We start from the raw sequence: 72,089 nt of genomic DNA on the forward strand, positions 1-72,089 counted from the left end.
TCAGACGCCTTAGTTCTCAAAAGCCGAAAATCTGGACGTGTTCTGGTTTTCAAATGTTTTTCAGAAGCCGAATGTCCAAAGCAGTTGTTGGCTATTGTTTCCGGGGCACCTGCACCAATCAGAAGCTGTACCTTGGTTTTTGAACATTTCAGAAATCAAATGGACTTCCGGAACAGATTAAGTTTGGTGCTTTTGTTGTTGCTATTTATTTTGCGTTTTTCTTTTTAAGGCTTTCTTGGGTAATTTGTTTTTGTAACTGTGTAGACCCCAGTTCAGCTACTGGTTGATTAATTGTGTGACTGTGGAAATGGATAAAAGCCCCCCATCCAAACAATGACTATCATCAGTGCAGGTAAGAAAAAAATTGATTTTAATTTTTATCATCTACAATACTGTCTTATTTGTTTTATAGTGCAGTACATTTATTATTGCTTTCATTTTATGGATCAGTGGACTTGTTAGATAGTAAAATTCATGTTAAATTGCTGTTTGAGGGGTTGTTTTTAAAAGTCTAGAACGGATTAATCCATTTTGCATTACTTTCTATGCGAAACTGTGCCTTGGTTTTGGAACACTTTGGTTTTGGAACAGACTTCCGGACGGATTAAGTTTGAGAACTAAGGTACCACTGTACTAAAGACAAACTTGCAGCTGAACATCATAAAGTGGACAGACACAGACATTACAAAAGATCAGGGAAAGTCAAATCACAGGCAACCACCTACTGCTAGCAGAATATAGATAAGCTGTTCGTGTGGTTTGCATGAAAGCTCAGCTAGCGCAAACGGCAACACGTTATGTTTACTCGTAAATGTCAGATATTCTGCTAGTGACATTATTCTTCTGTTGCCTTGGAAAGCTTTCTGGCCATTGTAACGCACAAGTTCAAAAGTTATGTAATGTGTGCACCACATCTTCTCTTGGGGGTTATTGGGATGAACATCTGTCAACATAAATCAGAAAGTGTCAAGAACCAGCAGAAAATAGCTTTAGTGCAAAGAGTTCTAGAAGGTCTCTTTGCTTCTAGGAACTACTTCTTAGCAGCTGTTTCTGCTACCAATAGATCCTGTGATAAATCAGACATCAAAAGGCATGAAATTCCACAATGACATCTGATGTTGGTGCAAGTTTAATAGTGAAAGTCGGGGATTTGTCATGTGATGAGCTTATGCCTGTTAGAGCTTAAAATGCTTTAAAAGAAAACGAAAAAACACCTGCGCACGCACACACGCACACACACACACACACACACACACACAAAGATAAAGATAAAGGGTGGGGGAAGCACACCAGAATTTCTTTAAAAGGTGCTTAAGAAAAAGAAATGCCCTAAAACTGACAGATCCTACATTCTGGGCAATGGCTTATTAACATCAAATGAATTAGGTACTGCAGTGTCAAGCGTATGTGGTGTAGAGAAGAGGATATTGCTTGCATTGCATATTAAATATTAATTCCTACTTCAGTGGGCTGCTTTAGACATAGCTAGTGTTTTGGGGGTAAAACAACAACAACAACAGAATAGCAATGAGGTGCCAGCATTAATTTCAGATTAAAAATACCATGGGTGGCAGCACAAAATGGCTGCCATGGGCAGAAAAAATGTACCAGCGAGTTCTATCATAAAAAATGCCCTGGACATAACATTTCTAGCCTAATAAAACATATTTAACAGGCATATGTCCTACACACACTACCCTTCTTCCATTGTGTACCAACCTCAGCACTTCAGTCCTTCATAGAATCATAGAATCATAGAGTTGGAAGAGACCACAAGGGCCATCGAGTCCAACCCCCTGCCAAGCAGGAAACACCATCAGAGCATCCCAAGTACATCCCAAATAGGGGACCGTGCGCAAATCGATGTGGTGCCCCTGTGGGCAGATCGCCCCGCCCCCGCTACTCCAGGTGCTGGAGCAGCTAGTTACGCGCAGAGCCTTGCAGAGCCAGGCAGAGGCCTGGGCCAAGTAGATAATGTGCCCCCCCCTTTTTTACCCTGGGGATAACTGAAGTCTTATAAATAAGTAAGTATATAAATAATTTTCACAATAGTTATGTATACAAAAGTTATGCTGACAAATAATTTTATTTCAAGGCTTGAACCATATCTGCATATAAAGACAAAATGGAAAACAGTGCTTGTGAATATGCTGACCGAGCCCCCCTTTGGAATTGGAGGCCTGGGCCAAGTGGCCCATATGGGCCCCCCTCTGTCTGGGCCTAGTTATGCCCCTGGCCCCTGCTGTCCTCCCACCCCACATAAGCCTCACTGACCGGAGCCGCACAGTGGTGGCTCCTGGAAAGCTCACAAGATCTCCCTGGAAGCTGCCAGCACAGACCCCGGTAAGCAAGGCTTCTGCAAGAGCTTTCGCCACCCGAGGCAGCTGCTTCAGTCTGCCTCATGTGCAGGCCAGCTCTAAGTGCAACCCTATGCACCTTTACTCAGATGTAAGGCCCACTGGGGTTTATTCACAAGTCAATGCGCATAGGAGTTCAGGTCTGCTGAGCAACCAACTTAACCTCTTCTCTCCTAGTGTAAACAGCAACATAATCGAGAGATATCTTTGAAGGGCACCCCCTCCACGCCCCCCCTCTGGTATGAGGTGGGCAATTAGAAACCTCTGGCATATGCATTCTATAACAGTACCAATCTGCCGATTCTACTGTGTGGCATGATAATGATTTCATAATCCGGAAAGATAAATAATGCAAACGAAGTTTTCCAAGATCACAAGGGAAGGAGGTTCCACTTAATAATCCTCACTTTGCTGTTACTTTTAGCTATTATTTATTTTACTCTCCACATTTTCTTGATAATGTAATATTTCAAGCCGACTCGTCATGATCATAAGCGCAGGTGTATGTGCTGTTAGCTTTTAAGTGATAAAATATTTCTTCAAATATTTAGTATCTTTATTGCCTCCTCTTCAAGCTATTTTCCTTGTAAGCTGATGCAGTGTTTTCAGGGTTCTACTTCTTCATTTAAAAGCATTTCTAAACCACTTAATATTTTAAAAGTAACTGGTGTACTTTTGTAACTGGTGTACAATAGTCTTCAGAGGATCAGACACTTCATCAATCACAAGAGTGCCAAGGATCACAATGTGGCAACAGTACAAAGTCAACTGAGAGTGAGGACAAGACTTCCTGTGATCATTCTGAATGAGTAAACACTTTCACCCCATTTTAGAGAAAACACCGGGAAATTGCCCAAAAGGAATATACTTTTCACCCCTGATTAAAGATATTTGTTTGTTCGTTTTGCAAAAAGTGACCCCTATTGCTTCAGCCCAAACTAGCAGATAACATGACCTTAATTTTTATTTTAAGTACAAAAATGAAGCCAATAAGAGGATTGCAAAATATCACGTGCCTTTTCTAACCCTTCACTATAATCACTACTGATTTTTCAGCCTGCTCTCCCTGTTCCTTTTGACTATTTTTACCTTATCTGCCATTAACTCTAATTTTGGCTCTAGCATTTGCTCTGCAGGGTCAAGGGTTCAAATTCCAAATCCTCCAGAGGAATCAGGTGCATCTCATTTTGTGCTCTGCAAAGACCAAACAACAGCAATAATAATATACAACAATTTGCAGGCCAAAAAAAAAAAAAAGAGCAGTAAAAGCACGACAACAAAAACCCTGTTCTGCAGATTAAATTCCTACATGTCCAATGTGTTTTTGTTTTCATTTTTTTAATACGGAAATTTTAAAATGTTTACTTGAAAATTGTAGAAATATGAATATTTGTTCTGAAGTAAATCATATCACAAAGAGACATTTGTAATAAAAAATATGATCTTTTATTATTAAAATGCTACTTAGTAGGTCATAGGCAGTTTAATCAAAAATCTGAAATATCTTTTTTGTTAAATATTCAACTTAAAACCTTTTGTTACTCTCTCTTTGTGTGTGTGTGTGTGTGTGTGTGTGTGTGTGTGTGTGTGTAGAACAAATTCATATCCAAAAGCAAGTGACCAAGACTATTTTGAAACAATCTAATGAAGGACATATTTCAACATTTGCAATGGCTTTTTAATGAGGATATTCTGCTTTGCAGGACAGGAGGAAGGAGAGATCTATCTATATTTTCTTTTTTGCATGCTAAAGAATGATATGAAATGGGAAAAGAGAGTAGAATAGGACAGCATCCATCATTTTATTTAATTCTATTTGTTATTTATTATATTTATTTGTTAATGAAAATGTATTAAAAATACAGGGGGGAACAGAATCATCAGGTCACATTCACAATACTATAAATAAAATCTGCACGTATGCCATCCAAATATTTATTATTTAAATTTATTATTTAGTTATTTATTAATTCATTGAATTTGTTAGTTGCTTTATCTTGCCTAGGGCAACCCAATGCAACTTACAAAAGAACACTCATAGGGACATTAAAGCCAAAAAGAAAAAGAAGTACATTAAAACCACCCTGCCAAATGCCTGGTCTTAGAGGAAAGTGTTTGCCTGGCACCTAAAGATATATTAAGGTGATGCCAGGCAGGCCCCAAAGAAAGAAAAGAAGACTCCAAAGGTATACAAATAACAAAATATTTCAAGATTTCTTCCTATGCTGGTTCCTTTCCAATTTTCTGTCATTAGCCAAGTGCAACATCTTTGGATCTTGGCACAGCAACAATCATAAATGTTCAAAAAAAAAAAAAAGATGTTTGTGATGGTATGCCAAAAAACTGATCCTCCATATGGCAGGAGGTACATGTGATCTGTTTGATACAGACTGGGAGCCATGCAACATGCACCACTACATAGCCAAACAATAAATAAATAAATCCAGAAGAGCATGTGAATCGACCTTTATTCTGCTGTCTAATGTTAATAAGTTTCTCCTTGGCATCTGTCTCTCAGACAGTCCCCGACACCATCTTTTTATAATGCACAAAGCATGTGGCCTAATGCTAAGGATATGGTACTAAACAAGACTGATGGACTCCCGTTTCACAGTATCATACACATTTACCTGCAAAGAGTTTAAATAGCAATTCGGCTCTGTATTGTAAGGATTATTCTTCCTGTTTCCTTTAGTTCTTCCCTGGGATCTTTCTAGAGCATTGAAGCTCCTCTTGGATGTTTTGTTCATTTCCTGGGAAGCTATTAAATAGGAATAGTTAGCATAGAAAATTTGATCATATTCCCTGTTTGATACATGTCTCTGTTTCGATAGGTTGTTGTTTTTTTAAGTACAGTATCCTTTTTCCTTCACCTTGGTTATTGCCAGAATAGTCCCTTGCCTTCTGAGTTTTATCAAAAGTCTGATTTCACCTGCACACTTGATTGTAGTACCTTCCGACAGGCTGCAGGGAGCTTGCCTCTCACTTTCTTTGGCATAAATAGCTTGGCGGAACACAGAGAGCTGCCTTATAGTGAGCACTACCAAAGGAAGATCAGCCTGACCCCCAACTAATTACAACTGGCCACTCTAATTTTTCCTCCACTCTAGCTCCAAAGAGGGTTTCTAGTTTTGCTTTATTCACAAGGTCCTCCTGAGCTCTGGCATGATCCTGTCTCCTTTGGTTGCTCACCAATCCTGACTTTGGGCTTGCTGCTCAATTCTGCATCCCGGTTTTACTGGACCAGCTTAGAATCTGGTGGATTCTTGGATGACCCACCTCCTCTCATCCTGAATACCCCATTTTAATACCCCATTGTGCTAGTTACTGCCACCTCCAGCAGCTTCTGCTCATCCACATTTTCAATGGACACAGTTGTCAGGAGCTCGTCCTACACTGGAGCAGGACCGTGGCAGAGACACATGCCCGACTGGCACATTCTCTCCCTCCTGGTCATTCATTCGGGAGCTTCAGAAGCTTTTTTTCTGCCCAAACATCACAGCAACCGATGCCAACAGACACCGGCACACTTAGGGATCCGCAGAGTCTGCACAGTTCGCATGACAGACCTCAGCAACTCAGCATTTTGGCTAATCTATTTACATATAAACACACTCGGAGCACTGCAACATGGCTCCCTCTCTTTCTAGCATCAGACAGCAAAGAGAAAGAACAAAGGACATTAGTGCCACTTCACGGAACACAGTAACACAAGCATCCTGTCTCTGTCACTTCCCACTTTGTGGAGTCAAAACATACACCGTCATGTGATAGACAAAAATCCCATGACTGCAATCATGGAACAGGAATTCTAACAGTGGGGACTTCTACAATGGCAGAACCCAGCAGAGATAGATGGAGAGAAACATCCATTGCATCCTAACTTCCTCCAGTGTGGCAGGTCAGGGCTGTTGACTGGCCTGCCCATCATTTAGTGTGCAGCAGTCAGAAGTTATATCTGCCCTAAACCTGCAAAAGTAGGATGGTGTGGCTCCTTCACTGCATGATGACAGTTGATTTGCATTTTTCCACTTAAGAATTATTGGGGTGGGGAGGGGAATACTACTGAGGGATAGCTAAGTCTGTTGAAACCAGACGACTCTCAAGCAAATTAGGATGCATATTAAAACTGAAGTAACTGAGATAAACAACAATTGGAGATATGAAAGGAACATTTCATACAAAGATTTCCATAATAAAAGACAAAAGTGGAAAGGACCTAACAGAAGCAGAAGACATCAAGAAGAGGTGGCAAGAATACACAGAGGAACTATACCAGAAAGAAATGGATGTCTCGTATATCCCAGGTAGTGTGGTTGCTGACCTTGAGCCAGACATCCTGGAGAGTGAAGTCAAATGGGCCTTAGAAAGCACTGCTAATAACAAGGCCAGTGGAAGTGATGGTATTCCAGCTGAACTATTTAAAATTTTAAAAGATGATGCTGTTAAAGTGCTACACTCAATATGCCAGCAAATTTGGAAAACTCAGCAGTGGCCAGAGGATTGGAGAAGATCAGTCTACATCCCAATCCCAAAGAAGGGAAGTGCCAAAGAATGCTCCAACTACCGCACAATTACACTCATTTCACACGCTAGCAAGGTTATGCTTAAAATTCTACAAGGCAGGCTTAAGCAGTATGTGGACCGAGAACTCCCAAAAGTGCAAGCTGGATTTCAAAGGGGCAGAGGAACCAGAGACCAAATTGCAAACATGCGCTGTATTATGGAGAAAGCTAGAGAGTTCCAGAAAGACATCTACTTCTGCTTCATTGACTATGCAAAAGCCTTTGACTGTGTCGACCACAGCAAACTATGGCAAGTTCTTAAAGAAATGGGAGTGCCTGATCACCTCATCTGTCTACTGAGAAATCTCTATGTGGGACAAGAAGCTACAGTTAGAACTGGATATGGAACAACTGATTGGTTCAAAATTGGGAAAGGAGTACGGCAAGGCTGTATATTGTCTCCCTGCTTATTTAACTTATATGCAGAATTCATCATGCGAAAGGCTGGGCTGGATGAATCCCAAACCGGAATTAAGACTGCCGGAAGAAATATCAACAATCTCAGATATGCAGATGACACAACCTTGATGGCAGAAAGTGAGAAGGAATTAAAAAACCTTTTAATGAGGTTAATGAGAGCACAAAATATGGTCTGAAGCTCAACATCAAAAAAGTGAAGATCATGGCCACTGGGCCCATCACCTCCTGGCAAATAGAAGGGGAAGAAATGGAGGCAGTGAAAGATTTTACTTTCTTGGGCTCCATGATCACTGCAGATGGTGACAGCAGTCACGAAATTAAAAGATGCCTGCTCCTTGGGAGAAAGGCGATGGCAAACCTAGACATCTTAAAAAGCAGAGACATCACCTTGCCAACAAAGGTCCGTATAGTAAAAGTCATAGTTTTCCCAGTAGTAATGTATGGAAGTGAGAGCTGGACCATAAAGAAGGCTGATAGCCAAAGAATTGATGCTTTTGAACTGTGGTGCTGGAGGAGACTCTTGAGAGTCCCATGGACTGCAAGAAGATCAAACGTATCCATTCTTAAGGAAATCAGCCCTGAGTGCTCACTGGAAGGACAGATCGTGAAGCTGAGGCTCCAATACTTTGGCCACCTCATGAGAAGAGAAGACTCCCTGGAAAAGACCCTGATGTTGGGAAAGATTGAAGGCACAAGAAGAAGGGGACGACAGAGGACAAGATGGTTAGACAGCGTACTCGAAGCTACAAACATGAGTCTGACCAAACTGCGGAAGGCAGTGGAAGATAGGAGTGCCTGGCGTGCTCTGGTCCATGGGGTCACGAAGAGTCGGACACGACTAAACAACAACAACAAACCACAATTAACAGATTCTCCCATCCCAAACATGGGCTCTTCATCATGGGCTTACAAACATACAGCATCGTCTACCGAACATCCATCCATGATGCCCTTCCCTGTTGTCTGCTTCTCATGAGTGAATCATGCTCTAGGAACAGAAAGGGATTGTTGTTCATGACAAATCATCATCACATTTTTTTGCAAGCCCCCTACGCTGCTACCATGCTGAACGAAAAACCTACAACAACTCCAAATGCATCAGTATTTTAAGGATTTTCGTGCTAAAAGTCTAATGCAGCACAGTTTTCTTCCTGTTCGGCTGGCATCTTATTTATTCTACAGAATAATTTAGGAAACATATAGGTGTTCTGACAACTGATTTGTCTTCATGTTGTTGAGGATACACCTGTTTATATGAAAAGCGTATTTCAAGGGCATTTCTTTCTTCATTTTACAAAGCAAGAGAGTTTTCTAGATAAAAGTGAAAATGAGATGGGATGTGTGTGGGGTGTGTGTGTGTGTAGTAGTAGTAGTAGTAGTAGTAGTAGTAGTAGTAGTAGTGTGAAGCAATATGGTTATTCTGTGCTATTCATTAAAAAAGAAGCTGTTGCTTGCAGGAAGCTTTAATTTATATGCTGACAAGTCAGGCAGGAGTTTGTTAGGATAATTACTCTGTTATTCCAGAATAACAAGCAATTATCATACTAACCTTGCTATCCCATGCCATGCACCTAGCCCCAGTTCTTAAGAAGGAAATCAAAACGCTTCCCGCACAAATACTGTCACACTCCTTCAAATACTTTTCCATCCATGCTGGCCATATGAAGCTGGCTTATACTGTTTTAGATCACTGGCCCACTGGCACTGCATATGATTTTGTGTATTTTAACCAAGATTTCAGCTTTACAAAGTGTGCATGATTTTGATTTGACTGCATTTTGTTTCAATGATGTCATGCTTCCCTGCCCTGGGATCATTTGGTGAAGGGCGGATTATGATTATTACAAATAAAGAGATCCAGTCCAACATTATCAACTCTGGCTAGCAGGAGCAGAGCCTCAGGTCAGCATCTTTCTAGGTCCCTGTTGCCTAATCCTTTAACCAGAACATTTTGCATGCAAATATTGAGCTCCACCAGTTAGCTGTGATATTTCCAGTGCCACTGTTATAGAATAACTTTGTTTACCGCTCTTCCAAAAATAGTTGAGAGATTGTGAAATTTCAGTCATACACATATGTGTGCAGTAGTCACATTAGATATCACCCTCTGTGCATGTGGCTGTTATGTATATATCTATAAAAAGGAAATCCACAACTCAGATATGTATACAAACTAGCTGCAGTGTATTAAGACAAACATACACATGCACAGATATATGTTGGACAATTCTTTATGTTGTGCATCTGATTCCCAGATCTCTGTATATTTATTTCTTCACTGAAGCTGGGAAAAACCAGAGGTACCTAACCAGCCAATATAAGTGCTGCATTTAAGATCAGCTGCAGCATTTAAGAAGACAAAGGTACCAGGAGGAATTGGACTGCCCTGTTTTGCACATGGAGCATGAAACAGAGATTGCCAACCAGTCCTAGCCTTCCCTCAAAAATCCCTGCAATGTGTTTGATTCAATTGATCCATTCAAAATACCATTTTTTCCTGATGTGTGCAGCTCATTAGCAATCCAGATTATTTCACACTGTTTGTAAGACCTAATTCAATTATTTCCCATCCCAATTACTTTATTAAGACCAGCTTCCATAAAATTATTGACAGTTCTGTCTCATCTGGCTGTTCCTCCCCCTATCTTGGCAGACTGCCAACTGCGAGGAAAAAGCAGCTGTTCCTTGAGACGGGAATAATAAGCAATGCCAACTGATGCAATCTTTTCTGATTTCTGTTGAGCTGAAAGAGACTATTAGCATCTCTTGGAATTCTTCATTGGTTTCCCTTATATCTGCGTGCTTTTAAGGTTTTTAAGGGAAATACTGTGGGTAGAGAACATCAGGTGTATAATGAGACAGGTAAGGCAGGGAATCAGACAAGGGATATGAAACTGTTAAGGATTGTGTCATTTTTTAAACTCTAATGTTACACAATCAAATTAGAGAAAAGAGGAATAGTTTAAAAAAAAACACCCTTATTTTAAACTTAAGCATATAATGGCAATAACCATATTAAAATTATTATTACCTACTAGAGTATGTTCACACAAAATTAGCTTAGGGTCATACAATCGATAGATATAAAACACTGCATTTTGGGTGAGGTGCTTAGGAACTACGGACATCTGTAATTTATGTTTCTGCTAGCTTTAAATAATTTTTCAATCATGTCACAGCTTTGCCTCTAGAGAAATCACAGGTAAATGATTGTCCGGCCATCTGTTCACACAGAGGGTATGGGAAGCCAAAAGGTCACTGACAGGTTTAAAAGGTAGCTTTTTAACCACCCACCAAAATTTGGACAAATACCAAACTTTCATCTAATATAACATTTGACAGCAAAATATAACATTACAACAAGATGTTCTGTAAGAATTCCTTTTTGTGTTTTTATGCTTCTGGTCCAAAATGCTTGTATAAGTTTATTTACTTGAACAGAAGAATTGGGGGGGGGGTGGAATAGGATTCTGCAGCTCCCCCTGGAATAAGTTGGTGCTTAACAGTCAAAACTGGGTGCAAGTTTGAGAGGGCTCTGCCATGAATTTTGAGCCCCCTTGTGTAAGTGGGACCTGCCCATGATTTCCCAGGTGGCAAGGTCAGGTGGGATGCTGCAGCATCAGAACTGAGAAATGCTGCAGGCATTTGTCGGGAGTGTGGGAGCTGCCATTTCAATCTCCCCAATGTCTCTAAAGTAGAATCGTTCTGCTACAGGGAGGGATTAAGGAGACTCATTTGCCTACCACAGCAGCTGCTTGGTGCATCACTCAGCACTGAGCAAGAAGGGATTTTATTTATTTCTTGTTAAGAGGGCCCAACAGACCAGCAGGGCAGTGGGCTCCTTTAAGAACTATTGACTCTTGCCACTCAGAGTTGAGAAGCAGTTCTGACTTGCAGGCTCCCCCGTCTTTTTAAAGTAGATGGGCCTCTAATGACCATGTATAGGTCAGAGAGGCAGCCTGCCACCACAATGCCATTTCCCCCACCACGTGTTCATTAACATTAGGCAGGCAACCTCACTATATAGATGCCTACTGAAAACTTTTTATTATTTCTGCAAGGCTATACAGACATAATTTAGTTATGTATACTTGTACAAAGTTTTTGTTGTTGTGTACAAAAGAATCATGGGAACAGTAGGTTTGGTTTTTTTAAGAGTGCTGGGAACTGAGAGGGGTAAATAAAAGTTTTCAGTATTCTTTGGGGGAAAGCCATGTGCTTTAAGTGGATGGTGTTTATGCAGCCAAAATATGCGTTTTCTTGATAATTTTAAAATTTATATTTGGTTTCCCCCCCTTTTTTTAAAATGGTTTTATAGATAATTATTTTATTATGTACACTGCTTAGAATTTTTTTCTGATTAAGTGTTCTGTATTTCCCTCCTTCAATAAATAAATAAATAGAATAAAATAACCCTCAAATTAATGTCTGAAAAGTACTTACAGTGTGACACAACTGTAGAGAGACAGAACTATATACTTAATTGTACCGTATCTCACATAGAGTCTCTATATTAGAAGGGAAATTGGTTGGAATTTGCTCCTTACAATGCAAATAGGTAGATTTTCAAGTCAAACTGGAAGACTTTCTTCTCCACCCCCTCATCCCCACCCCCAAGCTGTTTAGAAAGGTAAGAGGAGAAAACTGGAAGGAATTGTGCTAACATTCCAATCAATAATTTCACTAGAAGGGCATATTGATTAAATGAAGGGTAGAGCCTACATTTCCCATTGGGATATTTTGCTTTGCAGTTCTTGACTGATTACATGCACTTAAATCACGGATAACTGCATGGTTAAGATAAAAGCCTAAATAAATAGTTTTATTTGCACACAGCACTTCAGGGGTGTCATGCCAGTCAAAGTGCACAAAACAGCCTGGAAATGAATTATATTTATGCGTATACATGAGTAAATTTCATCATCAGTGCCTCCTTGTGGATCAGTGGCTTTTGTTCTGGTGGTCAACCATATCATTTGCCAATAAGCTGAAATAGTCTACAGTAACAACCAGCTTATATTAAGAACACCAGTGAATTTGACCATGTTTAAGAAACCTATGTATGTTTGCAGTATGTTGCTATAGCAGGAAAAAGAACCCAATGGGGAAAGTCAAGAAGGGAGCTTGCCTGAAGAGTTTTGAATTCATTCATTTGGTATGCTTATACCCCACCTACTAAATGAAGCTCTTGTGCCAGCTGACATTATATATAGCAGGACAAAAGTTACTATGGCAGGGCAAAGTTCTCTCCCTCCAGTGCTCCAGCTGCTACTCTGCAGTCTGGAACTGGTTTGCTAGAACAGCCAGATGTTAGGTCTTCATAGGTCAGGTTTTCCTCTGCTACCGTTGCTGTCTCTCACAGCCTCTGTAAGATTGGTAGTCAAGAAAGTGGCAGCAGCTGCAATTTATCATTGTTAGTTTACATTCTGCCTCATCCTATTGGGCAATGCTTATAGGCCGGCAAGGTGGCAGAATTCAACCTAAATTGAAATGATTGGCTAAGTTGGAGAGAATTAAAGAGCCAGGCTCCAGTCAAGGTGGAAAATTGCTGAGAGTGGCTGTTGGTCAGCTGAATAATAATAATAATAATAATAATAATAATAATAATAATAATTTTATTATTTATAAGCCGCCCATCTGACTGGGTTCCCTCAGCAACTGAAGGAAGACCTGGAAATTAGAGTTAGGCAATGTGTGTCAAGGGACAAGGGTTGGTTCAGAGAGACTTAGGAAGTCTGAGAAGAGCCAGTGATTGATATCACTAGCTAGTGCTCAGCAGGTTTGCCAGGAAGAACTTGCAACTCCAGCGGCAGCCTTGAGGAGACTTCAACAACCAAATTTAAGCAGGATTGCTGAGGACCTGAGGCAACAGTGGTTGTGGGACCAGGGTGGGGGGTGACAGCGGCAGAAGTCCTGAGAGACTTCAAAGGTGGGGAAGTGCGGACCTGACTGAAGACTACTAGTCACTGGTGCCCACTTGATAAGCATTAACTGCCCCAAGTAGGATATAGGAGAAGTGATATAGGGGAACTGGCTTTAGGTTTAAATAGAGGGAGGAAATGACGCTCACATAGCCTCATCTGAAAGTAATAGTAAATTTATAGTGTTAACTTATCTCATTTATTAAGGACCCATCACCATCTGCTTATATTAATAAATCATCTAAATAAAATATAGCCTCCTTTGTTTCCCCCTCTATATTTGCATCTCTGTTTTGTCTTATTCTTATCCTTAGCTACCGGTACTTAAAATGAGATAGAAAATAGATGATATTAAGATGTGTGGTGTCAGTGGTTATAAAGGGTAAGGTAAAACAGGTCATAGCTAAGAAACAGGTCATAGCTAAGGACACAAACTAATGTGTGAGACATCCCTCTGTAGTAAGTAAGTAAGTAAGTAAGTAGTGAGGAGTAAGGGGCTCTCCACAATAGCAAATGACATTTTTACTAGCTTTGTCCTAATATCTGGGATATATAGTCAGGTGACAACCATGTAAGCATAAAAATTAATGCATCTGTTTATCCCACCTCACCCGCCTCCCAAATGATCTACTCATGGCATTTTCATGGAAGCTGGGGGTCCTGTTCTCTATGTCACTACAGGGAGGCATCAACAAAACAGCCTTGGAGAATGGCACCTAATTGTATCTAAATGGAAAATGTCCTACTTGATAGAATGGCAATTAGCTGACAGTAAGAGCTAACTTGGGCATAATAACAGCTGGTAGTGTGGTTTTGGTCTGAGCTTTAGAGGCACATCACAGCCAAGATGTAATAGCCCTTTTGGAGAGATAAGACTGCTCAGGAGCTCGGCAAAGAAGGCAGATGTGTGAAGACTGGGATAAAGTGAGAGGCTCAGTTAAGTAGGAGGAGAGATGGAGCCAGGCGGAATCTTGGCACGTGGAATAATGAGAGCTGCTTAATGGAATGTAAAGGTATGCTAGAGCAGCGTTCCCCAACCTGGTGCCCTCCAGCATGGCAAATGGTCAGGGATGATGGGGGTATACGCCAAAGAACGTGGAGGAGACTAGGTTGGGGAAGGCTGGGCCAGAAAGTTGCAAAGACTGAGGCTCCAGTTAGACACTAGCCAGTTTTGCAGATGGCTGCTCAGATGTTGCTGCACTTACGAAGCCCTCTTCTGCTCATAGCACTGATGGCCTACTTGGCTAGTATCATAGGAAGCTGCATCACACCAAACATTGAGCTGAAGCATTGCCTACAATGGCTGGCAATCACTCTTTAGGGTTTCAGGCAAGGTGTTGGGAACTGAACAAGGAGCTTTCTGCATAGAAAGCATATGGAATGAGTCTGGTGTATGTTCCTCCTTTCCGGTGCCTAAAATGGTGATCAAAGTTGATTACATCTTAGATGCCACATATATGATGCAGGAATATTGATTGAACAACTCCAGTTGCCTGTCTGGGCACCATCTCCCCTCCTTATATCTATCCTTGCCAAACTGATCGGTTGTAGGCAATATAGAAAAATGGCCTACTGACTGGTAACGTCATTTGTGCCTTTGCTTTATGAGCAGAAATTCAGGAATTTCATTGGAAATGCAATCTGTTACTGCATGGAGGAGAATTTCCATGCATCAAAGTGCTGTAATGCTACACGATAACACAGATGCTAGTGCCGAGTAAGGCCTGTTTAAAGAGGGATTACAATAGCAAAGCCGCCCTGAGCCCGGTCTTGGCTGGGGAGGGCGGGGTATAAATAAAAATTTATTATTATTATTGTTAATGGGGCCTCAGGAAGGAGATGGAAAAGAATCCAGTGGAAATAAAAGAATAACATTGCTGCTGGAGGGCAGTCCTGGAAAGGTTTATAAGGGAGCCATCTCCAACCTAGTACTAGCAAGATGTTTTGACTATAACTCCCATCAGCTCCAGCCAGCATGGCCAATGGTCAGGGATGATGGGAGTTGTAGTCCAAAGAATCTGGAGAGCTCCAGGTGGGGAAGGCTGTTGCAAGTCATCGTAGGAACAGAGTAGCCAGATTCTTCCAGCATGTGTAGGACTAAATGCGGCTTATAACTGTTAGTGCCTCTATGAATTCTTGATGGAGGGCGCAGACCAAAAGGTCATAGAAATCATTGTTATGTGAAAAGAAGTGGGGAATGATGAATCTGGGAGCCATCACACTGCTTTACAGCTGCAAGGCATTTTTTCCCCTGGAAAACATCTGCCAGGTGTGTTTCAGGTTGCTCAACTGTACACAAGTGGACACTTTTTCTTCTGAAAGGAATGAATTGACATTCCTTCAAGCAGCCCACCAGATATCTCTGGAGTGATGTTAAAGGAAGCAAAGGACTCCAGCTGGTGATATTAGGAGTGATGATGAAGCAGGTTCAGGTTTTGCTACATTTTTGATTTTTAAAAGGTGTTTTAAGAATAGGGAAGGTCAAGAATTCTTGTAAGCATTGCCACATAAGAATGCCTCTTTGACATTAGGCTGGAATATTGTTTGTCCTTAGAACAAAATATGTCATCCATCTGGTGCACTGATAGCTGACCAGCTAAGTGTTAATAGATTGAACATAGTTAACAAGTAACAAGTGGGACCCACAACAAAATACTCACTTCCTAGCCATAGGGCTCTTGTTCAGGCCTTCTGTAATCCATGCCTTACTCCAGGATAAGCTGCAAGGAACCCAATCCAGGCATTCTACTTCTGCCATTTTCATTTCCCTTTTCCAATTGACACTCAAAGCCTTAGCCACGGAACATGCTCAATCCCCACTGGGATGTTTGTGGGGAGCTTTCATTGTTTTGTATTTTGCATCTGTAAACCTTGGGGCTCCCCACCCATGTTGATACCATCCACTTTTTCAGTGACTCCTTCTTGACTCCCCTTCTGTTGGCATTCACCACCTGAATTTGCTACTAGAGGGAGTAACTCTTCTATTATGGCTGGATGGTATGAGGCATGAGCAGCACAGTATAATTAAATATAAAATAACCACATTCCTTGCTGCATTTTAAATGAACGTATCTGCTGTGCCTAATGTGCAAATATCTGAACAAATTTGGGTCTCCAAATGTCAGATACAACCCATGGTTTGCTGTATGAAGCAATCCCTTTTGTTCTAATGCACCATGAAAATATTTCTACACATCTTTGGTAGCCTTGCTGGTTAATAACCCTTGGGTAGGATTCATCTAATGAATCCCACCAGTAGAAGCCCAGCAAAAGGACTTCTGCTTGTACAACATGGCTTTACCTCCTCTCTTCCCCCTGCGCACCACCTGAAATTGGCTTGGGCGGGGTGCCAACTTGAATATTGGGGGTCTCCAGGTCAGCCCTCATCCACACACACACACACACACACACACACACACCATTTGCGCGCGCACACACACACACACACTATTTGAATGGCAATGCCTATCAACTTGGAGGGGCTGCCCCCCTCAAATATTTTATGGGGGGTAAAGAGAGCTCAGCCCCTAGGAGGTGGGTCCTATGGGCTTGGGAATGGGTCAGCAGAACAGTATAAAGCTGGAAGAGAGGGTGTATTGTTCAGTCTGGCAAGCTGAAATGCAGCAGTGGGGGCCTGCAGTCCTCCAGATGTTGTGGGACCACTGAACCCATCATTTGTGACCAGAGACCATGCTGGCTGGGGTTTCTGCAACTGGAGGACCACAAGTATATGATATATGGCTTTTCGAAAACGTTGGTTCTCCCACTTTTAATATTGACAAATTAAGCACTGGGCATACCATGGTCCATACAATCAAAATGTGAGTTTTGTTCTGTAAAATAATGTCTAAACATTCTTTGAAGTAAAATTTTGCACATTAGAAACCTTGCATATCCTATATATAGGTATAGGACACCAGCCATTTATTCCATCATATTTCACCCTTCAGCAGAACATATCGTGCTGTTATGTAAAGGGAAAATTTCCTAATGCTTTCTTTATGCTGGCAATTCTTTACAAACAGACGTTTTGCCATTCAGCATTTTACATGCATTAGCAGTAGTCACAAAATGCAAGCTGCAAGATTGTATGAAGCAATATAGTAATGTTTAGGTATGCAGGCAAGCCAAACTGGATAATCTTTAGATCACTAAAGTCCACACTTGTAATGTAGCATGCAGTCATAGGAAGACAAGACTTTAAATATCCCTGGAAGTACTTTACTAGGGAGAATAGTAATTGTGAAATATCATATCCTGCCTAATGCTGCTACACAGCTGCATATGGAAAACATCAAGCTCTGGAAACACCAAATATCACAATATCAAACTGAAAGAGTTGTCAGCACTGTTTATTTAAAAATTTCCCCTGCTTCCAGTGAGTCAACTTTTACTTGAACTCAGGTGCTGTCACCACCTCAATAGTTCTCTGACGATCACAGCCTTCCGAGGCAGATGAAACTTGAATTTCATCCAGAAGAATAATTTAAACCACACCAAACTAAGAATATTACAAAGAGACATGAAAGATTTTTTTAAAATAGTATTTTAAATGCAGGCTTGAAATTTTTGACTCATATGATCTATTAGTTTCTATGTTAAATTCCCTAGAAATATTCCTCTTGTTTGTTTAGTTTCCCATCCAAGTTTTCACACATTGGGAAATATCTCCCCCTGCCCGCTGAACACCAAGTACCAAAGTTTGCAGAGCTGACCATTTGTGAGGTGCTAATCTCCACCAGGGATGCGGGTGGCGCTATGGGTTAAACCACAGAGCCTAGAACTTGCTGATCAGAAGGTTGGCGGTTTGAATCCCTGTGACAGGGTGAGCTCCCATTGCTCGGTCCCTGCTCCTGCCAACCTAGCAGTTTGAAAGCACGTCAAAGTGCAAGTAGATAAATAGGTACCGCTCTGGCAGGAAGATAAACGGTGTTTCCATGCGCTGCTCTGGTCTGCCAGAAGCGGCTTGGTCATGCTGGCCACATGACCTGGAAGCTGTACGGTGGCTCCCTTGGCCAATAAAGCGAGATAAGCGCCCCAACCCCAGAGTCAGCCACGACTGGAGCTAATGGTCAGGGATCTCTTTACCTTTACCTTGACCTGTCAAGCTGGCTTGATTTCTTTCTTTGTAATTTATGATTTATTGGTGCACCAACTTAGTTTTATCTGCTCTTCTTTTTATTTAATTGATAACTGACTTTTAAAATGTTAATGACTTTTAAAAACTAGACTATATTTCCTGCATATACTTGCTCTTCCACCTCCAACATGTTCTCAACAGTTACAACCCTATGCCCATTTACTTGACTTCTGTTAGATTTTCTTCAGTGTAGCATGTAGAATTGCACTATATGAAGTCAATTTACTTGGCTCCTATCCTCTAGTACAGGACAGGTCAAGATCTACTCTTATACAGCGGCCTGTGCACAATTCAAAAACGTCTTAGACTGCCCATCATCTGCACAAATCCAATCATTCCATTTTGACAGAATTGTAGATGAAGTTGAAATTATAGGGTTTTTTGATACCAATGTGAATGAATAAAAACGAAAAAAAAATTAATGAAAAGTAGTGGTTTATTAACTGAGCAAAGGGCAATGATGTGCAACATCTTGATTTGTGTTTAAAGTTATGTTCTCTTAGTAGGCAGTATGGGTAAAATGTTCCTGTTTCTGGCTTCCACTGTACATAGTATAGATTTACCTTCAGGGATTCAAAACCTTAATAAATCTCAACACAAAAGATAACGGAATGGGAAATCTCATCTCAGTGGTTCTCTTGATTCTCTCTCTCTCTCTCTCTCTCTCTCTCTCTCTGGAACGGCATAGGGCCTTCTTGTTTGTTTAACAAGCTGGTGGCCTCATTTCCCCACCTATGCGTGTTGACAAAATCTCTCACAGGCAATCATGCTGCAATAAGAAAAACATTTGGAAAGAAAGGTTTGAGCTGGTACTCATAAACCCAAAGAGCTGCTGAGACTGCTGTCTTTAATCTTTAGCTAAGTGTTCAGAAATCTCAATAAGGCAGGATCCACGCAAGTATAGAAAAGAGTGATAAACACTTTAAATTCAGTGAAAAGGAAGACACAACCACACACTAAATCTATACACCAGTGGTAGCCAACATGATGACCTCCAGATGTCATCTCCAGATGTTGTGGGACCACAAGTCCTGTCATCTCCAGACAGGATAACTAATGGACAGGGATAATAGGACTTGTAGTTCAACAACATCTGGTGAGCATGACGTTAGCTATCTGTGATATATTGATATAGATATATACAGGCACACCCTTAATTAATTGCACCATGTATAATTCCATATTGAAAGTGGAACATAGCGTACAACAGTTTCCACCACCACCACCCTCTCTCTCTCTCTATATATATATATATAGTTATGAGTTTGTGAGTGCCAGACTCCTCTAAATTCCTGGGTCCAATAAGTGTTAGAATTTAATCAAGACTTGTATGTGTTAAATTGTGTGCTAGAGCCCTCTAATCTCCAAATCCAGAAATCTCCTGTTGCCCCATGGGCAACTGCTAGCATCCGTATTTAGCAGAAAATGTATATTTTGCTGTCCAACTTTAACAGATAGTAAGTATGTGTTGAATAAATCTACTCTGGAAAATTTTGTAACCTCAGAAATGTGTGCTGAATATTTTTCCTTTCTGTTTTGTAGCTAGGTTTTATCTATCCATTGTAGGATAGCCGGGGTGGGAAGAAGCTGAAGTAAAACTAATGGGAGGAAATCTCCATGATTTGTAACAGTCCAGTGGGAATACAATCTGCACTCCTTGAATGGCTTTAATCCAATTTAATTTATCTGTCAAAGGGCATGATGGATTTGTCTGTAGAGTTGTAAAGTACAGGATGGAGACCACTTTAGTTTTTAATAGGTAGCGCCACCTGGTTAGATACACTCAGCAAATCAAGTCGTCTCTTACTTATAGGCATGTCATGAAGTTTGTCTGTATTGCTGCAAACTTTATTCGATATGCCTTTTCACGTTAGGGAAATTTGTTATTCAATGTCTATAGCAGTCTCTGCTGAGAATGTCCTACCGTGAATTAGCCATCCAATCTGCTACATGCAGATCCAGTCCTTCATACCATCATTAGAAAGATGGCCTGAGTTCTCTGTCCTAGTGCTCTAGCACAAATATTGATGATGGAAAACCTTTCCTTCAGTTTCTTAACTTATCTTTTGCACAACCACCCATGCAAAAGTTTTCTGGCTTATAGGTTAGAGTGGCTTATTAGGTTTAAATTAAAATATATTCTTACCCGTAATTTTAAATGCAAAGTCTATATCTTTAATTCCCGCTGAAATGTGGCGTTAACCAGGGCTATTGGCTGTTTGGCTCCGAAGTGCCCTCTCCGATTGCATGGAGCCCGGACAGCCCCGTGGTTTTCCATGGATCTGAGGGCAATGAAACAATCGTTGAGACGGCTAGGGCGCCGGTGGCGGATAACCCATTCTAAATCTGACCGGACACAGGTTAGAGCTCAATGTTGAGCCTACCAAGTGGCGATAGCAACGGTGAAGAAGACTTTCTTCACCGCCTCTATTGCATCTGCAGAAAACAGCAGCAGGAGACTCTTTCAGGTGGTTCGCAATTTAGCGGAACCACCTGCTCCATCAGGGCCCAGTACGGGCCACATGATCCCCTGCAATGATTTTGCAAAGTTTTTTGCAGATAAAGTCGCTCAGATTCGAGAAGAGGTAGACTCCACCATGGGGGCTGGGCCGGGGCGGGAGAGTGCTAGAGTCCTGTCTAGTCAAGTTGTGTGGAATCAATTCCAATCTGTTACCCCCAAGGATGTGGACAGGCTGCTTGGATGAGTGAAACCAATCACCTGTCCCCTGGATCCTTGCCCATCCTGGCTTATAAAAGCTAGCCGGGAAGGACTGGGCAATGGGCTTTGTGGGGTGGTGAATGCTTCCCTCCGTGAGGGAGCCTTCCCAGACCCACTGAAAGAGGCGGTTATTAAACCGCTTCTTAAAAAACCATCTTTAGATGCAGCCATGATGGCCAACTATCGCCCAGTCTCAAATCTCCCATACTTGGGCAAGGTGATTGAGCGAGTGGTTGCTGAACAACTCCAGGCACGCCTGGAAGAAGCGGACCATTTGGATCCCTTCCAGTCGGGATTCAGGCCTCATCATGGGACTGAAACTGCCTTGGTCGCACTGGCTGATGATCTCCGGTGGGCTAGGGACAAAGGTGAGAGCTGTTTTCTAGTTCTGCTGGATCTCTCAGCGATGTTTGATACCATCGATCATAACATCCTTCTGAACCGTCTTGAGGGGCTGGGAGCTGGGGGCACTGTCATACAGCTCCTTTCTCCTGGGCCGTGTTCAGAAAGTGGTGGTGGGGGATGAGTGTTCAGACCCCTGGGCTCTCACTTGTGGGGTGCCTCAGGGTTCTGTCCTCTCCCCCATGCTTTTCAACATCTATATGCAGCCACTGGGAGAGATCATCAGGGGTTTGGGCTGGGTGTTCATCAGTATGATGATACCGCTCTTTCAAATCAGAACCAGTGAAGGCGGTGAAGGTCCTGTGTGAGTGCCTGGAGGCGGTTGGAGGTTGGATGGCAGCTAACAGATTGAGGTTGAATCCCGACAGGACAGAAGTACTGTTCTTGGGGGACAGGAGGCAGGCAGGTGTGGAGGATTCCCTGGTCCTGAATGGGGTAACTGTGCCCCTGAAGGACCAGGTGCGCAGCCTGGGAGTCATTTTGGACTCACAGCTGTCCATGGAGGCACAGGTCAAATCTGTGTCCAGGGCAGCTGTTTACCAGCTCCATCTGGTACACAGGCTGAGACCCTATCTGCCTGCAGACTGCCTCGCCAGAGTGGTGCATGCTCTGGTTATCTCCCGCTTGGACTACTGCAATGCGCTCTACGTGGGGCTACCTTTGAAGGTGACCCGGAAACTACAACTAATCCAGAATGCAGCAGCTAGACTAGTGACCGGGAGTGGCCGCCGAGACCACATAACACCGGTCTTAAAAGACCTACATTGGCTCCCAGTACGTTTCCGAGCACAATTCAAAGTGTTGGTGCTGACCTTTAAAGCCCTAAATGGCCTCTGTCCTGTATACCTGAAGGAGCGTCTCCACCCCCATCGTTCTACCCGGACACTGAGGTCCAGCACCGAGGGCCTTCTGGTGGCTCCCTCACTGCGAGAAGCCAAGTTACAGCGAACCAGGCAGAGGGCCTTCTCGGTAGTGGCGCCCTCCCTGTGGAACGCCCTCCCACCAGATGTCAAAGAGAACAACTACCAGACTTTTAGAAGACATCTGAAGGCAGCCCTGTTTAGGGAAGCTTTTAATGTTTGATGTATTAGAGTATTTTAATTTAATTTTATTTTTTTGGAAGCCACCCAGAGTGGCTGGGGAAGCCCAGCAAGATGGGTGGGGTACAAATAATAAATTATTATTATTATTATTATTATTATTATTATTATTATTGAAAATAGCTTTCAATTGCCAAAGCAATAAAAAGGTTTAAAATTGGGTGGGGGGTTAAAACATAAGTTTGACATTTAAAAAAAGAATATGTCTTATTTTGTACAATTTTATTTTCATTTTCTATATTTTAAACCAGATGTTTAACTGATCTTAACCTGGTTGTTTGAATGCATGCGAAACATAGGCCTGTGACAAAAATCAGATATTGACAAAGAGCTTATAAAATAAATTGTGGAGACTAAAATGATGGATGCCAGAGATTCTTAAGTAGCAGGGGTGGGGAACGTCAAGCCAAGAGCCAAATGCAGCCCTCTAGTTCCCCCTTTCTGATCCTTGGGCTTCTCCCCAGCCCACACCACTTACCAGGCCTACTTTTTATGCTCCTTTACTGTTTTTGCCTGTCTAGAATGTGTCCTTGAACTTGACCATGGCTCTTAGTTGCCTGGATGGGGCTCAGAGAGTGGCATGTGAAAGTGTGTTAAAACTAACCTGCTGTGCAAAGATAGCGTTTGCTTTAGTTTTCTAGGTTTTGACTCTGACCCCACACATCACTGGCATGAGGCCCCTGGATATTCGCCCACAAGGGAATGAGGCCCTGGTCAGAAAAATACTCCCCACCATTGCTTTACAATAATGGCTTTCAAACTAGGATGGAGAACCTATGGTTCTCCAGATGTTACTGGACTCCAGCACCCATTTTCCTTGGCCATTGGCCCGTCTGGTTGTGGTGTGGCTGATGGGAGTTGGAGTTGAACCATAACTAGGAGGCCATAGGTTCCTCATCCCTAGTATAAGGAGTTCCTCTAAGGAAGGCACTGCCCCTTCCAGGTATGTTTCAATTACAGACTATGAGACAGCCTAGCAATCTTCTCACTCCCAGCAAATGCTACTTAATAGCCTTTAGCTCTTGGTTTTTGGTTTGCTCAGCAGTGCAGGGGAGTATTTGGCGAATACCCCTAAATTTTTTTTTCTTCCGCAGTGTGTTTTCCCACGAACGAAACAGCCCCAACTCCCTGTTTTCGCTTCTCATGATCTTGGGAAAAGAATGAGCATTGTTCGGCTAACGATCTGTTTTGATTTATGTTTAAATAAACTTTGGGAAACCAAACATTTGTTTTCTTGAATGGACTTATGAGATAATTTAGGAATCCTTACTTTGGGGAGTCTAGAAGACAGTCCCTTCCGATAGGTTTAGGAAGAATTTTAGCTAATCCTTCACAAGAGCTGTAAAAAAAAAATAGTTTAAAATGATACAAAAGTTTAATTTATTGGTCTCTAATTGCAAACATCCTTTGCGGAGTTTCCTAAGGGGTCTGGTGACACCATCTGGCACAATCTATCTCCTTGGGTTCATGGCATAAGAAGAATAGACAATTTGATGATTATGTAAATGTTCAGTTCCAAATGCAGTTAAGATTTCTGGGTTAAGTTTGAATTTCTAGTGGGATGGCACCGTTAGTCTCTTGCAGCAAAAGCAGCAAAGAGTTTTGTGGGACCTTAAAGGCTAAGGTGCTTATTATGGCATAAGGTTTATCAGAAGTGTTATCCTGAGTCACAGGTAAATGTTCAGATGGTTTGGTAGTTTGGTACCTAACACAGCTACTTGTCAGTGGCAGCAAGCCACATAATAGAGATGCAGAGATAGGGACCAGCCCCTGCAACAGAACCAAATGCCAGCTCTGTCCACATATTTACTTTGGCAGCACTATTACAAGACCTATTTATGTCATCCACAGCATCAGGGATTCATTCACCTACTCGCCTTCCACTGTAAAATATGCCATCATCCACACTCAAGGTCCTCCTGCATTCTACAGAAGATGGACAGCCTAGCACCTGTGCAAAAGAACAAATAGACCCAGATATTGTAGGGAAAGACTTAGGATTGCACAAATAAAATGGTAGCCCTGTGTTAGCATTTCTCGCTCTTTCTTTTTCCTATTGAGAAAGTTCTACTGCAAATGTCCTAAGGATACTTATGATAAATGATAGATGAACATCAAAGTTGCTTATATTACTGCGTACCTCATTAAAAAAGGAAATAAAGATATACTGCCTGTGGCAGGTCACATTACTGCTGATTTTGCATATCTGCATTAAATAGAACTGTTGCAAACACCACAATCAAATCAACATAGCAAGGTGGTAAATGTTGAAAGAAAAAAATAGCAACGCTTCAGTGTGTGTATGTTACATGTTTGGCATATCCATTTATAATACAATCCTAATCACACTTACTTGAAAGTAAGCCCCACTGTGGTTAAGGGGATTAATTTCCAAGTGAATGTGCCTATAATTGCAGCTTGGATAGTATAAATTGCATTGCTTCATGACATCAGTGACTGTCTAGTATGACGTATTTTCATTATCATACAAATATTATCTGTGTTGTCTTGTGTTTGTATGCTTGAAAGCAGCAGCTACATATGATTTTAGGACATCAAGGCAACAAAGTTTCAAAGACTACGGCTTGCCAGTATAATTATGGGTGCAAATATAGCAGAAGTCAGAGCAATTGTGTAATTATAACAAGGTATTGCAGAATACTCTGGTGTAATCCATATACATTGGTCTAAGGGTAGAAACTCACAGTGGTTGCCTTTTCCAAAGTCCACCATAGCGGTGAATACTACCCACCCCTTCCTTCATTGTTTCCTCTATGTCAAATTTTAGATTGCAAGCCCCTCAGGGCAGGGACCTATACTACACAGAGCACCATGCACCGTGGTGGTACAGCAATCATAATGAGTAGCCCATTCCTCTAGCAAGTGCTCATTCTTTACATTCCACTTTCTCTAAATGGGAAGCCTTTTATAAGGCTCATGTGTGCCAGAGTCCTAGAAAGCCACAACCGGTCACATCCACTCACTTACTGAAACAGCTCACCTGAGCCACTGCACTTTTCATTTTATCTATTTCATTTCTGTCCCTTTTGCTTTGTTTCGTTTAACAGGACAGTTAAAAGTTCTTAGGCAAGGCTGTGGGGGTCTTAAGCGTGATGTGAATCAAGCCAAAAGTCACAATCCAATGGAGCCTTCCCCAACCTGATGTCCTCTGGGTGCTCTGAACTACAACTCCCATCAGCCCCTGGGAGTTGTAGTCCAAAGCATCTGTATAGCACCAGGTGGGGGAAGGCTGACCCAGCAATTGCCCTCTCCCTCCCAAGCAGCAGAGGGGCTTTGCGCAGAAGGTTGGGTGAAGGAATGAACTGCCTTTGCCAGCACGCTCTAATTAAACAGTTGCACAGACATCTGTGAAAAATTAATCCAACACATCAGGTTTGTTATTGGAATTGAAACACATCATAACCAATGCATAGATTTCCACTGATTACTGTATTCTGGAAGATACAAGTTATGTCAGTTTGTTTTCCCTAGAAATTTAAAACATGTGTCCCACCTTAATAGCATGATATTCAAGTGAAAAAATGAAGGAAATAGGAGGATAATCAGAGCCAATAGGTTCAAAGGCCAACATCCTTCCCAAACATCATGGAAGAAAATATAATTTATGAGTCTGGTGACACTTTCACTTCTAGCAAAAATGATATTTGTGATGGTTTGGGCAATCCTCTGTTGCCCTATTATTCCAGGTAGAAGCAGAACGTAGCCTTTCTGATGCCAAGAGTGCCATCAAATTTATAGTTTGGACATGCACTGAAGCATGGCCAATGTTCTTTTGAGCAAGGACTAGAAGAAAACCTTATATATTCAATCTGCCTTATACATTTAAAGCACTCTTGTACCACTTTAACCCCCAAAGAATCCTAGGAATTGTGGTTTGTTAAAGACACCGAGAGTTGTTCGATTCCCCTCACAGAACTACAATTCCCAGAGGGGTTTAACAATCCTCCCAGGAAATTTGGGCAATTGTAACTCTGAGAATAGGAGCCTTCTAACAACTCTCAGCACCTTTAATAAATCACCATTCCTAGGATTCTTTAGGGGAAGCCATTACTATTAAAGTGGTATAAGGGTCCTTTAAATGTATAGGGTAGATGGGGCCACAGTTAGTTGCACTCACTTTTACAAACCAGATACCATACCAAAGTCAAGTCAGTTTTGACAATCACAAGCTAATCTAAAATGGAGTTTCTCTAATATCCAGTCTACTGATAGCTGTCAAGTTCCCATCTTAAAAAGCCCCTTCATTTACAATCAGAATGTAGCAAGAGCCGCTCAGTTTTGGCGTTCCCACAATGACATGCAACATAAATGGCGTTGATCTGTTCCCCCTTTGTAATGCGCCCAGTTTTCCAACTATAACTGTCTGTTCCTCAGCCACTCTTAAGTGCCCTAAATTACAGACACACAGAGAAAGGATTCAAAAATAAGATGTGCTTAGAGGATGTTCAATCCACTTCACAATGAAATCCCTGTGATTCTCAAGGATGTAAATTATATCTTCACTGAACATCCTATAATTTATGTAATACATACAGCTATTTCAAAATGTGGTGCCAAAGACATTTTGATGAATACAATTTTTAATCCTGCTAGAAATGTGACATCTACTTCTATTACACACACACACACAAACGCACAAACACAACTTCCTTATTCTGCCAAGTGTCATCCAATAGCAAATGGTACCTGAGCACTTCTATGCCTATTTTGAAAGTCAATGCCATCTTTGGATAATTAGTGAGGGCACAAGCATGGTCACAGAGACATAAATGAAGTATCAAATTCAGGTATAGACCACATAGATTTAAAGGAAAACAGTACCAGCTTCCTCTCCCTGTAAAAAAGGAGACAAAATTGGCTGCAGAGTTTACAATGCATGAAAATTGCAATCCTATCGTATCCTATCCATGGTTACTCAGAAAAAAAATCCCCAAAGAATTCAATTGAACTAACACTCAGATAGGGATGGAGGCTTTTGATTCTGTTTGCATTGATAGGTAAATCTATCTAATTTGCACATTCTGAAACAATATGCAACCTTTCAAAAGCTGCACGTCTCTGAATTTTGCAATGTAGTTCTCAGGCCATGTAACATGACCTAAAAATAATATTCTAAACTGGACATAGTAGTAAAAATGCATGAACATTTTGGTTTTCAAACACCATAAACCCAGAAGTAAATGCTTCGGTTTTCGAACACATCCCGAAAGTCGAATATGCCACACAGCTTCCGTTTTGAGTTTCCCGTATAGTGGTACCTCGGGATGTGGATGGGATCCGTTCCGGAGCCCCGTTCGCATCCTGAAGCAAACACAACCCGTGTCTGCTCGTGCGTGGGGCACATTTCGCCACTTCAGCACTTGCACATGATGTCATTTTGACTGTCTGTGCGTGCGCGGCAAAACCCAGAAGTAACGTGCTCCGTTACTTCCGGGTCGCCATGGAGCGCAACCCAAAAATACTTAACTTGAAGCACATTTATCCCAATGTATGATTCTATTGAGTTTTCCGTATTGAGTTTTCAGTTTTCGAATGTTTCGGAACCCAAATGGTCTTCCAGAATGGATTACATCTGAAAACCAAGGTACCACTGTTTTAGTGAAAATAGCATACAAAAATGAATTTTATTAGGGGATTTTGCTTTGCAAAAATGTGCATATTAGGCCAAACAGTGACAGGTAGGGGAATTCCCACTGCCTGAAATAATAAGCAAATTCTAAAGCAGCCATCCTTCGAAATTTGCTGAATTTTGCAATGCAGTTCTCCAGCCAAATTGTTGGCCTCCGTCTGTCTCACAAGGGAGTGTGCCACCAGGGGCAAAATCAAACCACAGGAGAATAACAGCACCTGCTGTGGCTGCAGAGACTGATTACTCATAACTGCTGCCTCAAAAGTTAGCAACACCAGAGTGGCCTCTCTGGGGTGCAAGCCTGGGCAGTGAGTATGGAGGTCATGGGCTGCACAACAAAACCCACTGATGTGCTCGAAAGGAAAGCAGAGCAATATGTTTGGCACCTGCTTGGCTGCAGGAGTTGCCAGAAGGAGATGTACAAGATGCCATCCAGCTGTCTTAGGGACTCAAAATTGTGCATGTTCAGGTAAAGTGCGCAAATAAATTAATGTATTACTGAAGGCAACAAACAAAAATGCTGATGAGGACTTTTTTTTAAGAACTGAACTCAAGACCAGGAAAAATGAGAAGCAGAGAGAACCTAAAATTGACACCCCTCTAATGACAGATTGGGATAGCACTAGCTGTCCCCCTCATACATTTATTTTCCATAATATTCCATAATTCCAAGCACCTTAAGAGGTGATCCTGTGATGCTTGGATGAAGGGTGGTATAGAAATTTCTTAAATAAAAGAAACAATAAATAATAGTTCCCAAAATTATTTTCTCCGCCCAAAATTCCCACACCACATTTCTCAAGTACATACATGCTCAATATTGTGTGGAGATCATGCCATGAGACCACAACTCCCCAATGCAAATTGCCTCCTTGCCCACAGCTAAGAAGGAAAATCCCAGCCATCTCACGCTTAAGTTTGACCTTTAGGATCACCAACTCTTTTCTTGACAGAGACTTTGTATGGCAGCCAGAAATTCAACAGGTGTTGCTTTCCCTTTCATTGCATCTCCTTGCTGCACTTTAATCTTTGCCCTGCAATTGTTTGAAAGGCACAAAGCTTCTATCAGAAGAAAAGTGGGAGCGCTCAGTCTCAGGGACAGGCCTATGGAGGAATAATATGTGCAATTGTTTAAAAGTGCTTCAGCAAGAAACATTCATACTGAAAGATAAAAACCTAGAAGTAAATCTGCGTTGAACAGAAAATTGTTTAGGTTGTCAGCACCAGAGAACATTGGGGTGATAAAGTCTGAACTGCTTCAAAAAAGCCATCACAATAAATATTGTATTTCAACACTGGCTTTTGTTTCCATGTAGTAAGCAGACTTCTGTTAGTTTAAAACCACAGCACTAGTAGACCAGGGCAAACAGGCACACACTTGACAGCAGAGTTGATCCAAAAGTCTTCGCTTGGGTCAGTTTAGTCATGACAGCTGACATGTACATGCCAACAGAAAACCAGAAGGATGAACCAAACAACTTTCACCGCCAGGTTTAATTCTCTGAAACCTGGAGTGTTTAAAAATAAATAAATTGTGCTTTTGAACATGCACAGAGTGCTTTGCCCACACCCCTCGCTAAGTAAACACATCCCGCTGATCTAGAATCAGCACAGAGAGCTTCCAGGTTGGCACATGTTGAATGCCAAGCAAATTTGAGCTTGTGTGTGTATGGGGGGGGGGCTGGCGGTGAGAGTGAGCAATAGGAAAACTTCATCTTTGGCTTCCCCTCAGCCCACTGACCAAAAGGCACCAAACAGTCAAATGTCATGGCTCGCTCTCATTGGCCCTCCTACCTCATGCTGCTCAGAGGGTCATGTTGCAGATCTGGGAATATTGAGAACAACAGGTGTAGGGGCCATGCTCTGAATTAAATCAAGTTAACACTTTGCACTACCTCCCGCTTTTCATGTTTCTTAACTCAGTTGAACTATGCAATTAAGTATTTTTCCCTCCCCCCTCTCCAATCCTATTAAGAGCTGGTCCCTTCCGTTTAGTCGAGGGTTGCATATTGTTCTTTACTTTATGAAATTGAGATTAATTAATTAGTTAGTCAGAGTGCCTTTTTAAAAGAAAGCCCAGGGGGGCTGAGCTTTTTTATTATTTTATGCAGGCAATATTTATTATTTTATGCAGGCAATATTTGTTGTGATCAGTTGTTACTGTTATTGTTATGACAACTATTATGGTTTTATTCAAATCCTTACAGCAATGTAAAAATCCAATCTTAAAATCAATTGTATTGCAATCAGAAGAAAAGGGCGGGTCCTAAAACAGATATATTTGTATATTTTCACTAGGGACTGAGCAGATCTCTTGAAAACTACGTTTTTGACAGGCATTCACAATATGAACTTCTCTTTTTAACTGACCACTATCTACTAGTGTTTTATTGATGTTTTTAATTATATTAATTATGCTGTCTATAGATTGCTTTTATTATATTCCATGTTGTAAGCTGCCTAGACATATTTTATTAAAGTGTGGTCATAAATATTCAAGGAAATATAAATCACTGGTGTCAAAGGTTAGTCTTTAGCGTACCACAGTAGTGATACAATAATGGTGCTAGATGCACCCCTGGGGGAGGGAATTCCACAGTGACAGACCCTCTCCTGGAAATATATGCAGTAGGGTTCAACCTAACAATAGTGCATGATATTAGGGGAATCACTTGCAAACAAGTATCCGTTGCACAAAACTGCATGCAGAAATGTGTGCATTAGGAAAAATGTGAGGATGAATTTTCTGATTTTTTTTTTATTAAAAAAAATCAAACTGATGTAGGATGCGACAAGCTGAATTTAAGATTATAAGAATGAGGAAATGAACTGTTCCAATTTGCTCGTTTCTAGCTATGATAGAAGTGCAAGGAAACATTTCAAAAGGTATTGGAGTTCTTTGTTATACCTGAAAGCCGGTTTGTTGTACAGCTTAAGCCCTAGTCAATCATTATCCATGTATGCAAGATAAGGGAGAGCAGAGCTGTACCGGTGGCCCTCGCCCACACTGCATCTCTACAGACTTCTGCAGAGGGGAGCTTATGCATTAGTGGTTCAGCTCAGGAGCAGCTGGAGGGGCTGCAGAACTGGCCTCCCAGCCATGGCATTGCTGTCCCATGGCAGGAGAGCCATTAGGAAGTGATCCAGTGGTCCCACTAATGTGCCCCTGCCCTCCTGCCCTGCTCCTGCTCCATTCTGGTAAGTGGCAGTTCTCCAGCAGCACCCTACTGTTGGCTCTTGCCTAAACATACAGAAGCATGGTTACATGCACTGAGTTAACTCACACAATCAGTGGTATTTTGCAGATGTCCAGACGCAGGGTGGCAGATCTAAGTGGTATGAACACTTAGGCAGAAGGAACAGGGCAGCCCCACTCCCCTTTACCAGTGCATGCATTATATCAATAGATAATGACTGCATAATGTTCTAATGAAAGCACTCATAACAGTATTATGTGGCTGGCGTATTTTAAAGGAGACTCCTCTTCATCACCATTGGTTCATTTCCAGACCCAGTTCAAGGTGCTCACATTAGTGTTTAAAGCCCTAAATGCTGGCTCCCTCCCCTCCAGATCCTGCTGGGTGTTAAGATTGGTTTCACCTCCTTGGAGGGGGGCCCAAGAGAGGCATTCTCTGCGGCACCTCTAGTGGTGTCCAAACTTTTTTCAAAGAGGGCCAGATTTGATGAAGTGAAGGGCCGTGAGGGCTGACCAAATGGCCAACCAAAGTTGTTGACCTTTCTTTAGAATTGAAGTTGAGCTTTTTTTAGGATTTTACCCCAAAGTTGTTGAGCTTTTAGGGTTGAAGTTGTTGAGGTTTTTTTGGATTTTACCCCAGGAAATAATCTGGCAAGGGCCGGATTAAACCAACCGGATTAGGCCCCCAAAATGGACTTTGGACATGCCTGCTAAGTTGTGGAATTCCTTGTAAGTATAATTCTTTTAATTGACATTGAAATGGGAATGTCTGTGTAGTGAAAAGCTTTAACATGGGGAGATTCCACTGAAGCTTTAGAACAGCAAGAAGAGCACTCGGAGCTCTTGCCGAGTTGATAATTAACTAATTGTTGTTTTTTTGCTAGCTGACATGTGAGTGAGTAACCTTAGATCAGGTGACAAAGGTATTTGATTGCAAATCTCCATTCTGAAGGGAGTTGCCTTTGAGTCTCTTATCTCAAATCTCCATGGGAGGAGGATGAAGATGAAGCTCTCCAAGAAAACAGCTCCAGGCAAAATGGATGCCTAAAGGTCTGTTTGAATTATTTCATATTTTCTAAGATGCTGAGCCTGTGATGGACAGCACAAGATATTGTACAGGTATTTTTTATGTACCTTTGATGTTTTAATTCTGTTGTGAAGGAAGTTCCACAAGTAAAACTGTGAATAAAAATTTTATGGGTCTGGACAATGCTTTATTTCCAAAACGAGTAAGTGCTTATGCTTCCAGTCACTTCAAACTATACAGATTTCAGATTCAGGTAGGTAGCCGTGTTGGTCTGACGCAGTTGAAATATATAAAAAATAAAATAAAATAAAATAAATTGTCCAGTAGCACCTTAGAAACCAACTAAGTTTGTTCTTGGTATAAGCTTTTGTGTGAAGAAGTGTGCATGCACACGAAAGCTTATACCAAGAACAAACTTAGTTGGTCTCTAAGATGCTACTGGACAATTTTTTAATTTTTATTTATTTATATTTATACAGATTTCATTGAATGCTGACACCTGACGTGTGTCTTTTCAGGTCCCACCCTAAACCAGTGACTGCAATCTGCCTTCACTTTTTAAAATAATAATAAGAGGGCTACCTGGGAACCTTTTGTGGGCCATAAAACAACAACTGAATGGTATGTTGATGCAATACTTGTTGCAATCTTACAGCTGCCACGTGAAGCTGCCCAACAGTGTTGGTGTGGGGTCCCTCCTATATCATACCCTTCCTTTTTCGAAGGGTTTAGCATGCCTCAGGGCCTCATTTCCCACTTCCTGCCATGTCAAAGCACGACAAGTTGCTGCAGATATGCCCTTACTAAGGCAGGCAAGCAGCCCTGGTTTGCCCTGCCTTCTTTGCTACAGAAGCCTGATCCAGCAGCCCAAGTTACAAGCAGGGTTAAATGTCAGCAGTGCAAAAGATAATTAATCTTATCTGTCACTGCAGCTGTTTCACATAATTTTCACTTAATAGCAGCAAATATCATATATCATGCTAACGTAAAAGAACAGCAAAGCAGAGCAGGATTACACACACACACACACACACACACACACACACACACACGCCCCCCAAACTTTTAATATGCATGATAGGAACTGATGCATCCTTACTTCAAAGTTAGGGCATTTAATCCCATGTTTCCTCCAATGAAGGTTTAATGTCATTCATTGAATTTCCCTGCAGGGGCACAGATAGAATTGAAAGGGCTACAAACTCTTGTTATAAGTGAAGACTACAGTGCAGAAGCCTGTGGAATATAGGGTAAGGGCCCCAAACAGGATGGGGTTGCTTGAGCAAACCTACATTCTCCAGCATGTGTTTATTGTCAAATAGACTTTCTTTTTATTTTATAAAATTTATAGACCACTTCATTGGTGTGCCCCCCCCCAGGGGGGCAGGGAACACACCTCAAAGCAGTTTACAAAAAAAGAATAAAATAATGAAATTATCAGTTTAAAAAACATTAAAATGGCTATTTTAAGTGATCAAAACATTGAAATCAACAGTAGACTAAAAACCAGATCAAAGCACAGGTCAACATTGTACATACCTTGAAAGGCTAGATTAAACAATACAGTGGTACCTCGGGTTAAGTACTTAATTCGTTCTGGAGGTCTGTTCTTACTCTGAAACTGTTCTTAACCTGAAGCACTACTTTAGCTAATGAGGCCTCCCGCTGCTGCCGTGCCGTCGGAGCAAGATTTCTGCTCTCATCCTGAAGCAAAGTTCTTAACCTGAAGCACTATTTCTGGGTTAGCAGAGTCTGTAACCTGAAGCACATGTAACCTGAAACGTATGTAACCTGAGGTACCACTGTAAATGTATTTTACTGGCACCTTTAAAAACCTAGCCCCATGTTGCAGGACACCGACTCAATGCAGAAGGGTAAAAGATAATGCATAACACAGTGACCTCAAGGAGAATCCTCCTTCTTCCATTCCATCATTGCAAATGTCAATTTAAAAAGAAAAAAATGTATGCCTCATTTTAAAAGGCCATTTCTTTACATCAGCTTAATTTACGCTGGCATGCTTTATGCAAGCTTCTTGCGCATGGAACTGCTCCTCCGTAAGAGTGGCAGATGGAAGAGAGATCGTATAATCCCCCCTTCAAATTGCAAATGAATATTAGTTGCACTCTGTAACTAAACATTCCAAACTCTGTACCTGAATTATTGGCATATTTCTTCAAGGCTGCATATTTATAGTCTGCAGCAGCTTTCAGAGTCTCAGGGTCTCATTTTAATGAACACGCTTTCTCCAGCAACAACAACATCCAAGTTACAGATCTATTCAAAATCCATAATTTTAAATTAGCAGGAACAGTTTGATGGGGTTCCATTGATATTTTCCGTTAGTTATTACCAAGAATAATACACAAATTAAACTATGTCCAGCAACATACTAAACTGCACAATTTAGATCTAAACAGACATGCTTCAAAGCACTTACAGTTTTAGTAATCCAAAGCAATTGAACATTATATTCCAAAACCAAATTCTACAAAATCAAATTACTTTCTGCTCTCAGACAATTAATAAAACTGTTCAGGGGGCTCAGAAATCTATTAATCTCTTTTTGCTTCCACAACCTAGAATGGATCTAAAATATAAGAAACATTAAATGAAAGTTACAGAGTCATACGCTGCTTTCTCCTGCTCTCCTGTGTGGGGATCGCATTAGAATTCAGACTTTGAATGGAAAACTGTGCTATACAAGTATTTATGAAGTTTTATAATCAAATAATTATTTATTAGACTTTTTAATCCACCCTTCACCATACAGTCTGAAGGTGGGTTACACTGTATTAGCACTCAAGGACTACCTGAACACTGATGCTGGGTTTGAGCTTCAGATCAAAACACTAAATGTAAAATTGCACACGAAATTAAATTTCTCAGTATCAAAGAAAAATATTGCATTGAAATATATTTTAAAATTTTGCATGGCCATCTGAATATGATTTGGTGGTTAAGCAGGTGCTCAAGCTTTTGGCATATTCTGATTTGGTATTGTGAAATCTCAATAAACTGCTAAATTTTAACACTCAAATAAATTTTGATAAAGGCTACTTTTTGTAACATTTTCCTGCAAATTCAACTCTTAAAATTGGCTTCTTTTTGTGGAATACTGTTGTTTTCATTTGCAATCAATTTGGGGGCTGTCAAAAATGCAGCCCTAGAAACAAAGTATTAAGTCTTTTTTTAAAAAAAGAAAAAAATGTGCATGGCTTCTTTCAATTTGTCATGGGCCATTTGTTGGATAGAAAGCAATACATATAATGTGAATGGACGATATCACATCTCTACTACAAAAGCACACAATCACTCAGGTCCAACCTCAGACATTCTCTCAACTGCAGGATATCTTAGAAGTGTGTTTGTTTTGAGAACTACTATGAGGTATTCTCCAGGCCATCAGAAGCAAGAATTATGTTGCACAGATATTCTTTTGCAAGCATGATACTGTACTTCAGAATGGTACAAAGGTAATACAATAGCACTGACCAGCTCACTTGCTTCCAGTGTTAATATCTTCAGCAGATGTTTGGAGGCCTTTTCTACTTTGTTTCTTTTGAAAGTGTGATATTAATTAATGTTAACGTTATTACTGTGTGGGAGTGATGGTCATTTTTGCTTTGAAACAGATGTAGAATGCATGAAAAGTTTGCATGAAAACAACACCACATCCTAATATTCAGCAACAGACCCATTAGTAGCTTGTCTTTGAAACACAGTTGTGCAAAGAGTTTCTATCAGTACAGGGGTACCTCGGGTTACATACGCTTCAGGTTACATACGCTTTAGGTTACAGATTCCGCTAACCCAGAAATATTAACTCAGGTTAAGAACTTTGCTTCAGGATGAGAACAGAAATCGTGGTCCGGCGGCACTGCAGCAGCAGGAGTCCCGATTAGCTAAAGTGGTGCTTCAGGTTAAGAACAGTTTCAGGTTAAGAAGGGACCTCCGGAACGAATTAAGTACTTAACCCGAGGTACCACTGTATGTATTAAGAGGTTTTGCATTTTTCTGTCACTTCTTTTGGTGGAGTGCTAGCTTTAATTGTGCAACCTGAATTTGTCAGTATGTTATTCAGTCCCACCCCTAAACAATGACAATCTGGAAGTGCCCAAAGTCATGCTATGAGGGCCACACTGATGATGGTCTTAGACTAGCTTTCCACATTAAGGCAAACATTATGTACTTGAGTTCTTCTCTGGCTCAGATCTGAATCCAAGCCAGAAAAGAATGCCCACATTCTCCAGTAGCAACAGCTCTCAGTTTCTCCTGTTTTTCTTCAATCTTTCTTCCTCATCCAATGTGTGGGAAAGTCAATTTCCCAAGGAGATCTAGAACACCTTGGGAAGATTGCAATTCTCAGAGGTCCCTTGGCACACTACTTTCAACTGTGTTTCATGTATCAGAGAAGAAGCGAGTAGGGAGAGAGACTGAGAGGGGCTCATTCCCCTACCACTGCTGCCACCACCTACTGCTCCATTGCAACTGCTGGTGCAGCCACCAGAGGGGGGCAAGCAGGGAGAGAAGGCAATGACAAAGGGAGAAGAAGAGCAAGGGAGAGGTAGGGGGCATGCTGGCAGAACTGCCACTGCAGTTGCCAGCTAATAATAATAATACAAAGCAACCAACAGCCATTGAGCTCTACTCCACCAACGTACTAAAGGTCCAAACTAGCAAGTATCGTCTAAGTTGTTGCCTGAATAGTACCAACATGAACAGCTGGATTTCCACAGGGAAGGAATCCTACAACCTGGGTGCATTATATGGTGTACGTCTTTGAAGATCAACTTCTGTGATACATGCAGTCTGGTCCCATTCACAGGGACTCAGAAGCAAGTTCCACTGTGTTCAACAGGGCTTAAACCCCAATTCATGCACACAGGGGTGTGCCTTAGAAAGGCCTATGAATGTTGGCAAAGCACGAGGCAAACACAACCATTTTTGAGAAGCATAACAATAAAACCAGCAGACCCAGGTCTTTTGCAAAACTCCAGATTTGTATAAAACGTTGCGTATTTCGTTTGTAGGAGAAGTGGCTTTTCATAGAAAGTGACCTGAGAAACGTTACCATACTAATGTGTAGCAAATGAATTCTGAAGTCATTATTCTCCCACATTTTCTTTCCCGTCACTCACTTCCTCCAGGAGGGTATCTTCAGAACATGATATTTCTCGAGGGTTTTACTTTGTTTACTGATTTGTGATCTGAGGATTTTTACGCACATGCATGGGAAAGATAACACGCCTGGAATGTAAAGAGCATGATAACAGCATGTCAGATAAACAAGGAAACCAAACACCATCATTAAAAGGTCAAAAAGGCCAATGGAAAGCAAAGTAGTTTAATTAAAGGCTGCCTATGTTGTTAAAAAATGTCCTGACATATTGGTGAGCTATTGTAGGCATACATTCCAGAGCAAATGCAAAAGGAAGAGTTCTGTGGAATCTTACAACTGGTTGTGGCATGGACCTTTATGGCTTATAGTCTATTATGTCACATACAAAAAAAGAGTCTTATGTCTCATATGCACACACAGAAACAGGTGGATATAGCTAGCATATCCAAGAGCCCAAAACTGAAAGGGCTAGGAGTAGGCTTGTGACATTTCTATGCAGAATCTAGATCTATACATGATGAGAACTGAGTGGTGCATTCTCAACTGCAGTCATAGCTATGCCTATGCAATTGAATACACATAAAGGTAAAGGTAAAGGTACCCCTGACCATTAGGTCCAGTCATGACTGACTCTGGGGTTGCGGCGCTCATCTCGCTTTATTGGCCGAGGGAGCCTGCGTACAGCTTCCGGGTCCGCTTCTGACGAACCAGAGCAGCGCACGGAAACGCCGTTTACCTTCCCGCCGGAGTGGTACCTATTTATCTACTTGCACTTTGACATGCTTTCGAACTGCTAGGTTGGGAGGAGCAGGGACCGAGCAACAGGAGCTCACCCTGTCACAGGGATTCAAACTGCCAACCTCCTGATCAGCAAGTCCTAGGTTCTGTGGTTTAACCCACAGCGCCACCTGCGTCCCTTACACATAGTGTGTAAGGGACGCCACCTGTATCCCTTACACATAGTTTGCAAGAAACTCACAGTTCTGATTAAGTCCAAATTGAGGAGAATCAAATTTGCTGACACACTGTAGTTCAGCAATTTGGTGGTGAAGGCTCACTTTAAAGTAAAAAAGTAAAGTAAGGAAATTGTAGTATGCTGACCTTGGGTGCCTCCAGGCGGTCATTATTTTTCAGGAGGAAGTCAAGCACATTGTGGAATTTTAGGTTTTCTGATTTAACATGGATTAGAGCAAGAAGATCAAACCTATCCATTCTTAAGGAAATCAGCCCTGAGTGCTCACTGGAAGGACAGATCGTGAAGCTGAGGCTCCAATACTTTGGCCACCTCATGAGAAGAGAAGACTCCCTGGAAAAGACCCTGATGTTGGGAAAGATGGAGGGCACAAGGAGAAGGGGATGACAGAGGACGAGGTGGTTGGACAGTGTTCTCGAAGCTACAAACATGAGTCTGACCAAACTGCGGGAGGCAGTGGAAGACAAGAGTGCCTGGCGTGCTCTGGTCCATGGGGTCACGAAGAGTCGGACTAGTCTAAATGACTAAACAACAACAACAAAGCACTTGGCAAATCCACATTAAACAAACGCAAAAACCATGAACTTTTTGCGGTTTGGAAAGTGATGGGGAAATGGATTTAAAAGTGTTGAATGAACAATGGGGAAATGTTTAAATGCCCCATTAGCAAATCAGGATGAATGCTGATTGCCATGCAACTGCCCTGTAAATGAATTCAAATGAATGTTCAGTAAAGACCAGGCATAATCTAACAACCATGTAAGCTTTGTGCGAGTGAATCAGGATGAATGCTCAATAAACAGATCATCTGAAGGAGCCCTTTGAGATCAGCATCAGTGCCCTGGGACACTGAAATGTTTACCATTGATTTCTGAATGAGGTTGCTTCTGATCTCAAATTTGTGTTCATTTATTGCTATGCATGGAGGCTGACTTAAATAAATACTGCTTCTTTCACTCAGAGTGTTTGAAGAAAGTGGTGCTTTTTTAAAAAAAAAAGTGTGGATATTTTCATTCTTGTTCTATCAAGTCATTTTTAATTCTGGGAATGACCTACCCATGGTATATGGCAGAGAACAATATTTCAGTGCAGGGCACAGATTAAGTGTTAAGTGAGCAAATGTGTTTCAGAAAGTTACTTCTCTGAAGCCATCTCATTCATTTTTCTGCCTTGCTGTTGCTGCCTAGACGTTGACAGATGGAGTGGTGTGTTTTGGGTCAGAGGGTTTTCCACCAAGTAGAACAAGTCAATCTACATTCTCATCAAGGCCCTGCGGTTGTATTTTGAGTTTGCCTTATTGTATTAGTTAGTATAATCATTTTAAAACAATGCTAATGTGGCCCCACTGGAAGCAAACACTCTTGTTTTCTTATTGAAAGCAATGAGCCCCCAGCAGCTTTGTTTAATCAATTAAAATGTTACCTCCAGGTGAATAGATTATAGAGACCAGGTCAAATTCTGTCACTGGAAAGAGGGTATATTGTGCCTTTTGATGTTGTTAGTAATTATGAGAGAGTGAAGATTTCATCAACTTTTTCTCTCTTTTTTTGAAATCATTTTTATTTGATTTTACAAATATAAATTTATAACCATACCATATACACATCCATCTAAAGAGATTACTCTGAATCTCAAGACTTCCCCCATCCCCTCCATGGGTCCTACTGTCAACATTTTCAACTGCATTTTATTTAGTAATCTATATTTTGTATCTGTCCATGTTGTCCGTAATATCTGTTACATTATAAGTGAGTTAAAAATCCTGCTAATGTTTTCATCTGCTTACAGAGTTCTCCTAAGTAAATGATAAACTTTCCCCATTCTTTCTTGAATTTCTTGTCTTCTTGGTCCCTGAGGTTTCCAGTCAGTTTTGGTATTTCAGCATAGTCCAACAGCTTAGTTTGCCATTCGTCTCTGGTACGTACTATGTCTTCTTTCCATCTCTGAGTTAGCAGCAACCAAATTCATCAACCTTTTCATACCCAGGACCCACTTTTGACTCAAACATGCATTTGGGGAACCATTTCTTAATCTTTAACTATCCTCCTGGTGTGACTCACCTTGGATCATAGCTGTCAACTTTTCCCTTTTCTTGCAAGGAATCCTATTCAGAATAAGGGATTTTCCCTTAAAAAGGGGGGGAATGTTGACAGTTATGCCTTGGATCAGGCTGTGACAACCCACTGGTAATTCCCAACCCACCAACTGAAGACCAGTTAGTATATACTATATACTAGTTGAAAAGAGAGACTTTTTTTATTATTCTAAACTTATTGTACTGCAGATACTACCAGATAACAATACTGTTTAAACAAAAGAAGAGAATCCTGACCATATAATTTAATCAGGAGAGAAATACTAAATGGATGATCCTGTTGAATGTATTTCAAAACTTTAAATTATTATTTATGCCCTGCCCATCTGGCTGGGTGGCTTACAGCATATCTAAAAACATAAAGCACAATCCAGTTCTATACACCTCCAAACAACAAAAGGTACTTTATTGGAACACCCCATTTCCCACTGACTGAGCCCCATGCCACCCCTCCATTCCCTGCTGAAGGAGGCTCTAATTTTGCTGAATGCTATTTTTAGTTAATCTGCAATAGCATGTTGGACACTATAAAACAACATTTCTTCAACTCACAGGTATTTATTTTTTAAATGGCTTTTGTCCATTCTTCACCCTCTATGAACAGAATTATTATTATTATTATTATTATTATTATTATTATTATTATTATTAGTCATTTATACCCCGCACATCTGGCTGGGCTTCCCCAGCCACTCTGGGTGGCTTCCAACAAAATATTAAAATACCGTAATACAGAAGGTTTCTTTCCATCCACTGAAGGCTTTTGGTCTAGTGGAGTAATCCCACCAATCTGAAGGAGGCAACTTTGCCAACTTTCCTCTTCCTTCTACAACTGCCAGTGCCTCCTCCCGCCCAACTGTTCCAGAAAGATGTCCCCTAAGCCTCAGGAGAAGATTTCTGAAGGGCACAAGAGAGAATTAGCAAAAGTCTCCTCCTCTTCCACTTCTGGTGATGGAAGTGAAGTCTGAATCCAAGCCAGTATTCCTAGGTTTCACCACAACAAAGTTCTCAGAGCTCAAAAGAAGAAATAAAGCAATTTGAAATACAATTTTAAAAAATATCCCAATAAAACAATAAATGTGGCATAACTATTCAAGGCACAGTGTAAAAACAGCTTAAAGCTATGGCGGGTTTTAAAGGCCTGGGAAAATAAGATGTACGTTGGGTGCTGATTGACACCAAAGAAGATGCCATGTAAGCATATTTGGGGAGAGTAACCTTACAGTTGGGTGGCTACAACTGAAAATGCCCTGTCTCTTGTATCCTCTCTACATGTTGTTTTTGTAAAGAAACCCAAAGTGTGTTTTCTTTCAGTTAAAGAGATGCCCAAAGATCATAAACCACCAAGCTTTTCATGATGAGCCTCACCATCATGTGAAATGGCAGTCTTTGCCCTGTGTTGCGCCTTGAACATTCATGTGCCTGCATTTACATGTTTGTGCTAAAACCTTAACAAGGCAAAATAAATAAATAGGGACAATGATTCAGGGAAGCCCACCGTGCATGCAAAAAGTAGGGATGATCCAGCTGGTAAACAGGGGCAACCGGAGTTCAGGCTGCAAGGGCCTGGGCAGGAAAGTGAGAGAACTTTGCCGTGACTGGAGATAAGGGTCTGCTGCAGCAGGAACGGCAGGCTGTGCTGCACAGGAGATGGGGACAGAAAGGCAAGTTCCAGAAAGGGCAGGAAGACCTGAGGCAAAATGAAATGCAGACACAGGCAAGCATTCGACAAAGGGCTCTGCAGCTCTACAGTTCTGTGGTTTTGTGTATACAAAGAGACTGTTGCTGATTTCGACAGCTGGAAACCCTGAAAGTGGAAGCCTAGAAGTAACTTGGCAAAAGCCCAAAATACCACTGTGGTGATGTCACCCCAGCTCAGAGATGCTGGGAGTGCTTTTTAAGCAAAACCTGATGATTGCAAGGACATGAAAGCCCTGAGTTGAGAGAGAAGGTGCTGCAGATTCTAGTTGCCACCTCTGTGTTGTCATAATCTGCCGGCAATGTTCCTTCTAATGTATTTCTCAGCTGTGCGGAGGGGTGATCTGTGTGAACCTGGCCCATTCGCATGGATGATTTGATACAGTCCGGGTTGAAAGGAAAAGCATTCTGATAAAAGCAAGCAAGAACAAGGAACTCGCTTTTGGTCTCACCCACCCACTACCACACTTCTCCACCCACACACATGCTTGTTCTGCTCCTTCCACTGCTGTTCTTTTACATACGCAGCAGATCCCAGGACTGAATGTGGCCAACCACATTTTTTTATTTTTCAACCCAGACTGAATTTAAATTGTTGCACACTTTCTTTTGTGGATTGAATATCAGTTGTTGGGAAATGGGCTGATTTTTTGTGTATTGATGCCTGATGCATGGGGTGAAAGTGTATCTATTGGATATCCGTCTCTGTTGAAATATTGCAAACCAATATGGCAGTGATGGGGAACCTGTGACCCTCCAGATATTGCTAGACTTCAACTCCCATCAGTCCTAGCCAGCCAGCAGAACCAATAATCAGGGATGATGGGAATTGTAGTCCAGCAATATCTGGAGGGACACAGGTTCCCTACCCATGCCATATGGTACAGTACTGTGTTTGTCATAGATCAGGAAGTCCTGGATTTAAAAGATCTATTCTACCATGAAGTGCACAATGTGACCATGGGTTACTATCACAACCTGAACATTACAGAAAGAGCAGAACACACATATAATGAATAACTGAATGCCAACTCAAAACATTCATCACCATTTCTATTCACACACATGTACACACAAACCACGCAAAAACACATTCATGTTTGAGAACGGTGTAGAAAAAGGGGGCACTTTAATTTATTTATATATATGGAATGTCATCCAGTAATGTTCATAAGTGGCCACCAGGACCATATAACACCGGTCCTAAAGGATCTATACTGGCTCCCAGTACATTTCTGAGCACAATTCAAAGCGTCAGTGCTGAGCTTTAAAGCCCTAAATGGCTTCAGCCCGTATACCTGAAGGAGCATGTCCACTCCCATCTTTCAGCCCAGAGACACTGAGATCCTATTACAAGGGTCTTCTGGTGGTTCCCTCACTGTGAGAAGTGAGGTTACAGGGAACCAGGCAGAGGGCATTCTCAGTAGTGGCACCCACCCTGTGGAATGCCCTCCCATCAGATGTCACAGAGATAAAGAACTACACAAATTTTAGAAGACATCTGAAGGCAGACCTATTTAGGGAAGTTTATAATGTTTGGCATTTTTTTAATGTTTTAATATGAGCCAGGTGGGGCGGCGTATAAATAATAAACTATTATAATTGTTTATGCAATTATTTTTAAAAAAACGAGATAAGCTTATGCAACAGTACAAAATATTGACATGAGCCAACAGTGTGACACGGCAGCAAAAAAGCCAATGCAATTCTGGGCTGCATCAATAGGAGTATAGCATCTAGATCAAGGGAAGTAATAGTGCCACTGTATTCTGCTCTGGTCAGACCTCACCTGGAGTACTGTGTCCAGTTCTGGGCACCACAGTTCAAGAAGGACACTGACAAACTGGAACGGGTCCAGAGGAGGGCAACCAAAATGGTCAAAGGCCTGGAAACGATGCCTTATGAGGAACGGCTAAGGGAGCTGGGCATGTTTAGACTGGAGAAGAGGAGGTTAAGGGGTGATATGATAGCCATGTTCAAATATATAAAAGGATGTCACATAGAGGAGGGAGAAAGGTTGTTTTCTGCTGCTCCAGAGAAGCGGACACGGAGCAATGGTTCCAAACTACAAGAAAGAAGATTCCACCTAAACATTAGGAAGAACTTCCTGACAGTAAGAGCTGTTCGACAGTGGAATTTGCTGCCAAGGAGTGTGGTGGAGTCTCCTTCTTTGGAGGTCTTTAAGCAGAGGCTTGACAACCATATGTCAGGAGTGCTCTGATGGTGTTTCCTGCTTGGCAGGGGGTTGGACTCGATGGCCCTTGTGGTCTCTTCCAACTCTATGATTCTATGATTCTATTGCTTACACCATAAAAAGGGGGTGGAGGTGTTCAAGACAGGGGGTAGGCAAGTTGCTCCATGCTGCCTAATGTTTGCATAAATGCTACACGGCTGCTTTCTGTACACATCTTCGAGATATTGAGCAAAGCTGTTTTTAAAGTGAAGCTGTTTCTTTCTGGCAGAATTGGATTTGTCAGTGTGCTGTACCTATTCATCTCCCTGTATCCGCCAGCTACTGAGAAATTCAAATAGCCTCACTCTCAGTGCTCTGGTACTCATATTCTTCAGAAGCAGAAAGAATATTATTTGGGAATGTCTTCTTGGCAGAGTATCAAAACTGATCTGAGCCAGTATTTTTTAAAAGTATTACTTAAAAGTCCTGGTGTAAGAATTCTCTCTCTGTAAGGTCTCCCACCCCTCATCTCTGGAGATGGCTGGGGGAGTGGCAGAGGCAGGGGGTTAGCTCATTTCCAGTTGAACCCAGTTCAAAGTGGGAGCTAGATGTAATGTCAAATGGGTCTACCATCATCAAGGAAGCCATTTCCTACTCCCCAGTTAGCATGCGAGCAGAGTACCCTCCTCCCACCTCTGGGCAGAAGTGTACAAGTAAAAACTTGTGAAGAGGGGATTTGGTGAAAGAGCACTCAACAAAAGATGAAGCAGTTTGAAAAAGCAGCCAGGACAAACAACAAAGAAGGAAGGACAGATTGATAACGCTTGTATCTAGGGATGGGAGACAAATCTGGTTTGGTTCAGATTTGAATACAAACCTACTTAATTCTCATTTTTTGAATCAGTAAGTGAACCAAAACACAACTATTCTTTGAAATTTGCACTTCTCCAAATGTTGCGAAGCAGTCCTCCAAACAAATACTGTGTACCGAGATGTGTGCAATATGGTAACGTGTGCATAAAAATGCATATATTTGTGATAGTAGCATATAAAATGCATTATTTTACAGGGAATCACTTGGAAAAAAATGTGCTGATGAATTTTCATGAGGATTTTTCAATTTTAAAAATTTGCAGACTTATGCAGAAATTTGGCAGACTGAAGGCAGGGAAAAGGGGAAAGTAAATAAAACCAAAATTGGCCATTCTTACTAGTGTCTGTATATACTATTAGTTTGCTGTTTCAGGGCCCAAGATGCAAACACGCCCGTCCTTCTCTGTTGCCTTTGCACAGGTAGAATTTCTTGTATTAGGTATGGTTGTGAAGCAAAATTAACTTTAAAGAAACATTGCTATAAAATTCTTATATTCTGCTTACTGTCCTTTTTAATTAAGAATATATGTGACGTCACTTGTGCAGCAAAACCACAGAAAATGCCCTTTACCACAAACCTGTCGCAGAGATTTGCAGCTGAATCGGCAAGATGCATTACTGGGGCACTATCCCATCAAACTGAACAAGCACTATATGACAAATGGGAAGTCTTTTATGTTGGACATGCCAAACACTGGGTATCACAGATAATTTGAGGTATCCTGTTAGGTGGGAAATGTTTTACTGAACAAAATTAATGAAACCCCGAATTGAGAATGTGATAGTGTGTAATGTGCTCTCTTTTTTATAAGTACCCCCTCCCCCGCTGGAAAAGATCAACCAGCTCAAAATACCTTAGGAATGAATTGTCTTCTTTAGCGTACATACTGGAACTTGCTGTTTTGAGGTGATACTCTGACTGGCTTGGACGTGCCAGGCAGCTGAAACTGCTGAGAATTAATCTCTTTCTCTTTTGTTTGGGAAACAGGAGTGTATGTACTGAAACAGCCATCCCTGCCTTTACAGTTTGCCATAAACAAAAGCATAATATTCTTCCTTCTGAGACTACAGACAGTAGAAGTAAATACAGAGAAAGCTCAAAGAAGACATGTGATGCCTGACTACCTATTTCTCTATGCTAAACTTTACCCAGTTCATGCAGTTCTCAAAGCCACCAAGGATATAAAAATCAAATAAATACGCCTCTAAATTACTTCCAGAATTCATACATTTTACTGCCTCTCTCTCATTCCATTAAACCTCATTAGTCCATATTCCCAACCCAAATGAGATACATGGAAAGAAAGGAGAGGAAGAGGAAGAGGAAAAGGAAGAGGAGGAGGAGGAGGAGGAGGAGGAGGAGGAGGAGGAGGAGGAGGAGAAGAAGAAGAAGAAGAAGAAGAAGAAGAAGAAGAAGAAGAAGAAGAAGAAGAACATTCCATTCTTCCTCCAAGGAGCTCAAGGTGGCACACGTGGTCCGTCCACCCCATCCATTTTCTCCTCACAACAACTCTGTTAGGTGGGTTAGGCTGAGAGACAGTGATTGAAAGGTCACTCAGTGAACTTCCTGACTGATTGGGGATATGAACCCCAGACTCCCAGAATCTTAGTCCCTCACTATAACTACCACACGGTGACACTATGTTTGCTCACATTCATCACTCATTACTCTGGCTTTTTCATTCCCTATGTTTGTTTCCCCCACAGTTAAAATTTAGATTCCTTGGGTCAGAGACCAATTTTTCTGCTTCCATTATTCCATAAGTTCTGGTTTCTGACATGAGCACATAAGAACTCCTAAATGGTCATGCATGTGTATCTTGAGATGTGGGTCATACAGTACTCATAGGAATGCGGGTGATGCTGTAGTCTAAACCACTGAGCCTCTTGGGCTTGCCAATCAGAAGGTTGCGGTTCAAATCTGCTCGACGGGGAGAGCTCCCATTGTTCTATCCCTGCCATAGCTGTCAACTTTTCCCTTTTCTTGAGAGGAATCCTATTCAGAATAAGGGAATTTCCCTTTAAGAAAGGGAAAAGTTGACAGCTATGATCCCAGCTCCTGCCAACCTAGCAGTTCGAAAGCACACCAGTGCAAGTAGATAAATAGGTACCACTGTGGTGGGAAGGTAAATGGAGTTTCTGTGTGCTCTGGTTTCCACCACAGTGTTCTGTTGAGCCAGAAGCGGTTTAGTCATGCTGGCCACATTACCCAGAAAGCTGTCTGCAGACACATGCCGGCCCCCCTTGGCCTGAAAGCAAGATGAGCGCCGCAACCCCATAGTCGCCTTTGACTGGACTTAACCATACAGGTGTCCTTTACATTTTTACAGTGCTCATCTAAATATTGCTATACCCATTCAGTTCATGAACCTAAGAAGAGTCCTGCTGGATCAAGTCAATAGCCCATCTAGTCCAGCATCCTGTTCTCACAGACGCCAATGGTAAGCTAACTAGCAGAACCTGAGCACAATAATTAAAAATAATAATAATTCTCAGCTACAGAAAAGTCTTTGACACATAATGAATCATGCCATTTCTTTTTATTGCTCACATCCGCAGTTTCAACAACAGAGACAAAATGTCCCTGTGTAAGTACCACTTTTTAAATGACTTATAATTAAACTAACTATTGAGGCTTGTTTAAGGAAATTCGTATAGATATGTTCAGCTTCTTCTAAATAGTGTTATGCAGTAAGTGGCTTCAAATAGACAGAGGTGTTAAAGAAAAGTAGTGCATAGTACTAAGAGCGATGCTATAAAAAGAACAAAGTGTTAGATTGAATAAACATGATATGCTTGGGAATCACAGCATTAGCAACTTTTCTTCTTTGTTATTTTCCATCACCTAAACTGCTAGCTCAAAAAAAAATATCTCATTTTGATCAAAGTCTCAATGAATGTTTGTTTTTATTATCGAACTGAATATACATATTGCTTCAAAGAACTGAGTAGTCCAGTAATTTATGAATGGATTCAAGTTCCCTACAAAACCATCCATCATAAGGAGTCATGCTCTCTTTTCATAACCAAAGTAAGATTTTTCTATCTCAGCCAGATTCAAAACCTTTCTTAGCTATTCAGAGATTGATGGAACCTTAGGGAAATTCTAGTACCCAGCCAAGACAATCTCTGCATCTAGAATTAGATCTTCAATAGGCGATCTATCCTGAGGTTGTGCAGTGTTTGCAGTAATTCAATAGAACAACCAATAGATTGCATCTTATCCAATAATCCATCATGCATCAAACTTCTTTCCAATAATTCTCAACTGGCCTACACTTTCACAAGATGTGCATCCATTCCATGAATATGGAATGTGTGAAATTCAGGTGTGGAATGCGAAAATGATGTAAACAAATTGGGATGGGTTCAGTGGAGGGAAACAAAGATGACCAGAGGTATGGAGCAGGGCTGTGTGTGGACACACACACACACACACACACACACACACACACACACAAACTCTACCCTGTGGCCCTAATCTGTGGCCTGAGGAAGACTCTCAGCAGCTATGGATCCTCTAGACAACTTGCCACCTTCCATTCCTGATCAGTTCCAATGAGCTCTCTCCATTTCTACTTCCAAAAACCATTTATAATCCCTTCATTTTGCCATAGTTCCTATAATTTTGTGCCCATGGCTAAGGCACTTACCTCTGTAACGTTTCCTTGAAAAGTATGTGGAGAGAAAGCAGTCTGAATAACATCACACCCAGCCCACTTCAGTCCTCAAACTCACTGCACTTCATCCTATCAGGAACTGTCAACAAGGTTACTTTGCAACACTATATTGAAATGGCAATGAATGGGTATACCTGTGAAAGGGCAGATAATTTCTTACTCTTCCTTCCAGACTTCTGTTGACAGCATCTTTTCTACACTGGAAGCCAAGAAATTGTGTGCTTTTACAGTCCCTCGACATCTGCAAAGATAAAAGAGCTTCAGTTCCAAACATTTAAAGAAGAAGAATTTGTTTCTATCACAACATGGAATATGATTGGTGTTAGTGTGGTTTCTTTGGCTAAATTTCTGACAGGATCACTTCCCTGCCAAATTGTACATCCAATAACTATACATAATTTTTACTTTTTAATAAATGACCACAAAATGGTTATATAAACAGAGCAAACTAACAGTATATATAGTTTATAATGAATATCTGTTGCTGCATGAGTAACAAATAACTCACCCAGACTGACTCCAGGTCAACACCATTACCATGGCTGGTACAGATCAATAGTTTCGCTTGCTGAGAAAGCCACATTGTAACTGTTCCAACAGATACACCCTTGAAACATCTCCCATGTTTGTACATTCAGACTGGTTTTGGAAATATGACTATTAATACAAGAGTAATAAACATTATGACTCACTGACCCATATATCTCCTATTGCAAGATTCCCGTCTATATTATTATTCTTCTATATTTTGCATTATATTGGCAATTAATCCTACTAATCTGTATCACAGCTAGATTGCGGACAACAGGCATTATCCCAGATAAAGGGCACAATCCTATACACATTAAGTATAAGAAGGGGTTCTAGTGATTGAGTTAAATAAGAGTACAAAGGGAGGGACAAAGAATGAAAATGAATAAAGAATGATCTTGCTGAACTACTTATTACATAGAATACAAGATCGGGAGGCGGGTGGAAGTAAGGAAAATAAGGTTTTGAAGGTTACAACTGAAAAGTGAGCTCTTATTTTTATGCTAAAATTTCTTTTTTCTTTTCTTTTTTTGTTTATGTTTTTCATGTTTTTCTTTCCTTTTTTTGTAATGTCTATGGAAATTTGTTTTGTTTTTTGTGTCATTTTGTGTAAAATGCAATAAAATATTATTCTTAAGATGGAAATAATCCCAACTGAATGCAGTGATATGTGTCAGTATATATTCAATGGCTTAGACTGTGTCCCTCAAAATGTGGATGGAGGAAGCTCAAAAGCAGCATCTGAAATAGCGCAGACAACAACCGAAAGAAGATCTGAAAGCTGTTGCAATCACTAGGTGCTTCCTCAAGGAAACAGTTTGATTCTGGATTATTCATCATACAAGTAGCATGTACTAAATAGAAATGTTGTTTTTAATTGCATTTTTCCAACTTACTTTTAGCCCACTTTAGATGCTGTGTTGTGCGACACACAGTAACCCAACCGATAGCACCAGATGCAGTACACCATTACCTTGAAACTAACCTGGTTGTATAGTGAAGACTTTTTTTATAGAATTCCATTTTGTCTAGAGAATGCACAAAAATCAACTGAGAGAGAGATTGCAGACTTTGGACAACTGCTATATAAGCAAGAACTCCATTACCAGTACCACTAGAAGCAGCTTCTGTTTCCTGCAATCAGTTAACTAATTCATAAAAACCAATGGGATGACAGCTGACAATGTATCTACTTGGTACTACACACCACAGATTAACAACCAATGGTAACCAAGTGTGAGATTGGATAAACACCTTTAGACAGTTTGTGTAACAAATTGTTTATTATACTTCAGTCGTAAGCACAGTCTTTGAAAACATGTGACACTACCTTTCATGATACTTAACTTGCAAATAAGAGTGAATTATCAGGTGCAATATTTGTTCAGCATCTTTTTTCCCCAACTCTGGTTTAGCTTGGATTTGCGCATGTACCAGCTGGGTGGGCTGAGGAAAAAGGAAGGCAACTATACATGGGCTAAGGCTGTGTACAGAGATTGGCAGACTTAAGGTCTGAGGCCTTTGTTTTTTAAAAAATCAGAATGGTGTTTGTGTCTAACGTGCAGTTTTAAAAAAACGTTTACATGTGAGGAAGAGATCCTATGTCTAGAAATCCTCCTCTCAGTAATCCTAGTTCCAATATTACTAATGATCTGGCATGACTATCAAATACCAAAACATCTGAGGAAGAGTTTTGTAAAATTTAGATGTAAATCAGTTATTTGGCCATGTTTTGACTGATGTCTATACAACTATATTAAGGGTGCTGGGGTCTAAAAGTATAGCTGCTAGACAGAGGGAAAGAGAGACATCAGCAAAACTGTTGTCTGGGTTATACTTAAGTGATTTCATACCTAGTAGGAAAAATAGACAAAGTGCAAGCAGTCTGGCTACACATTTTTTTAAGTACTCAGTCAAAGTTTATCACAGGTTACTTTGGTGGCCTAGTTGGCTGACATTTCAAAGTCCAAGATGTCTGCATTTGAGTCTAAAACTCCGCAGACAAAACAGGTTCTTTTGCTCAGCAGGAAAATCTCATTCCCTACCCGCTACTCCAACCTCCTTTAAATGCTATGAACTGATCAGGATTTCAGCACTGTTTACATATAAAACAGTTTAACAGGATTAATTTCAGGAAAGAGCATTTGCTCTAAATTTAGAAATACAACTCAAAGCTAATACTAAATATGAAATGCAACCAGCATTTTCCATGTACAAAAAATTAACCTGATGTTTTGCAATGCAAAATAAATGCTGCTTTATTCTGAATTGCAGTTTTATCGTATTCTTGCTTTTTTTGTATATTACCTTGTTACTGTGTAAGAAAGTCTGTAGTAATAATAATAATAATAATAATAATAATAATAATAATAATTTATTTATACCCCACCCTTCCCGGTTCAGAAAACCAGGCTCAGGGTGGCTAACAACAAATTTAAAACTCTTAATTGATGCAACAAAAAAACAGCATAAAATACAGTATAAAACATGAATAACAATAAATTCAGAATTCAAGAATCAATTTAGGGGGGAAATCCATCCAATAAACATTAGATGATCACCAGGGCTAGCTGGCTAAATTAGTCCTATTTGGGCCAGCGAGGAGACCAGGGGAGAATTAGCTGTGAGATCCCAGAGCGGGTAATCTTCATAAAAAGGGGAGGGGGGAAGGAAGGGGAATAAAAGATCAAGCTAAATTCAAATTGAAAGCCAGATGGAACAGTGCACAAAATAGTGATATGTGATTATCAAGTTCAGGTTTCCTTAGTTTCTCATTTATCCCCCAATCTTAACTTTAGTATCATCCACATTTTCATGTCAGTTTGAATTTTCATTTTAGTGTGAATAGCTCCTAATGCACACTTTTGCCAAATACACATTCTTTACAGAACAATTCTCCCTAATACAATGCAATTTTTGTATGTTATTTTCACTAATACACATATTTCTTCTTCACACCTAATGTATGTTTATTTTTTGTACACAATATTCAACTGGAGAACTACAATGCAAAATTCATAAAAATGTGAATTTCAAAAGACAGATATATTTCAGTTCACATGTTATTTTGGGAGGTGTGAATTATGCAAAATATAGTGTGCGCAGAAGTCCTACAATTGCTTATTTGCATATAAAGAACAGCGAACGAGGCAACATCAGAATGTTCTAGAAGAGCCACAGAGCACAGCACACCTTTTTGGCTTTTTGTTCAAAGCTGTGCAAGAGAAGCAACATGAAGTGACTGGCCTGAGCTGCAGAGGATGGGGAGAAAACCTTATTGCCCAGTTACAGTCCCAAATGCTACCCTCAATTCTGAAAAATGAGATGGAAAAGCACTATAGGAAAAGCAGCTTGCATTCATTTCTTAACAATTATGACTGATATTTCACATCAGCTCCCTTTTCTACAACACAATTTGTGCACATATAAACTATCCAGAAAACACAGTTATTCATGGGCTAGAAAAACAGAGCAAGCTATGGCAAATGAAAATATGTGTATAATTTTCTAACGTTGCCTCAAAATTGCTCAGGGTGGGGTCTATCTATCCTCCAAAGTTTCAAAAGAGAACTTTACCATCTTCATTCTCCTCCAGAAGACCCAGCTGCTTTTCATATTCCCGTAGTATAATTTTTACGCCAAGCAGACCAAAAAACTTTTATTTTCATAAATGAGGCATGCTTTTGTTTTTCTGTTTTTCAACCAGGCGAGACAGATGGCCAGTTAAGACAATATTTTAGTGCCAGTCTGGTGGACACCTTCAATGAAATGTGTCTGGCACCAAAAAAGAAAAGAAAAAAAGACTCGTTGCTGGAGAACATTCCCTCCCACCCTCCTTGGGATACACAGCGCATTGCAAAAGTAATACCTAGTAACTTTAGTGGGTCTTCAGGAACACACAGCCTTATAGCACAATCTTATGCACTTTGGCTCAGATGCAGGTCTCGCTGAATCAGAATTACCGACACTAGTTTCTGGAAATTATAATGCTATCTGCTGCAGGAATAGCTTAGCAAGCTGAAGCCTCCTGAAAATATGGCTGCAGGAGGTTGTGGTCACCACTTTTAAGTAGTTGGAGAAACGTGTATTAGGAGCACTTAAATCTTCTAAAGATCTGCCACTATATGAACACAGTGCAACACTCAAGAACTTTATCAGACCTTTCTTTAAAATGAACGACAGGGTGACCGGATATTATAGGCACGCAGAACCTCACTGCCAAGTGTTTTACTTGGGAATGCATCATTGAAATCAAAGATTTGCTCCTCTTAGGATCTGAATATATCATAGGGGCTTCAGCAGGTATCAGTTGCAACCGGTGGGACAGAGACAGGATCTTACTGAAGTTAGAGCAGCTTGCTTTATGTCCCTCGCTTCACCCTTTCCTCCCACACTCTGCTTTTTTTGGAGGGGCATAGTTTTCCTTTTTTTCTATTTACTGTCAATGTAATCTGACTTCGATTGGTTTGGAGAACTCATCCATCTTAGCTCGTGGTTCGTCAGGCAGACTAATCAAAGAAGCTTGCAGCCTCCCACTACAAATGCAGAGGGGGGCGCAAAAGAAAGAAGCAGAAAAGGAACTGGAGAAAGAATAAAAGTCAGAAACAGATATAGGTGACATTAGAAACATAGGAGATATGGGGGAGGGTTGTTATTAACTAAATTTCTCCGTAGTGAAGTACTTGAGTAAGCCAATCATCTATAATATGTATTAACTCACTACTGGGTTGGTGCTTCAATAAAGAAATATACACCAGACTCAGAAAACCAGGACTCAAGGTTAACACAGAAGCACTGAATGGTAATTAATATAATAATGTAGTATAATATATGATCTATGATCTGATCTGATCATTCAGGAATGTGCTATATAATGCATATATAATTCAAGGATGTGCTGTAACTAACTACAGTGGTACCTCTGGTTACCAACTTAACTCATTCCAGAGGTCTGTTCTTAAGCTGAAACCGTTCTTATCCTGAGGCGCGCTTTCGCTAATGGGGCCTCCCGCTGCATGAGCTCCTCTGGCACACAATTTCCATTCGCATCCTGGGGCAAAGTTTGCAACCAGGAGCAACTACTTCCAGGTTAGCAGAGCTCGTAACATGAAGCATTCATAACCAGAAGCGTTTGTAAACAGAGGTACCACTGTACACACACACACACACACACACACAGCCTGATTTAAATCTGTTATGCTAATTCTGCTAATTTTGCTGGCGTTGTTTTGCTACTATTTTATGGAATTCACTTTTTTTTTTACCTTTCTCTTTTTTGCTGTTTTAAATTGAATTTTTAAGGTTACTTTAAATGCTCTGAGGTGCCCTGGACATTTTTTTAGGGTAGGGTAGAAATTGTTTAAATAATAAAATGAAATGTAAAGCAAAGCAAAGCAACGTACTTGCACCCTCCTTTTTCTTAAGAAAAAGCCCACACTCTTAGGATTTGACTGCATATTCCCTACAGTGTCCTAGATGGGTGATAATCTTTCTTCCCCCTTATCTCCAGACATAGGACCGGTTCTCAAGAGCATGTGGCCAAAGTTCTACTCCAAGAAGGATATTCCTGTCACTGTCTAACAGAAGGAGAAGAAGTGTGGCGTTTGCCCACTCATTACGGAGATGTCATACTGGCGGAGAGAGTGAAAGGCTGACCAATAAGAAAGCCTGGGGGTGGAGCCTAACTCTGTTTAAGGCTCAACACAGGGGTTTTGGCAGTTAATTCGGTTGGTTTCTTGTGGGTGGGAGGCATAGGAGTCAGAGGCAGAGGAGAGACAGAGAGAGTGAATCGAAGTACAGTGTTTCAAAGTATTTAAAACTTGTTTGCATTCACAATAAACTGGAATCTTTGTTAATACGTTACAACCTGACTGAGTCTGAATATATTACCAGGGAAACCTGGTTGGCGGCAGTGAAAGAGATAAGTCGTGGTGGTGCAGAGTCAATGCTCCGTGGAATGAATGGGGGCTCTGTGCGAACGCCACAGCAAGGTTCACCAATTTCCCCTCTACCGAACCCCGTGTCCTCCCGTAAAATCTATGGCGGAGGGATGGGGTGCCCTCTAGAACAGTGATCAGTGGAAATTACTCACACCCCAACCTTCTTTCTGTTGAAAGGAATGGCTGCTTCATCAAAGGCCCTTTTCATTCATGGAAGGACTCATTCTGACCAGACATTTTATACATAATTTCTGACCATAGATTGTCTCCCATATGTGGTGAAAACATTCTAACTATAGCCAGCAGCATCAACAATAGTGTAAGGTAAAAGTAAAAGCATTCAATCAAGCATACCTTATGTTTGAAAAATCATTCTCAAGTTATGGAAAAGGACTAATGAAAATCCAAAAGGGTCTGAAAACATGAAACATGCCAATGGGAGTCAAGATAATCAAAGACACTGAGAATGCCAAGTGAAAGGTAGGCAGCAGGGGCAGCAGCAACAGAGAACAGAGAGGCTGAGAAGTGGAGAGGTTTAGGAAGGGTGAACCAATTACCAATTAGGAAGTCAATTCCTGAGTTATGTTACAAATAAGCATGTCCTACCAAATCTAAGCAGGAATGTCTGTGCCACTTAGTGGTGCAATTGTTCCTATTGCAAGATTCTTTGTGAAACCCACACATACTTGCAGGAAATGTTATATAAGGAAGGCTGTGGGCCTAGGAGATGACTGTAAATAAAAGGTTGAGTTGGAAGAGCACATGTTCAGAGATATCCATGCCAGATTTGATTCACATTTCCAGTGACAACTGAAGGAACAGTTGTCATCGGGAAGGGTAGTAATCTTGCCAGCCATTCGGTCTGGCAAGTGCAACAGAAGCTGTTTACGCAGTCCTGTTGTTTTGGGTGAGACATTCATAGACATTTATATGATAACCAGCTAAGGGGCAGATTCCTGCAAGCCTCTCAGGATGAGAGAGGGAGAGAGGGATAGAGGGATAGAGGGATAGAGGGAGAGAGAGAGAGAGAGAGAGAGAGAGAGAGAGAGAGAGAGAGAGAGAGAGAGAGTTTTCAATGTTCAGGCTGTGAGTGCCACTGCTTACATAGCTGAAATGGTGCAAGCCAACCGGAAGAAGGCCATATTAGCATGTTTCGGGTAACCTCCAACTTATAGGCGATGCAGGTGGCACTGTGCTCTAAACCACTGCTTGCCGATCAGAAGGTCGCAGTTCGAATCCCCGCAACGGGGTGAGCTCCTGTTGCTCAGTTCCAGGTCCTAACAACCTAGCAGTTTGAAAGCACACCCAAAAGTGCAAGTATAGGTACCGCTCCAGCGGGAAAGTAAACAGAGTTTCCATGAGTTGCTCTGGTTTTGGTGTTCCGTTGTGCCAGAAGCGCCTTAGTCATGCTGGCCACATGACCCAGAAAAAGTGTCTGGACAAACGTTGGCTCCCTCAGCCTGTAAAGCGAGATGAGCGCCGCAACCCCAGAGTCATCTGCGACTGGACTTAACTGTCACGGGTCCTTTACCTTTACCTTTTTTTACCAGTTTATACAGGTTGGATGACCATCTGTCATGGATGCTTTAGCTGAGATTCCCGCATTGCAGGGGGTTGGACTAGATAACCCTTGGATATGAAGCCCAAGGCATGTGCTGCTTTTCAAAAAATTTAAGAATTACTGCTACATAACACTCATAATAGATATTCAGTGGAAGATATGCACAAACACAAAAATATACTTCCCCCACACAACCAAATTGTTGTTGCTGCTGCTGTTATTTCAGCATTGATATAATAAATGAATAAAAAGAGAATATATGTAAGTCTCCCTAACTTTTGGAGGAGGGGGGAAAGGAGCTGTAGGGAAAATGAATTTTGACCATTTTAATTCTGAAAGCATCACACTTGGGCCAAACTAGACAAGACACCATTCACGCAATTAGCAATTGTATGGATGGCTTTTAAAAAGCAAATGATCATGGAGGCCATGGTCTGGATTGCCACAACAGTGAAGGTAAAAGAATTGCTTTACTTTAATGGATTCAGTTATGTTAGTACATCGTCGGGGGGGGGGTGAAGATTCTTTTGTATAGAAAAAAGTCAATGTTCCCCAGATTGCCCACCCCCCAGAAGGACTGTAGCTCAGTGATAGAGTGCATGGTTTGCGTGGAAAACATCCCCATATTTAGCCCCTGACATCTCTAAGCAGTGATGGGAAAGTCTGCTGCCTGAAATCCACTCAGCTAGATGGGTCAATGGTTTGACTCAGTATAAGGTAGCTTCCTGTGTTCAAGCACTTAAAAGTTCATGTTTTCAGGAAGAAATGGTTGACTTACAGAACAAAACAACCACCATAAGCTGCAACTTGAATACATTAATTCTATTATCATATATATGTGTACATAGTACAATACAGGAAGATAAGCCAAAAAAAGAGGGGGAGACATAGTTTTCACAAGCAAATGATAGAAGATACAGCAAATTCTACAGTTCTAGAATTTCAGTGCTTAGTGTCTAGTTTTGGAAATGTACCAAAACTTTGCACAGGCCTGAACACTCCACCTTTCAACTTTCTGTTCCAGGCCCCACTCTGATGTATAAAAATGCATGGGTCTAATAATGCACAAATAGTTACGTGAGGACCTGAAGACTATTTCATTGATTTGATCATTCTCCCCATTCCTAACAGCTCGTAGTAGGAGGCAATGCTTTGAAGTAGGGATGGGAACCTATGGCCCTCCAGACATTATTGGGGTCCAACTCCCATCAGCCCCACACTGCATCATCAATGGTGAGGGATAGTGGGGGGCTAGCATCTCCAGAAGCACTTGAATGACAACAGGTTCCCCACCCATCACAAAACCACGCACACTTCTAAAAACAAGATAATGTGACTCGGTTAACAAGTTTGCAAATAATTACATATTCGTGTGCTACTTTAATTTTGCTCTGTGTCATCAGTCTGAAAATACTTTCCTGCTCATCTTGCAGATGCCCCAAACATATGTCTTTGATTTACCTGAGAGAACAAAGCGCCTCATCTTGACTCTAAACAGATGAATAGTTAATCAAAGCACTTGACACGGTAAAGGAATGTGCAAACATGCAAAGAACTGGAGAAGACAGATTCAAACAGAAAATACTGCATGAAAAAATAATAGTAAATATTAGCACATTTTAAAAAACACTGGGACTTACTGAAGACCAGTGTTGACAGAGACTCTGAACACATCACTTGGTGATCTGTCTGTGTGTGGGTTGTTGTTTTTTTCAAATATTCATATTTATTATCAGGGATCAGGGGGTGTCATCAAAATTACAAAGATCACATCAGGAACTCCCTGCGTTGTTGTGGTCTTTTTTTCTTTCTTATGCAAGCCCACCACATCATATCTCGTTTTACCTTAAATTGTAATGACAGCATTAGATAAACAGAGAGGCCTTCTCCTAGCAAAAAACATGGTTGTAGTTCTCTGTGGTCGTCTCCACACCATACATTTAAAGCACTAACAGTCACAAGTTCCCCAAAATAATTCTGGGAACTGTAGTTTACCCATCAAAGAACTGTAATTAAAGCATCCTTTTAAAAAAAATACATTTCCCAGGATTATTTAGGGGGTTAAAGTGGGATATGAGAACTGTAGATGTATGGCGTGGATGTCACCTATGTGCACTAGCCAAGGAGAATGGGTTGTAAAACAGGGGTACCTTGGGTTAAGTACTTAATTCATTCCGGAGGTCCGTTCTTAACCTGAAACTGTTCTTAACTTGAGGTACCACTTTAGCTAATGGGGCCTCCTGCTGCCACCGTGCCGCCAGAGCACTATTTCTGTTCTCATCCTGAAGCAAAGTTCTCAACCGGAGGTAATATTTCTGGGTTAGCGGAGTCTGTAACCTGAAGCGTATATAACCCGAGGTACCACTGTAGTTTATTTTAAAAGGGTCCAGTGTGGAAAGCTACCCCTGCTTCTTGTCCTAGCGGCCACTAGGCTGTGCATATGGATGTTTGGATGGCATCCATTACTCATCCATTTAGTACTCTTTGTCTGAGGCTGTGTAGACATTACTAGCTTAAAACACAGCCAGGTTGTTCTTTTTCTCAATTCCAGTTGAAGGTGGTTTTGGAGGTGACACATCAAAATGCAGTATTTCATAAGAAACAGCAGAATAGATTCAGGATAGACATGGACTGCAGCTAGGCCACTTCCCAACTCAGTAGTGGGAGAGCGCTGGATGCAGCCTAAATGGGATTGTGTACACAGCCTAAATGACACCTAGGGAGCAACCCTTGCCCTTAACCTCTGCCTCAAGTGGGGTTTTGAAGCTGGCAGAGATTTGCCTCTGCTGGGCTCTGCCAACGGAAGCCCTCTCTGTGAATCTTCCAAAAGCAGTGTCGAGGACACTGACCGAAATTTATGGGCATTCTGCCTCCAGCAGTGGAGGCAGAAGTGTTGTACAGCATGCTACCCTGGGGAATAAAAAGCGTGGGAGACTCAGCAGTCTCTTTCTTTCCTTAAGTGACCTTCCCACAGGTCCAGGAACAGCACCTGAGAAGCCCGACTTCTGTTGCACTCAAAAGGTACTGTCTACTTCCCTTGAGAGATGAGGAAGGATCAGAGCCATCCCACTTTCTTTTATGAGCATAGTCTGCCACTGCTGGAAATTATAAATCAACAGGAAGGCTACTGTGTGTTTGTATACACAACCATGGAGCCATTTGCAGACCTTGACTGTTGGCCTGTTACGGTTTCTGTCACGCTGAGTACAGCTGGAGAGGAGAGAGACCTTTGTACAGTTTTGTGCTTGTTCAACACCTACGCGAGACAAGATTATAAAACAATTTGGTGTTTATTGAGGCAAACAGACTTTAATGTGGGCTGCCTCCTGCCAATATTAGTAGGCTTCTGAGTATGATGGCATTTAAAACAAGAAAACAAGAAAACATGACCAGTTTTGAAAAGGGTGGTTGTGGGGGAAGAAAATGCCAGCTCATCAGCAAAATAGGAAGCAGCTCAAAAAGGACATTTAATTGATACCACATAACTTCAAAAAACAAAACAAAAAAAAAACCCTACCTTGCAATACTAGTTCGTCTGCCCATGCATATCAGCATAACTACTTAGTGAGACATCTCCACCCTGTAAACAGTGCTTCCTTCAGGTTTTTATTTCGTGGGGTGGAGCCTGGGAAGGGTCCATCGTTCAACAGGCCAGAGTACATATTTTGTATGCAGAACATCTCAGGTTCATTTGCCAACATCACCAGATAGGACTAGGAAAAGGTCCTGCCTGAAACTCTGGGGAGATACTGTCAAATACTGCTACAGATGGTCTGATCAAAATAAGGCAGCTTCCTATGAGCCTAAGAACATTGTCCCCAGAAGGCCCACTCCTTTAAGGAAGCTGTCTTATACTGAACCAGGCCACTGGTCTATCTTGTTCAGTGTTGCCTACATTAACTGGCAGCAGATGAGTTTCAGGCAGAGGACTTTCCCCCAGCCCTACCAGGAGATGCTGGGGGTTGAACCTGGGCTTTCTGCCTGCAAGGCAGGTGCTCTACCATCAAGCTATGGTCCTTCTTCAAGTAGGTACACTTCCACTGTCATGACTGCCCATTGGCTTGCCCTTCAGGTCCAGTTTGTATCACTGCAAGTCAGGGTAAGTGGAAGCTCTTGCATCTTCTCCTAGGGTCCCTCCAGATTGGTGGGGTTTGTATTCTGTATTCTGGTGGGGCTGTATTCTGCAACATGTCTTTGGCTCAATCATAGTGCATTCCATGGTGGATTTATACTGGATTATACTGGATATTCATGTAGACCTTTTTTTTAAAAAAATCACAGATTAATGTGGAAACAGGATGGAATGAACACAAGTGAAACAAACATGAACTGGAAATGATCCATCCATCCACCCTTAACTGAATTGTGCCATCTCTGTTTACCCAATTAGTAGGTCTAACTTGCTCTCAAGATTCTGCAACTATTGCTACAGGGAAGTAGAGAGAAATATGAAAGAGTTGAGCTTCAAGGAACAAGCTTAATACCTACTCGTTTTCAATATTGATATTCAAACTGTGGCAAGGAGATTGGTTCTGATTGTTTCATCTTGAACATCTGACCTTGAAATCTACCTCAAGGCAGATTCTGAATGTTAAATTCATTTGAGCCCTACTCCAGTGTGCTAGAGAATTATTTTTCACCCCATCTACTAAATTAGAATGTGCATCTTGCTAATTGGCTGTCTTGCTTGCTTTATTTGGAAAGTCAAAGTTATCTTTAGCCTTCTCATTCTGCCTAAAGAAGTCAGTAAAGCATGGAAGCTGGCACACTCTCTCATCAGCAAAAATTGCATCCACAAGAGACATAATCTTAGTTGTGTTGCTATTATTATTATTAACATAAGACACAGGAACTTAAGACAAACCCTGCTCAATTAGACTGAAGGTGCATTTAGTACAGCATCCAAGTTCCCACAGGGACCAACTAGATGCCTCTGGACTGCCCACAAGAAATGCAATCATTCCCCAACAAACACTATTCCGTGGTAGACTGCCTTTATTAAAAAGGCTTATATAGTGAGAAAACACAAGCAAGCAGTAGGGATTCTCGTAATCCAAGGGGAGAGGGAGAGCGAGAGTCTGAAGGCTGGGCTGTATTTGAGGGGATAATGCAGTTTCTTTGTTTATTCCTTTTCCTCGATGTTTATCCCACTTTTCCTCCAAGGATCTCAAGTTCTCCCCCTCCTCAACTTTGCCTCACCAGAACCATGTGAGGTAAATTAGTTAGGCTGAGAGACTGTGACTGGTTCAAGATCTCTCTGTGAGCTTCATGGCTGAGTGGTCTCCCAGGTCCTAGTCTGACACTCAAATCACTATGCCACACTGGCTCTCCACAATAGTTTAGTTCAGTGTGTCCAAATCCAATACACACACCCAAGTACAAAACTCTGTAATTGTACCACACTGGCTCTTCCCACTTAACTGGGAAGAATTCAGAAGTTTAAACATGATGCAATGGTTTTAAACTAAAAAAGCATATCATATAAATTAAATATGGGCAGAGAATCCGCAAGAGAAGTCATCATCAGTCCAAATGCACACCTTAAAACAAGATATCCCATACCTCAAAGCTGTACACTACTCACACGGACCTCCAGTGTGACCAGCCATGGGTGCCCAAGCCTCTTCCACCACCAAATTCCACCCCGGACCAATGTAAATTTTGCTTTGGAGGGGCGAGGTGACAGCGTGATTTCAATAAGGAGTGATAGACATAATGAAGTTATGGGTAAACCACAGCTAAAGGCCTATTTAAACTATTATTTTATTTAAAAAATATATTGGCCTGCTGTGGTGAATTGGGCCCTACTAACCTCCATCTTCCCTCCACCAGCCCCCAGCTGCCTGCCTTCACCCTGACAACTAATCCAGCATGGCTTTACCTGTCATTGGCTCTAGGTTCACCCACTCTTGGTCTCCCCATCTTCCATCCTACCTGTCCCTATGAACACCAGACACCACTGGCCATAGTTCAGTGGTAGTGTGCATGTTTTGCATGCAAGGGGTCCCAGATAGGGCAGGGAAAGACGTGTGCCTAAAACTCTAGATAGCTGCTTCCAGTCATGGTAGAAAACTTTGAGCTAGATGGAACATTGGTCTGACTGTGTGCAAGGCCATGTTTTACTACGTTGCTCACTGCCAGCTAAGATTTCGGTCTGGGTAAAATTTAGAAACAAAAATGTACATAAGCAATATAGCAGGTGAAGTATGATCTGATCACCATAGTATCAAGATAAACACATAACCCTCTGTTTTTATAGGTGCCAGTAGAATACCTATATGTTGTGTTCTAGGTTGTTTGCCAAATGTTGCTTCATGGATATTCACCACCCTTAACACATGCCAATCTATCATTTTATTTGCCTCCCAGGGTTGTTATAAGAGCCGTAAAAGGGTAGAGTTGTCTTCCTCTTTCAATTCAGGCTTATGTATGCGGTGAAATTCTAACACATATCAGTAATTATGAGCACAGAACCAGTGGGTGTTCCCCATTCTGGATTACTTTGTGGATTTCGTTAATATTTAAAAGTGTGATCTGGAGTGCAAACCCTAATTAAATATCCTGCAAGACAAGATTCCATGGTGGCTACAAAGTAAAAAAAGAAGAAGACTGTGAAATCCAAGAGATTTAACTACAGATTCTGTTGCAAGTCAAATCTGCTTCCCTCAGATCAACTGCCACATGTACATGTGTGAAATCAAGAGAAGGCAAAGCCAGATCCATCAAGGAGGGGAAAGCGATCCAGTAAGATGAAAGTAAGACGTTGCTGCTAAACTTTCACTGAAATGCATTCCTTTCTCAATTCTATTACTGCTTGAAACTTAGTCTGTGACCGCAGGTACTGTGTGCCTCCACAACTGCCCCCCCCCCCCCGGAAAAAACCCTCTGCATAGTCGTGATTTTTCACGAGTAAACCTTTGCTCACAAAAGCAGAGTCCCTCTTATTTTAGACATTGTGGTATAAAGCCAAGATTTCACACTGTGCTAAAAGCATTACAACATCCACCAAAAGCGCAAAATGTATTTTAAAAATGGTGAGGCCGTACACAGAATAGCTGTGGTTTCTGAACTCTCGCCAGAGTCAAGTTGGAGGCTTCTCTCCTTGCCCAATGAAATTAAAGCACAAGCCGGAAAAGATATGTATAAAATGACCTGCAGTCTACTATATCAAAGCTAGCAGATTGCTTTTACTCACTGAAGCACACTAAAATCAGTGTACACCCTTTATATTTCATTGACTGCTAATCTGCCATTATCCTATTTCAGACTGAAATACCTTATGCTACCATTGTGCTTTGATGGCTTGACAACACTGGCTTAGAGGCAATTTTAGGGGGTGGGAGGAACAAAGCCTCATGGGGCCAGTCCCTTCTTTACTTCTTCTTCTTCTTCTTCTTTTTCTTCTTCTTTTTTTTTTGCATTTTTAAAACAACACCACAGAATTTATTTTTAAATGAGTTACAGAGGCAGAAAAACAGGAAAAGTCGAATGCACTCCTGGTTTTAAGTAAATGTAAAGACATCTTGCTAAAACAGAAATTGTTTCACATCTGCATTTCGATTTCGCAACAGAGGAATGGCATATGTTTTCCATTGCCATTTAACGCCTCTCACTGTGGCCCAGTGCACACGTACCACTAAAAGATGGTCATGCATTATGAAGACACCACAGAAATCCACAGGCTTCCCCCTCCCCACCCCACCCTTCTTCTCAGGCAAGGCCATGTGGAGGAGGTGAAGCACTTCTACTCCATTTTAAACTATCCACAGTTACAACTGAACCCTAAAACGTGGCTCTTTTCACTATGGTTTATAGATATAAAACATTTTCCACTACTCTTCGGCTTGTTTCAACAAACCACAGCTAAGATTAACCACAGGTTGCCTTGGTTCTAACAACATGCCAAGCCATGGTTAATCTAAAACAGATATAAAACATTTCACACTGACCCTGAGGGCACTAGATGAAAGAACATTGCCATTTCAGTTGGGGCAAAACTTGGTATGTACATCCCAAACCTCTGCCTCAAGCTACTTATGTGCTACCCATAACTATATTTGGATAAAGGCTTTTGTCTTCTTGCTGCTACAACCTAACAGTGCCTTTTCTGGAGAGTGTTTTGAATTGTGTGTCTATATATTTTCTAATCAATCGGTATTTGATCATCTAAGATTTTCTGGCTACCAAAAAAGAGAGCTTACTTTTGCACCTAGCATTCATATTTAGGACTTGTGAAGCAGTTGGAAATGGTTAACAGTTTGATAAGCGGCCATAGCTCAAGCAACAGAGCAACTGTGCTGTGCATGTAGAATGTGCCACATGCAATGATTAGGAAGACTTTGCCTGAGACTCTGGAGAGCCACTGATTCATAGCTCATGCTTTTGGTCAGGGGAAGGGCTGTAGCTCAGTGGAAGAGCAAAAGTTCACAGGTTCAATCCCTAGTGTCTGCAGTTTGGGTTGGGAAAGCTGCCTTCATGAAACCCACTCAGTCTATGTGGATAACACTAAGCTAAATGGATCAATTGTCTGGTCTGCTATGAGGCAGCTTCCTACAGTAGGTCCAAAATTTCCCCACTACTTTTTCAGCTTTCAGCTCCACTGATGAAGACAGGGGAGAGGGGAGAGGAAAGCCAACACAGCAGCAGGAAGTCTTTGTGGGAAAGACTGAAACAAGATCAGGGGTCTCCCTAAGGATAGAAAAATAGCTGCATCCAACCAGACACAGTGCAGGACCTGGAGAAAAGACAGCTTTAAAAAGATTTTTAAAGGCCAGCAATGAGGATACTAGAACCTCCATTTTATTAAATAGGTCAAAGAAGGAGGGTGTGAACCATCTCCCTTTCCTGTATACATACTTGCCTTACCAAAAAAGAAAGAAAGTCCCTCTAAAGGAAACTCATGTCAGCAAAAGCAAATAGCATTTTAGAAGGGAAAGGAAGTCCAGTTTTTTCACTACAGATGCAAATTTTCCTACTTTAGCCATAAAGCTCATTGGCCAGCACTGAGCCAGCTGCTGGCTCGGAGCTTACTATATCTCACCAGGTTGTTGGGAGGATCAGACAGTGAGGGGAGAACAGTGTGCCTCTGAATACCAGACAGAGGTTTGTCCTGAGAGAACCAGAGGATGTGTTGGGACAGCCACATCCTCACTTCCTTAGGGTTACTTAAGAATTGTGCTTGCTGAGCAAAGGCAGAAGCAGGCTAGGCAGCTATTGCTATCAACTCCTGAAGATATTTTGTACCATCTGTTTTTGCAACAATATTTTAGCTTGCAAACCACCTTGGGTTCCTTGCCAGAATGTGCATATTAATGCAACAAATAAACAAAGTTATGTATAACTGGAGCCAGAGGTGACGATAATTGAGCCACACCAAGTCAAAGTTTACCTTGAACTTTTATTATAGAATACATAATCTTCTTTGAAAAAAATAATGTTGGTCTTTCCCACTTCTTCATCCAGCCCTAAACAAATAATGGGCTCTGAGCACATTAGAGTGTAATACTGTACTTCATGCAACACCATCAATTTGGAAGTTCCATTGATCCATTGAAACATAGCTGTTTGAATAGCTGTGAGGCAGTATTTAATGATGTTTGCAGCTGCCATCCCTCCTGAAGGAGAGTTCCTATTTATCACACTAATGCAAACCATGGCTTAGTGTGACAGTGTGGACTCCCAGAGAGGAGTTCATAGCTGCTTTGCTCCTTCTGGGTCCTTTTTGCTTCAACACTGAGACAAGTCATGGTTTCATACTAAATCAGCTTCATGGTTAAGCACTCTCCATACTGACCTGAAGCTGGAACCCAGGTTTGTTTTGCTAACTGACTTTATATACTGCAATTTGTCCAAGATAATTTAATACTTTCACCCCTCACATTTCCCCCCCCCCTCATATTATATTATTATTATTATTATTATTATTATTATTATTATTATTATTATTATTATTATTAGGCACCCTGGGTGGCTCCCAACAACATATTAAAAACTCAAATATTAACAACTTCCCTGTACAGGGCTGCCTTCTGATGTCTTCTAAATGTCATATGGTTATTTAGCTGTTTGACATCTAATGGGAGGGCATTCCACAGGATGGACACTATTACCAAGAAGTCTCTCTGCCTAGTTCCCTGTAACTTCACTTCTCACAGTGTGGGAACCACCAGAAGGCCCTTGGTGCTAGTGATGGGGTGGAGACGCTCCTTCAGGTGTACAGGACGTTAGACACTCCTTCAAGTATTACAGTTTTAACAAGAAACCTATTTTAAAATATAGCAACCACCATATAACAAATTATTGAGGAAATGTTACATACCCAACACAATAAGCAACTATAATTTTAAAGGGGGGGTTAACTCCTTGGCTAATCCTGTAATTAAATCTTAGGGTTCTTCAGGAGGAGAAGCAACAGTATCATCTTCCTGAAGCCCTAACTTGATTACCACATTTTCTATTTTGATATGTTCATTTTCTCTGTGTGATCTTCTAGCTATTTCACATAATACAAAAAAGGTGATGGAGGGCAACCCTGTCAAACTTCCCTCTAAGAATAACCATTTTGACCTTTAAGCAAGGTTGAACAAGGTTTGTCAGAAAAGTCTCCGGCATGGATTCATACGGCATTCTAGTGCCAATAAATTAGAAATTCATCAAGCTGCCACTAATTACAATTTTTAACATAAGGGACTTGGAATGCTGACTTCTAATCTTGGCAACCTTGAAGCAGTGCTAAAAAAAACCACCACCAGGCTCATCTAGATTTAACCAATCCACTCTCAATTAGTGATGTCAAATCTTTCAATTTCGGCTACTGCCGTTTGCTGGGACAGAGATAGAGGAGCGAAGTGATAGGGAGGTCAGTGCTGTGCAAATGCACTAGCAGGAATGCCATATTGATTCTGTCGGTGCATCTGCACAGCGTTGACCTCCCTGCTGCCTCACCCCTCCCACTCTCCCGCCCAGTAAGCAGCAAAAATTCCACTGCCAGGAGATTAGGCAAGTCCCACCAAGACTTTAAATCTTTAGCTGCCACCACTGAACAAATATTTGTTTGTGCTACAGATTTTTAAAGCAGTTCTTTTGGATCAGGTGATACATATAGAAATTAGCAGTACTCTTCCACTCCCAAGTCTTATTTCCAATAAAACTCACAGTGCTAAATGCAATGTCCATTCCTGCTCTAAACCCAGTGCTATTTTTCTAGAAAAAGAGGTGCTGGAACTCACCATGAACCTCTCCATTGTTCTCTTATAATGGCAATGGCCTCCACCTGAGAGGTGCCAGAACTGAGTTCTAGCAAGTTCTAGCTGGAAAAAGAGCCTTGCCTAAACCCATTCAGATCTGTCATGCTTTTAAAGATGTTGAAGGCATCTTTGTATTTAGGTACTTATTTGGTAGCCAGAGGCGACAAGGAATTGTATGCTGGCGAGTGGCCGGCTGGTAGAGCACTCTGTCTCTCTTCTGTGCCCAGCATAGAACATAAGAAACTAAGAGGCGCCTGCTGAATGAGGCCAATAACCCATCTAGTCCACCATTCCTAGTCTCACAGTGGCCAACCAGATGCCTGTGGTAAAGCCACAATCAAGATGTGAGCACTCTTCCCTTGAGTGGTTTCCAACAACTGGTAGTCAGAAATCAAGCATGTTATCAGAGGAGAGACGCCACAGTCCCATGACCTCATTTCTATGAAGCACTACTGGAGAGAGCCTGAGGTTTCTTTCTTTTTTTTTCTTTTTTTGAGTAATATGGAATAATTTATTTGTTCTGTAGGTGCTTTCCCATGGCATGGTTTGGACATTGTAAGTGGCTCTGGGGAGAAGTTTTGCCTTTGTTTTTTTTTTTTTTATAAATATTTATTAAGGTTTTTAAATATAAAACATAATAAACAATCTTACTTCTTTCACAACAATTTCATCACTTCTTTGGGCTCCCTCACGTCTCCCGCTCCCATTTACATCGTTAAAAAAATTTTTCCAAACAAATTATCAACTTGTTTACAATCTCATGTCCACTCACACATATAATCTAGCGCTTCTTCCAAAAAGTTTTATATTTTCTTTAGTCTCACTTATCATCAAATTTAAATCTAGTTTAGTGGTGACCAGTTTTTTATAATCTAGCATCCTTCTTAACATTCAACCAAATTACAATGTTTTTGTAAATACATCTTGAATTTCTCCCAGTCTTCCTCCAACTTCTCTTCTCCCAGATCACGGATTCTGCCGGTCATCTCGGCCAGTTGCATATAGTCCATCAGCTGCATCTGCCACTCTTCCAGTGTGGGTAGATCTTGAGTTTTCCAGTTTTTTGCGATGAGAATCCTTGCTGCCGTTGTTGCATACATGGAGAGCCTGAGGTTTCTTGTCCCTCCTCTGGCACCCCCCAGGAAGCCAGTAAACAATTGTGCAGGGAAGTAACTTTCATGGAATTGTTTACAAGACTGCTATAAGGTATATATGCCCAGGGCTGGATTTTGGTTTGATGAGGCCCTAAGCTACTGAAGGTAATGGGGCTCTTTATATGTCCAGCTGTCCTTTGTCAACAGCAAATTGTCACTTTTTTGTGTGGAATATATGCTATATGGTAATTTATGGCTCTAATAGGTATCTAAAGCCATTAGCACATAACAAATAGGAGCCTACACAACACAAAACACTGTTGCTGTTTGTAGGTTTTATTTTATTTGTTTTTTATCTTATATTTTGGAAATGTACATCCAGGGGGTTTTTTCCTTCAAATTTTTTTGGGGCCCCCAAGAAAGTGGGGCCCTAAACTATAACTTGTTTAGCTTATACATAAATCCGGCACTGTATATGCCATTTTATTGTAACCATTGACTTCTGCTTACATTTTCCTCAGCTTGTTTAAATCCCTAGGGAGCTTTTTTGCGAATCCATTATTATAGCATAGTTCTGATCTTTTGCTATCCTGAAACTAAGATAGACAAAGCAGATAACCTCTTCCATTATTCCTGCCCCATCAATTGTTCCCCAGGGCATTAAAACAGCCCAGGAAAAATAAAGACAGACCATGAATTCATTTGCAAAGAAGGTAGCACATCCACATGAATTCTCTGACCATTATAATTCTGCTCAACATTATGTGTTTTTGCTTCAGATACACAAGCCAAGTCTGCTCGTGGGGTAGGCAGGGTCCCTGAGTGACTCATCATTTTGCTCTAACAGTATAGTCATACCTTGGTTGTTGAACTTAATTCATTCCAGGAGTCTGTTCAACTCCTGAAACGGTTCAAAAACCAAGCTGTGGATTCCGATTGGCTGCAGAACGTTCTCAAAGTGGAACACTCACTTCCGGGTTTGTGGCGTTCGGGAGCCAAAATGTCTGAGTACCAAGGTGTTCGAGAACCAAGGTATGACTGTATTGTCTTCCCCTTATTCAAGAGATTTACCACACTCACTTATTCACAGCATGTGACCTGTGACCATTAGCTAGGCGTTAATATTGTGGTCCACAATGAAAAAAATTAGATCTCCTTTAGAACAAAAAAGAAAACAGATGGAAAAGCCTATTTCTAAATTTCTACAGAAGGGGTAAAAAAGAAAGATAAAGGAAAGGGGGGCATAACATTCAGATGAAATAAGTGTGCAAATCATCAAGTGAAAGATACATTTCCAAATACAATTTAACAGACATTTGAGCATCATGTTCACCCAATTAATTACCTGCACCTTTAAACATTCTGCTATTATAATGGTGTTGGCTATGTTTCAGCCAGCAAAACTACTACTGAAATGAGAACTCTTAACTCCAAAAAAGGGTTGTTTCACACTAATGCCTCTTCCAGAATGGAACAAACCCTCACTGCCCCCCTCCCCCCAAATGCCCTATAAGAAGAAAGTCGAGCAGAAGTGGGGAAAACTGAATGAACTTAATTGCAATGTTTCCATTTGTTCGGGGTTCTTCATGCCTTTTACATTTATTTTTGCAGTTTTCATAAAATGCACTAGACTTTGTGTCTTTTTAGTAATGCAGTATTTCATGCTCAGTTTATATCCACTCATGGATTGAAAATTTCACTTTGTTATTGTCTTCAGTTCTGAATGTTTTGGAAATAAACGACTAATTCACATGATTTTTCTTCATATCATTGCCCTGAGCAAGTAAAGCCCACTCTGGAGGAAAGATGCCGTGTGATCATATACTAGCCTTGAGCCATAGGTTTCACAGAGTCCTTATTCTAGGAGGCCCTTATTCTGGAAAATTCCTGGACAGTGTTTATTCCAAGCACATCATGTGGTCTGACCCACCCCTTCCTAATGGGGTTTAGCCTCCTTCAGAATTCAGGCACCTGTCAATGACAAACAATTTGGCATCAGATATTGGTGAATACTCTTACTGATGCGAAAGAGCCACTAAATACAGTCTGAATGTCCTGGTTCACATAACATGGTAAGCCAATCTTGCACCCAGCTTGCTCCTCCCTGGTCCTTTTAGCACAGTCTATAGCAGCAGCTAAGGCAAAGCTTAGCAAGTTTTCTGAACCCATTCTCTTTGCCCTTACCCCACATAGTAGGTATTTCTTGATTTCTTTCCCCAGCCACTCTGGGCGGCTTCCAACAAAGTATTAAAATACAGTATTCTGTTAAACACTAAAAGCTTCCCTAAAGAGGGTTGCCTTAAGATGTCTTCTGAATGTCAGGTAGTTGTTTATCGCTTTGACATCTGATGGGAGGGCGTTCCACAGGGCGGGCGCCACTACCGAGAAGTCCCTCTGCCTGGTTCCCTGTAACTTGGCTTCTCACAGTGAGGGAAGCACCAGAAGGCCCTCGGCGCTAGACTTCAGTGTCCGGGCAGAACAATGGAGGTGGAGACGCTCCTTCAGGTTATACACAGAAATGCCTATGCAACTTTGAGCTGTACACTTGGAGCCATTTGCCGACTCCAAGTAATTTTATTTCCAGCAACGTTGGATTCGTATGTGGAA

At 41.3% G+C, this 72,089-nt stretch overlaps 1 long non-coding RNA gene across 1 annotated transcript; it reads left to right on the forward strand.

The window, feature by feature from the left end:
- Nucleotides 1–31,332: 31,332 nt before the first annotated feature.
- On the forward strand, nucleotides 31,333–55,237 carry LOC309341821. Its single transcript, XR_014156561.1, has 3 exons — nucleotides 31,333–31,472; nucleotides 53,349–53,503; nucleotides 55,152–55,237. It is a non-coding gene; the product is annotated as an uncharacterized lncRNA (long non-coding RNA).
- The last annotated feature ends 16,852 nt before the right edge of the window (nucleotides 55,238–72,089 follow it).

This window comes from Podarcis erhardii, assembly GCF_964252035.2.
Source record: "Podarcis erhardii genome assembly, chromosome: 5".
Taxonomy (NCBI): domain Eukaryota; kingdom Metazoa; phylum Chordata; class Lepidosauria; order Squamata; family Lacertidae; genus Podarcis; species Podarcis erhardii.